The 72,089-nt window shown below is 36.1% G+C and overlaps 2 long non-coding RNA genes and 2 pseudogenes across 2 annotated transcripts in view; 3 read left to right on the top strand and 1 right to left on the bottom strand.

The window, feature by feature from the left end:
• Positions 1-11,380, top strand: part of LOC117803815 — a 21,119-nt gene extending 9,739 nt beyond the window's left edge. The window contains exon 3 of the long non-coding RNA XR_004627916.1: positions 11,127-11,380. This is a non-coding gene — a long non-coding RNA (uncharacterized LOC117803815). The remainder of the gene's footprint in view (positions 1-11,126) is intronic.
• A 3,939-nt stretch (positions 11,381-15,319) lies between these two features.
• On the top strand, positions 15,320-16,090 carry LOC105236794 (annotated as a pseudogene).
• Positions 16,091-31,161: 15,071 nt separating this feature from the next.
• Positions 31,162-31,673, bottom strand: LOC109489333 (annotated as a pseudogene).
• Positions 31,674-41,219: 9,546 nt separating this feature from the next.
• On the top strand, positions 41,220-59,908 carry LOC117803814. Its single transcript, XR_004627911.1, has 3 exons — positions 41,220-41,342; positions 43,737-43,780; positions 59,451-59,908. It is a non-coding gene; the product is annotated as an uncharacterized LOC117803814 (long non-coding RNA).
• The last annotated feature ends 12,181 nt before the right edge of the window (positions 59,909-72,089 follow it).

Here is a 72,089-nt window from a genome sequence, read left to right as displayed (position 1 = left end):
CAGAAAAGGGCCACATGGCCACTCTTAGCCACATGGGATCTGGGAAATGGATTATTTTATCTTTTCCAACCGCTGTGATGGAGGCGAAGGATTATAGTTGAGCATTGGGTAAACCAAGCTATAATGTGTGCCACACTGACAAACACTATGACTGAAAGCGAGAAAGGCATTATTATTCCAGGGTTATGAGCCTGTCTCTGCAGTTAGGGAAGGACACAATCTATTTTAACAGGAGTAAGTTTCAGGGTATGACTAGGTTGACAGAAATGATGGTTATCAATGACACTACGAGTTAAGGCAGAACTCTGGAATTTCTGTCTTGGGATAATAATGCAATTGGGTTGAATTCTCAGGAGCATTCTCTTTTATTTAAATTGGATTAAAAGCAGAATTTAGATGGACACAACCTGTCTACTCCTAAGACCTAGAAAGATTTCTCTAGAGAAGAAACACTGTATATGAAAAAAAAAAATAAGAGTGTGGGTCTGAAGCCAGAGTCCTGCATTCAAATCCTAGCAAATTAGCTAGATTTGTCATAGTCAGTAAATTACTCAATTCTTGGAAGCCTCAGTTTCCACTTCTATAAAATGGAGATAACTATTCTGAATGGCCATAGTATTTGGGGGAAATTAAATGAGATAATTTATATACAACATCTAGTTTCTACTTGGCACTTAAAAATGTCCATTTTCTTCCCTACTGCTTCTTTTCTCTATTTTCCCCTTTTATTTCTTCTGATTAGATTTAAACCATCTCCAAAGCTCCTATTTGTGCTGTTCCCCAAAGGATTCCTTAAATGCCAAGTGAGGTCCAAATTTTTAGAAGTTTGCATAATATTTGTAAAAGAGCCATGGAAACATATATGTCTGGCCAAATGACCCTAACATTCCCAGGTCTAACTAGATGATAGTGTTGGGAAGCCCTTCTCTGCCTGGCTGTGTTCAGGATATGAACTTCCTTCATGATTCTGAGATTGATCTGCAGACAGTGTAGTCATATTTCCATCATATTTCTTTGGGAAACCCTCCCCTGCTTTTCTAGTCAATTCATACATTTTCTGTGCCCCCATGTTAACATGTATCTCTTTGTTCTGGTACTCACAGCAATTCTAATCTTAGATCTGTGAGGCTGTTTTCAAATTTAGATTTGTATTTCTGAAGGAAGGGATAGTATTTTCTTCTGTTCTCTACTGTATCCTAAGTGCCTAGGCTAGAGATAAGAGATGGAGAACATTCCAGAGGGAATCAGTACCTTTCCTGAGTTTTCGCTGAAACACATCTTCACCCCTCCCCTTCCCACAGTTTATCAACTCTTACTTGGATTCTAGGATTTAGGATGTTGCTTTGTGCCTAAGAGAGTATGTTATGTTTCTCTGTCACTAACAACTTAAGTTCTTCTTGCCGATGATTCACTCCCTAATTTATTCATTCACTTGCTGAAATAGTTTTATGGAAGGAAATAGTTCATTCAGCTCTCATTTTTATTTTCATAAATGACAGGATCCATTTGCAGAAAGTGGGGATTGGGATAAAAGGCTCTAAAAATGCATTTCCACTCAAACTGATGGGACTAGTACAATGTGCAGTTGAATGGACATTTCCTGTCCTACAGCCACAGAAGAATGGGAATGAAAGTTCATGATTGCATGTTGGGGCCTCAGATTCAGAGTTTAGCCCTTTTAAGAGTTGTGCTAAGAGGTTTCTTCACTGTCTACCACCTCCTATTTGGAAACCCATTTGACTTTTTCCATTAGTGTTTTTCTTCTTTTTGAAGTGTTGTAATTCAGTCTCAGTGTGTGGTCTGGCTTCATTCTCACAAGAGCAGAGACTAGAAGACCTGAGCCAAACTGTGGTGGGCCAATGATACAAATTGCCTCTATTTTCCATTTTAACAACAATTGTTTTTACTTTAACAACTCTGAGGCTGGAACTTTCCTTGTTGGGGGGGGGTAAAGAGTGGAATTTTGAATATCCATGAATAAAAAAATAAATAAAAATAAAGGGATAAATCTATGAAAAATAACCCACAAGAAGAAAAATGATTATATATCACTAATATTATTTATAAATCTTGAATTTTTTTAAAAAAATGCTTATATGTGATTTGTCAGGAGTCACCAAATTGGTATGTGCTACAACTTTGCCACCACAAACCCACTTTCTCTGTTTCATAGTGTATTATACTTCCTTTAAGACCCTAATTTGGGCTGGAATCCATGTGTTTCCATAAGCCAGCCACTCTTGAACCCGAACCAACTCCTAACCTCACTTTTTTAATAAATTAGTAGGGGATATGTCCACATTTAATATCCAGTGCTGTATTCATTGCCTTTCTGGTTACCCATAATTGGATGATTACAGAAGAGCAATCTATTGTAGAGTACAGAGTGTGATGCTTCTCTCACTATGTTGAAATTTATGTTCATAACATAAATTATGTAATAAATTATACAGTAGATGCAGGAACAAACACGTGGCTATGAACTCAAATCCAACATGACACTCTCAAACAAATGTTGAAACAGTAGACAAACCATTTGTTTTACCACCTCAACTTTTAAAGTCTGCTAAATGGGATAATGATTCCTGTCTCCACCTATATTGAAACATTAAAGAGTTCTTGTCTATAATGTAATTCTAAAGTCATCTGGTTCCCAGATGCACTGGTTTTTATAAGATCAGACATAGATAATCAGCTTTATTCATTATTTACCGTATAGCTCAGTATTCGACTTAGGCTAAACTCAGAAGTTTTAAAACACTATCATTTATCCTATCATTTTGTAAGAACAATTTGTCCACAACTCACATTCACCCTATTTTTATTAATTATACCCACAAATCTGAGGTTGTGTTATCTTCTTATATAGTTGATATATTACTTTGTCCCTTAGGATCTGAATCTATGTTTTCAATTCACTCTGAATGTATACTTTGGATTAGATTTTTTTCAATTATTATTGTTGGTGTTTACTTGTTCATTTTTTTATATATTTATTCAGTTCATATTTATTGAAACATTATATGTGCAAGCCTTGGAGATAAACAAAAAATAAGAAACTCAAAGTCCTTCCTTTTTGAGTAGCTTACATTTGGGGTAGGAGTAGGTAAAGTCACAGAGATAAACAAAAGAAAATATTGCATAGGACATGATAAAATAAATAAGATCTCTCTAAGGAAGTAATATTTGAAGAAAGATCTAAAATAAGTGAAAAGTTAGGCCTGGGGGAAGAATAAGGCTGAAGGCTGAGAATGAGCAGGTGTGGGGAAGAGCACCAGAGAATTAGGTGAGGGTTAGGTCCCACGCACCTCGTGGCCCATGAAGTCCTTAGGATTTTATTCAGAGTGTGATGCCATGAAAGCATTGGAGTAAAGGAATGGTGTTAGTTTTAATACTATAATGGCCTGTTTCTTTGAAAGAGCCAGAAAAAAAATCGTTAATAAGTATATATTGAAAGTTTTCTGTGTGCAAGATTTAACTCCATTTGCGAGGAAATAAACAAGAATGCAATTAGAAGCCTGTCCTTCAGAATCTGCCATTGTATTAGAGCCCACCATCACAAACCAATAAAAAGATGGGGGTGGTGGAATTGGATGAAGGTAATTAAAAGGCACAAACTTCCAGTTATACGATAAATAAGAACTAGGTATATGTGCAACATGATGATTGTAGTTAACACTGCTCTATGGTTTATAGGAAACCTAAGAGTAGATCCTAGAGCCTTTTGTTTTGTTTCTTGGAATTTTTTTGTATCTGTATGAGATGATAGATCTTAACTAAACTTATTGTGGTAATCGTTCACAATATATGTAAGTCAAATCATTATGTTGTACATTCTAAACTTATACAGTGCTATATGTCAATTATATCCTTTTTTTTTAAGATTTTGTGTATTTATTTGAAAAAGAGAGTGATCTTGAGGGAGCAGGAGTGGGGGGAGGGGCAGAGAGAGAGGGAGAACCAGACTTCCCGCTGAGCAGGAAGCCCATGCAGGGCTCTGTTCCAGAGGCCAATCCCAGGAGTCCCCAGATCATGACCTGAGCTGAAGGTAGATGCTTAACCCACAGAGCCACCCAGGCATCACTGATAATATAACTGGAAAAAGTGCTTTACATCAGGAGACTGCACGTGCCAAAGGAGTGGCATGTCATGCAAACCCACACTTCCTCTCCTTAAAGAGCTGATTCGTCATTGGGAAAATAGAAGGGCCACAGGTAAGGCAAACGTAGGATAGCTGAAGATTGCAACATGCTGTGTGCAAAGTATTTGAAAATGGGCACATCAGTGAAGGGAAAAATAGTAGGATGATGTTGGTTGGAGAAAGAAGGCTTGAATGGGGACTTGAACAACTAGCAGACATCAAAGAGAGAGGGAGAAAAAGGAGATATAGCAGAATTTAATATGTAGGACTCATAGGGCATTGAGGATTCTGGACAAATATGATAGGAGAAAGGAATGTTCTTGGGAGCTATAGGACATAAGATTGGACAGGCAGAAATTTTGCCTTCCAAGACAAGCAAAAATTTTAAATTTATTGATGAAGATACTGTCAGAATTTGTTCAGTGGAGTAGTGAAAACTATACGTGAGGAAGACTAGAGCTGCAGGGATATGAAGGAAGGTTCAAAAAAATGAAAGTTTGAAGTAATGTAACCCAATCTTTATATTTTACATATGTAAAAACAGGAGCCCAAGAAGCGAACTTATTTTTTCAGGTTTTTATGGCCTGTGAGGATCAAGAAAGGGGAGAGAGAGAGATGTGAGTAGGTGGCTGAAACCCAAGACAGGATAACCTTATACAGTGATGGCAGTACAAGGACCAAAAGGGAATGGTTTAAATGGATGTATAATAAAATATTGAGAGGTTATTTACATTTTACACAAAGATATTTTCATTTTTTTATTGAAATATAACTTGCATACAAAAAAGTATACATTTTTGAAATGCACAGTTTAATACATTTTTATAAAGGGAACATACTTATGTAACTAACAACCAGATTGAAAAATAGGACATATAGAAGATATAGAACATCCGTCCAAAATTCTCTCTCCTAACAGTCTACAATTAAAATGCCTTCAAATGTTAACCAATAGCCTCACTTCTATCAACTAGATTCATTTTGCTAGTTTTGAACTTTAAATAAATGAAGTTATACAATATAGATATTCTTTTTTTATTATTTATTTTATTTTAAATTCCAGTGTGGTTAATATGCAGTGTTATATAATTTCAGGTGTACAGCAGAGCAATTCAACACTTCCATACAACACCCAGCGTTCCTTACGACTTAATCCCCGTCACCTAATATACGTATTGTCTAAGTCTGGCTTCTTTGAATCATCTGTCAGTGAGGTTCACCTAGTAAGGTGTGATACACAAAGCTTTATAGATATTGTCAGTTTACCAAAATTGTTGTAAAAATATGTATTACCACTAGTGGTGTGTAGGGGTTTAGTGCCCCTCAAGTTCACCAACACTTAATGTTGTCTCATTGTGATTTTAATGTGTATTTCTCTGATCACTAATAAGTTTGAGCACCTTTGGACATGTGGATTGGACATCTGAATAGCCTCCTTTTTGGAATTTCTGTTCAAGCCTTTGATTATTAAAATTAAATGGGCTATCTTTTTCTTATCGTTTTTGGACATTTTTCATATATTATGGATACATGTGTTTTGCCAAATATACATATTGCTAATGTGTTCTCAAACTTTATGGCTTGTCGTTTTACTCTTTTTTTTAAGATTTTATTTATTTTTTTTCAAGTAATCTCCACACCCAACATAGAGCTTGAACTTGCAACCCCATGATCAAGAGTCATATGCTCTACTGACTGAGCCAGCCAGGCACCCCGTCTTTTTACACTTTTGATGGTGTGTTTTTCTCTCAATTGTAATAAAATCAAATCTATTTTACCATTTCTTTCTGGATAGTGTTTTGTGATCTTAAAAAAAAAAAACACTTAAAAAAATATTTTCTACCAAATGGGCATCTTGATATTTTTGATCTTGTACAACCTTTTTTACTTTTTCCATTTATGTCTGAAATCTATTGGGACTGAATTTTGTATATGAGGTCTTAGGTAGAAATAAATTACCACTTTTTCCATAAAAAATTCAGTTGATCGAGTACTATTTACCAAAAGGATCATTCTTTATTTAATGAATTTTAACAATTTTGTTGTAATTGGATGTATATATGTGAATGGATTTGCTTCTGAATTCTATATTCTATTCTATCAAATTGTGTATCTATGTACCAATATCACATATTTTTCCTTATAGCAGATTTATTAAAAACTTGATAACTGATGATATAAATCTTCCAAATCTATTCTTTTTCAAGATTATCATGGTTATTCTTGGCCCTTTGCCTTCTCATATAAATTTAGCTTTAGCCTGTCAATTTTAAAAAAAGTTGGTAATTTAACTGAAATTGTTTTGAAACTGCAGATGAACTCAGAAAGAACTGGCATCTTAAGAATACTGAATCCTTTAGTCTCTGGCCATAATGGGGTTTTTTTTCCACTTATTACAGTTCTCTTTGATTTCTCTGATAATATTTTATGGATTACTGCTAGAGCTATTCCAATTTTCATTAGATTTATTCCTAGGTACTTTGTGATTTTCAAGCTATTATAAATTAATTTCGCTTTCAACTTTTACTTTCTAAATGTTTATAACTAGTAAAGTATAAATGTAATTAATCCATATAGAACATATAATCAGCAATATCGCTAAATTTTAATAGTTTATCTGTATATTTCTTAGATTTGTGTATTTTCCATCCTTTTATTTATGCTTCATTCTGAATATTCTACTAATCTATAATCCAATCATTAATCCTGTCTTCTGCAGTTCTTAAGTTGCTATTAAACCCATCTTTTAATTCTCAATTTCAATTATCTATATAATATTTTATTTCTGTTTTAAATGATGTTGCTATTTGGTGAGCTGTTTCAAATCATCATCTATTTTATTAAATACATTAATCTTGTTTATTTAAGAATCTATGTTTTCTCTTCTAGTTATTTGATTGCTTTTTTTTGACATATTTCATCAGTTTTTATTTAATGATGGAAAATATGTAGAAAAAATTGTAAAGGCTCTAGATATCGTCCTGTGAAGATTTAGTGTTTGTTTTTCCAATCCAATTTAAGTATAGGCAGATTGCTTTCATCCAAACAAAACTGATCTATTTTTGGTTGGTTCTTACTCCTTGTATTCAACGCTTGCAGGAATCTCAATGTGAAATAATCTTATGTGTTTGAATAGGATCATTCTTACTTGGGGGAGCTGAACACTGCTTTTTGTCTCTCTAGCATCATGAGATTTATAAACTCTCTGCTAAACTATTTAGCTTCCGAGTAGAGTTTCAGAGTTTCTCTGTCTCAGAATCAGTGAGTCCTTAGGGCAGAAATTATATGTAGACTGTCAGAGTCACTTTCCTGAAATCCCTTGATTAGGAGTCCCTCAAATTATGCCTTTTCTAATAATGCTGAAGTCCAATTTTTTGTCTTCCAACAGTTTCTAGGCTGCTGCTTTGTGATCAGTTTCTATGTTCAGGGCTAGGAATTGGCAGTCAAGGTGAAAAAGTGGAGACAAATGAAGGGTTCGTTTCAATGCACTTCCTTTCTTTTCAGGAATTTGATTCCTCGATTTCTTGTTGCCTTAGTTATTGGAGAATAATTTTAAACAGTTGTTCCTTTTTATTTTATTTGTTTCATTTTGCTCAGCTCTAATAGTTGATCTCAGAGGGAGGTTTTGTCTAATACAATTACTGCATCGCAGCAAGAATCTCAGAGATTCTGAGTTATAAATACAGTTTCAAATAGAAGGATATTGAAGAAAAAAAATTGAAAAAGAAAAATCCTTCTTGGGGCGCCTGGGTGGCACAGCGCTTGAGCGTCTGCCTTCGGCTCAGGGCGTGATCCCGGCGTTATGGGATCGAGCCCCACATCAGGCTCTTCTGCTATGAGCCTGCTTCTTCCTCTCCCACTCCCCCTGCTTGTGTTCCCTCTCTCGCTGGCTATCTCTATCTCTGTTGAATAAATAAATAAAATCTTTAAAAAAAATCCTTCTTTTCATTATTGCATAATTTTAGGTTTGAGTTTTGTTTGTGTTGCATATTTATTATAATTTTGCAATCCCAATACATGGCATTTAAGAAACTTTATAGACTCTGGAACAACTTCTCTAGTACCATCTCCTACCATACCTCCTAAACCAAGCTGAACTTTTTGCATGCTATTTTATATGCCCAGAACGAAGCTTCTCAATGGGTAAATCTGAAATATTTGTATGCGGCCATGGGATTAAAGTTGTGATAAGATATAGATCCCTTCAACTCACAGTGTAGCTGGTCAGAGTCAGGAATGGTCAGAGCACTCAGGGAAGTTGCCTCCAGCTGAGAATTACTTCCTCATTTCCCACAGTGTGCTATAAAAATAGTATACGCACTATGATATGAACAAATTTGGAAGCAGTGGCCAAGAATATTTCCCTCCACACTCTTCCACATTCCCATGTACAAATAATTTTTGTTCCATGAAAGGTTTTGCTCACTATTTAAGACCCTGCACAAATGTAATCTCCTTTTGACTCACTTTATTCATTTCTATAACAACATAATGTTGTAATTTTGTGGCTTTTGATATTGTACCAAATGTATGGGTTTTGAAGTTAGAAAAACTAAATTTGAATCCTACATGAGGTCTTGTGGTCATTGGTAAGTTTTCTTTGAGTGTCAGTTGTCACATCTGTAAAATGAGGGAAATGCCTACCTACCTCATTATTTTAAAAATACTTACTGAATGCATATTTTATGCTAACCACTGAGTTGGTCATTAGATTAAGAGATAGAATGTCCATAAATGCATATAGCAATAGCACAGGAAACATCTTTTAATTGCTTAATTTTAAATTTTACTTTTCATTATTTTGGGGTGCCTGGGTGGCTCAGTCATTAAGCATCTGCCTTTGGCTCAGGGCGTGATCCCAGCGTTATGGGATCAAGCCCCACATCAGGCTCCTCTGCTATGAGCCTGCTTCTTCCTCTCCCACTCCCCCTGCTTGTGTTCCCTCTCTCGCTGGCTGTCTTTCTGTGTCAAGTAAATAAATAAAATCTTTTTAAAAAATAAATAAATAAATAAATAAATAAATAAATTTATTTTACTTTTCATTATTTTAAGATCAATAAATTAGATTGGGAGAAGTTGGCCAAGGACTAGCACCAATTCATTGAGGTTCCAAATTTTAAAGCCTGAGTAAATATGGAAATTGTACCCTGCAGCAGTCGGTTCTCTAACCTCCTATTGTTCTACGGATAAATTCTAACAGCCTTCTTTGAAAGTCTGTTTGAAAGACTTCTTTAATTACGAGATTCATGAATTTGAGTAGAGAATCATACAAATTATATGAATCTTAGGTTTGCTTCCCAACTCATGGTTATCTTTCTTGCAGTGGCTCATTTATTGAACCCAATAGGTTGTTAAGAATGGAGACCCTTAATCAGGCAAACCTGGCTTTATACGAGGTGTTCATTTCACGTTCATAGTATGTTCATTGATTAGATAGCCAATCTAGGCTCCAGCTTCCTCGTCTATAAAGACCGATGTAATAATTGCATTGACTTGTAGGAATTTTGTGTGGATAGGAGAGGATTCTACATGTAAAGCTATTATGGCATGGCACACAGTAAGTGCTCAATAACTGCTGGCTATTGTTATTTTCCCAACCTTAGGCTCTCTTCCAAGAGTCTCAATGCATTAGCCAAGGAGCAATTTACTCTATTTCCTTCTTCCACCACTGTTTTCCAGAGTCCTCAATCCCAGGTGAGAGTGTTGGAAAAGGTTTTCTTTCTAAAATGTATTTGGGCAGGCTAGTTATTCCACATAAATCAAGTACCCCCTTGAGGTTCCCCAGTTTTTAAAAGCATGAGAATGTGGGTTGTCTTGGCTTCACTGCTTTTGTCCGGTGTGTAGGATGTCCTGGCAGTCCATCCACTTGAGCCTGAAATTTGGCCTTGGGGCTGGGTTCTGTTCACTTCCTCCTAAGTAGGCTTTCAGGCCAGGAAAATGTTGTAATAGAGTTTCTTCTCTCCAAAAAATCCCTGGAGATTCCTCCTCTTGGACTTGAGGGTAGACATTCAAATACTGCCTTCCTTGGATGTTTTTTAGTTTAGCCAAGGATTAATTTTTCAAATCGTCTGCCTTAATAAATATGTCCAACCTTTCCATTCATTCTCTATTTGAACCCCAAGTCAGGGGGCTGTTTATATTTAAACCCCTTCCAGAAACCCATATTCTTTTCCTTTGTGACCTTTTAACTTGCCTGCTCTGTGTGTGTGTGTGTGTGTGTGTGTGTTAGGCTCTTAGTGGGTTGCTGACTTTCCCTTTTACACATTTAATCTGTTATTTTCCATATATATATATATATATGTATTCCCCCCCAACATGAAAAGCAGAGAAAAAATAATTTGTACCAAGAACAAAATATGGAGGAAATGGGTGTGGAGAATACCTATTTTAAGTTTAGTTGGTAAAAGCACAAGCTCATTAGGGATGGAGAAAGTGCTTCCAGAGAACCCTAGTAAAAAGAAGAGACAGCCCCCCCCCCCCCCCCCCNAGTCCCTTCTATTTTCGGCTGTGATCCTGAGTGCCATGTGAAAAGTGGATGAAAAGTGATATTGGGCCAATTATTGAAACCCATACGTCATGGAGTAGAAATCTTTAAATTCACTGAGGGATGCATACAATGGCACAAATGGCTGCATTGCCTTCCAAAAGGTAACCTATACAAAGCACCATTGCTTATAAGCCCTTCACTTATCTGTACCCAGGGTTTGTTATTTTCTCATTGAAAGCCCAGAGAAAGGTGGGGGCTATGCAAAGAAATACCCTGGGCACACAGAGATGACCTTTGAAGTTATATATACTTTATCTAGGAAAGTTCAAAAAAACCTTTAGAGCTAATGACTACAAAGGAGAATGTTTCTGTCTTTAGCTAAGTGAGGCACACATTTCTCATGGGAAAGGAAAAGTTCCATCTATATAATTCAGAGGTATTTTTCCTTCTCCTTTTTATAGGGAATATTCCAATATACTATTTCAATCACCTTTACAGATGCTGGTTCTAAAACGTAATGCAGTGAGAACTGAATTCCCTGGAAAGTGGTCAGCACCTTCTAGAATAAGGGCTTATGAAGAGTCATGAATAGACATCCACATCACCTTGGACTGTGAAGTTGGCAAGTTTCACTCTTCCTTCCTTTGTATGTGTCTCCATCCACCTTTCCAGTTACTACGTCTTACAAGAGGTATAGCATGTATTCCATTCTTACAGAATGTGTGGGAAGGATTCCTTCATTACATGATCCATGTCCAGGGGCAGTGGAAGATCAAAATACATCTGCCAGAACCTTTAGTTCTAGCTTCGCCTACCACCCTTATCTTCACCTTCTACTTTTTCTTCCACCTCTAATGTGTATAAAGAAAGGCCTGGTTTGTCACGTTGGAAGGTTACTGGATCCTTCTAAAATGTTTTTATGTGAGGTTTTATATTCCCTGAAGTTTGACATTTCCTGAATTTTCATTAATTCTGATGACTGGGAAATTATCACCTAGTGAAATCTGTAAAATCAAAGTAGCCATAGGCCTCTCTTAAATACCAGCTTTAAAAAATGCTATGGAGACTGGCAGGCTAATTGGCTTTTCTAGATGTGTCTTCTTACAGAAAAGTTGCAACCTAATTCTGGGAAGACTTCCAGGAGAATTTGATCCAATAATAAGCACATTATTCAGAGATCCATAGTGATATCAGATTCAGGTACAGAGGCACTTTCTTGGAATGATTGCAATGGAAAAGAGATTCAAAACTGACAATAAATATTTTCATAATTTTCAATAACAGTATCATGAATGTTATGTTGGCTAGTGAATGGTGTTTTATTGGTTTCAATATTTTGACTAATAAAATTTATGAATGCCTCATTTAAACATATTACAAATGTAATTACTACTGAAATATTTTTGTTAACCACAACTCTGACAGATAACATTGCTGTGTTTTTTTCTTAAAGCTAAGCCAACTTGGTGCTGAGTGAAATCTATTGTGTATCATGATTTTGTTTATCAATCCAAATCAAAGACTACTCCTAGAAGAATGGCATACAGTGTTTAATCAGTATTTACAGTACCCTGTATTTTTCTCTTGAATAGACTTGGGTTCATCTCTTCTGATGAAAATGGTTTTTAGGTTATGTTGTAATCAAGATATCCCTCAGGAGCTAGAGAGAAAGAGCTTCTCCAGAGAATTCTAAGTAAGTATTACACCATATTGATGAAAGATTCATATTGTCAGTTACCAGAATTATAGAGGAAGCCTAAGCAGAAAAGTCAGCCTTGAGCCCTCTGTGGAAAGAATCTGAAAGCAAGGAAAGTCTAAATAAAAGTCAGGTGTAGAAAGTATAAGGAAAGAAAAGATGCTCCAGTGGTTATATGGAGTTTGTGAAAACTAGGATTAGACAAAGGCTGAAACAGAGGAGACAAAGTTCTGTTACAGGTACGTCTCCTGCTTCAACAAGCCAGGCTTTGTCTTAAAAATGGGCAAATTGACCAGAGCAGGCAAGAGGCTCTTAAAGAGAGGCTTTCCTAGTTTATGCCTTCTCTAAGATATCTCTCTTACCAAGGGGCCTGGAAACTTGAATCATAAAACCAAATTATAACATCAATTTTTTTCAAGTAACAAAAGATTTTAATGCAATTTTTATAGTGCAAAGGCTCTCACATGTTAGCACAGGCTAATGTTTCCTATTATAAGCCATAATTGCTCTCTGAAATTAATAAATATGTAATCTGGAAGTATTTTCTATCTTTTGGAATATACACAATAAATTATCTATTTTACTAGACTTAACATTTGACATTTTCTGGTGATCAAAGAGAAGAGAAAGAAAACATTTTCTTGAAATCAGAATTTTAAGAACCGTGAATGCCTATATATCTTTTCACCTTTTTAAACTGGTGTGGGGTTCTCAGTTTTTCTAATTTCTTTTTGCCAATTCATGCCCCAGTTAAATTCAACAAATAATTATTGAATGCATTGATGCACTCAGTGCTCTGATCACAGGAATATTATCAACAATAACAACAAAAGTCATGGTGTCATTTAGGTATGTAAAATTTTGTCAGAAAATACAAACACAAGTTCAATAGATAACAGTACAAAACTGTACACCAAGCAGGGTCAAAGGAACATATATGGTATACTATTACCAGAGGTATTATTAGGGAAATTTTGCAGAACTGTTGAGGTGCCAGAGGATAGTAGAGAGAAAAAAAGATAGATTTTAAATGGAATAATTTAAAAATTCACTTTAGTAAACTTGGCAACAATCACTGAATCCATTCTTGTACAGATTATTAAATATATTTTTAATTATTACAAAAAATGTTTTAATTGCAAAAGCCTTGTCAAAAGTTTATTTAAAAGTAAGGCAACAACTCTACTCTCTGCTGAGTAGGAAGTAAGTACCTTTGGACCAGAAGCAGACTAATAGTCATATTTGTAACGTGTATTTGTGCTTCATAAGAGTCAGACTCTGTGCTCAGCATACTGCATACGACACTCTTATACTTCACATAACAACTCTATAAAGTAGAAGTTCTGTTATATCCATTTTACATATGAAGAAACTGAGGCCAAAAGTCAGGTGTCAGAGAAGTAGCAAAGTTGGTCTTCAAAGCATGATAATCTGACTCGTATACCTGTAATCTAACTTTTAAAATATAACAATAAAAAAAAGTTTGACAGACATCTGCTTCTAACTATAACAAAGTAGGTTGTATGAGAGTAATGCTGATGCTTAGGCTAACTACAGGAAAAAAATTCATAAAATGTAAAACACAAAAACAAAAACAGCCAATTGGAGGGATTGGAGAATAGCCAAGAAGACCCTGGAAAGAAGAGAAATGCATTAAAACAAGTCATACATTTTCCACTGCTATTTTTTCCTTGGGACATTTGGTAATTCAAAGCACTGAGCATAGAATCTAGCAAAAAAAATGAGGTTAAAAGTTTCAGCAAGCAAACTGTGTTCAAGAGATTAAACAATTGAAATTCAAGACCACCAAGATAGGCAAAATTTGAGATTCCAAGATTCCAGTGAATAAAGGCGAATCACAGAGAAATGAGATCAAAATTCTCTGTACAGTTTTCCCTTAAGGGATTTCCTAACTCCTAAGCTACCCTTGTGTGGGCCAGATTTAATATAAAAAAAAATTAGAAAGGATCTGATAAGGAGTTAAAAAAATGAAACATATTTTATCAGTCTCATAATGTTACAGAAAATAAAAAATATTGGAATTTAGTGTTCACCAAGGAGAAAGGGACTTCATAAGCTGAGGACCTTGTGAAAGAACCTTCCTAGGGTAAAAGCATACCAGAAATAAACCAGCCTCCCAAATCACTGAAATATAAACAAAAATTATTTCAATTTTTAATTGAAACAATTTAACCCACACATATTTTAATTTACTGCCAAATAAAAATTAAATCTCTAGTAAAAAAAAAAGACTCCATAGATTTTTATATAAAAGGTATAGCATATAATAAAAAATTACTAGGCAACCCAAAAGGTAGAACCAAATCATTGAAAAGCAGGTGGAAAATCCAAGATTATAGAAACAGACACATAGATGACCCAGATATAGGACTTCCCAGATGAGAATATTAAAAGAATTATGATCACTGTATTCAAGAAAAATAGGGACAAAACGGAGAATTTCACTATAGAAGGGGAATCTATAAAACAGAATCAAATGGAAATTCTATAACTAAAAAAATGCAGTAATTGAAATTAGTAGTTAAATATTATGAACTCCAACCAAGATAAATGCAATAAAAACCACACCTCATTATGGGATAGAAAAATTATTGAAAACCCAAATCTAAAAGATTATTTTAAAAGCAGCAAGGGAAAATGACCACATTGCTTTTATAGGTGCAACTGTAGACAGAGAATCAACTTTTTAGCAGACCAAGGACAGCGGGATGTTGCCTGTAAAATTCCAAAAGCAATAATAGCCACTTACAACTTTATAATTAACAAAAGTAAGCTCCGTAAATTAAAAAACAATTACAGTTTTCAGAAAAGAAAAATGCATTGACAAGAAATTATTAAAATTAATATTAAAGGGGATTTTTCTGGCAAAAGAGAAATGACTCATGATTAAACATAGTAATGAAAGGAGAAATGAAAAACAATAGAAAGATTTCTTCTTTCTTCTGGTGCCTTGGAAGTGGTAGGCTGCTGTAGGATGAAGCTGAATGTCGCTTTCCCAGCCACTGGCAGCCAGAAACTCATTGAAGTGGATGATGAACAGAAACTTCATACTTTTTATGAGAAGTGTATGGCCACAGAAGTTGCTGCTGATCTGGGTGAAGAATGGGAGGGTTATATAGTCTGAATCAGTGGTGACAATGACAAACAGGGCTTCCCCATGAAACAGGGCATCTTGACCCATGGCTATGTCTCCCTGCTGCTGAGTAAGGGGCATTCCTGCTACAGACCAAGGCAACTGGAGAAAGAAAGCACATACCTGTTTGGGGTTGTGTTGTGGATGCCAATCTCAGAGTTCTCAACTTGGTTGTTGTAAAAAAAAAAGGGAGAGAAGGATATTCCTGAACTTACTGGTACTACTGCATGCCTCATCACGTGGGGCCCAAAAAAGCCAGCAGAACCCACAAACTTTTCAGTCTTTCTTAAAAAGATGATGTCTGCTAATATGTTGTGAAAAAGCCTGTAAACAAAGAAGAACCAAGAGAACCTAGAACCAAAGCACTCAAGATTCAACGTCTTGTTAACTACTCCACATACCCTCCAACACAAACTCTGACATATTGCTCTGAAGAAACAGTGTACTAAGAATAATAAGCCAGAAACTGCAGAAAATGCTAAATTTTTGGCCAAGAGAAGAAAGAGATCAAAGAAAAATGGCAGGAGCAGATTGCCAAAAGACAGGGGCTGTCTTCTGAGAGCTTCTACCGTCAAGTTTGAGTCCAGTCAAAAACGAGATAGAAATTCCTAAGAGTAACAAATAAGATCAGACATCAAACAAACATTAGAAAGATTAAATATAAGAATAAATATAAGTGAATACTAATACCTTAAAAAGCAACAGTAGCAATATTTTATATGTTGTAAAATTTATGCAGATTTAAAATATGTTACCAAGGGGCACTTGGGTATCTCAATTGGTTGAGCTAGACTCTTGATCTCAGCTCAGCTCATGATCTCCGGATCTTTAGAATAAGCCCTGCATGGGGCTCTATGCTGGGTGTGGAGCCTGCTTAAGATTCTCTCTTTCCCTCTCTCTTTGCCCCTCCCCCACCTAGAAACAAAAGTTACCGAAACAAACAAAAATAAGATGCAGATAATTAAATGGACTTAAGTAAGATCTTTGGATTTCTGGAAATTGGTAAATTTACTAATTTGAAATAAAATCTAATAAATCTAAGACAAATCTTGCAATCTGTAGGGTAACAACAAAAAGTAACAAACTAAGAGAGGGAAAATAGTAAAACAGATTATAAAAGAAAAAAGAAAAATTATTAGGAGTATAGAAAATATATAATAAAATGCTAATTCAAATACAAATAGAGCAGTAAAACTTTATTTTTTGGGAGAGAGAGAGTGAGCACAAGCTAGAGAGTGCAAGCAGCGGGAACAGCAGAGGGAAAGGGAAAAACAGACTCCTCACTGAGCAGGGAGCCAGAAGTGGGGCTTGATCTCAGGACCCTGAGCCAAAAGCAGTTGGTTACCTGACTGAGCCACCCAGGTGCCCAGCAGTAAAACTTTAAATGTAAATTAACGAAGTCATCCAGTTAGAATTCGGAATTGTTGGACTGGATAAAAAATAAAACTCATCTATAAGCTATATAAGACATACCCCTTGAATGTTTAAAAGTAAAAAGTTTCATAAAGATGAAGTTAGGGGTGCCTGGGTGGCTCAGTCAGTTAAGCATCTGCCTTCGGCTCAGGCCGTGATCCCAGAGACCTGGGATTGAGTCCTGCATCGGGTTCCTTGCTCAGGGGAAGCCTGCTTCCCCTCTGCCTGCCACTTCCTCTGCTTGTGCTCTCTCTATCTCTCTCTGACAAATAAATAAATAAAATCTTTTTTTAAAAAAGATGAAGTTATCAATCCAATACAAAAATACGACCATTCTGAATTCTTCTGCACTATCATATTGGGGGATTTTTAGCGCTGGCCTCTAGAAACTGATAGGAAAAAACAGGCAAAATATCTTAAAAATAGAGATGATTAAGAACATGATTATTAATTCACATTAGTATAAATTCAGTGTAAATTTTACAGCATACATAACCTCTCATAATACAAGCTTTTCAAGTGTGACCTGAATGAGCCTGTCTCATTCTTTTTCTCCCTTCCTAATCCCCTGTATCCAATCTATCTATTGCTGTTACCTTCAAAATACATGGCAGTACCTATTTCTCCACCATAGTGCCTGCTACCACCCTTCTCTGAGCCACTTCTGACGGAGCACTGAAGAAGTCTTGCTGCTTCTATTCTTTCTCTTTTACAATTTAGTTCTGGTATGGTAGTGATTCCCTATTTCACGGAAATTATAACAGAATCCTTACAGTGGCTTACAGAAGTGGCTCTCTCTATTTGCCCAGAGGAATTATTTCCCTTCTCCTGCTCTGTTTCATCCTCAATGGCCTTGTTGATATTCTTCCAACATCCCAGGCACACCTTAAAGCCATTTTTCTAGCCTTTCTTTCTGCCTAGAATTCCCTACCCCATATACCCACTTGGTTAGAGTTCTCATTTCTTTCAGCTATTTGCTTGAATTTCACCTTCTTTATAAAGACTACTATAACAGATTTTGTCATCAGCATCCTCTTCCTCTCCCTAGTGTAAGGTTAGACCTGGCCATCTGACTTGCATCGGCTAATGACACATAGAGAGAAAGAAGCTTTGGTAGGTTGCACTTTGCACTTTGTTATATTCCCTCTTTCAACCAATATTATGACTAAGAAAATACTATTCTTGCTCAGGAAACAAGGTGACGGTCATAAAGTCTGCTCCCACCCATTGGTTGTTGACATCTATTTTGAGTGAAACAAAAATATCTGTCATTATAAATCACCAAGATTTGGAGTTGTCACCCCAGCATAATCTAGCCTATTTTATCTACATTGACCAACCTCTTCAGCTGTGCAAATGGAGACCCTTCCTCCTGCCTCCTCTGTTTTATGACCTTGATCTACTTGGTTCTCTATTCCATAGCAGTTATCACCGCCCATCTTTATGGAAATCACCTTCAAGGGTCACTTGTGATTCTACCCATCTTGCTGGGTATGCCAAGAATGCAAAATCCTGATAGCTCTTTAACTGGGACATTCCTCAGATTTGGATTGATAGCAAGCAATCTTGAAAGAGAAGTTGACAGTTCTCTCTCCGAACCAAAGACAAGACTTGCTTACGGCTTGCTACAAAATAGTGATTTCTTCATATCCCGTGTTCCTCAGTTGTGATTCAGCTCTACTGCATGTGCAGCATCCATCCGGTCCCAACTGCATAATTCCCACGCAAAATAAGCTAATGTTCCTGCTGCCTGCAATGCTGTGCATGAGAGAACTTTGTCTCTGACCCAGGAGTCTTATGTTTTCTGTCAGCAACCATGAAACATAACAGAGTATCTATCTAATTGACTAGCAAATAGGTAAAATCCCAGATTACACATTCACATTGTATTAACGACTTAATTATCATGTTTATTACTTATTTGTCTCTTCCCATTAAAACGTGATTTCTTTGAAAGTGCAGATGATTGATTTATGCCCAGCCATTAGATTAGTCTTGGGACATAGTAAAACACTCAGTAAGTATTTCCTTTTTTTCTTTTTCTTTTTCTTTTTTTTTCTTTTTCTTTTTTTTTTTTTTTTTTTGAGAAAGAGTGGGCACAAGCAGGGTTGTGGGAGAGGGGCAGAGGGCAAGGGAGAGAGAATCTTAAGCAGGTTCCGCAGGCACTGCCCATTGAGGGCCTCCATCTCAGAACCCTGAGATCATGACCTGAGCCAAATATCAAGAGTTAGGAGCTTGACGGCCTGAGCCACCCAGGCACCCCTCAATAAGTATTTCTTGATTAAATGAATGAATGATGAGCAAACTTTATCACAAAATAGTAATCACCTAAAATTAGATGTATTTCATACTGGAAGTGGGAGCTATTTAGATAATTTATATGTTCCCTTCTATAGTTAAGTGTATATAATTCTATGGCTGTTATAAGCAATCGATACTGTAAGAAATTATAAAAAGGCATGTATGAGGAATACTGAGGAATTCTGCTTCCAAATAATTTAGGGACATGGTAGTATGATTTTTTTCCCCCAGAAGTTAATATATATAAGAGGGCCATTTGGATACAATTTGCCAGGAATATGGTATGTGTTTGCACGTGTCTGTGTGTGCACTGAAGGAACTGTAAGAATGGTTGAGACTAAAATAAAATAAGCTCTTGTGTCCAAATTGATATATTCGGTAGAGTGGTGATAAGTTTGAAAAAGGCATATAATTTTTTCCAGTTGAAAATGGGTTCTTTTGACACTTGAAATGGAGATATGAAAATTCATTTTTACCTTGGTGAATGGTTGGCAGGGAAGTAAGATTGTTGCAGATATTTTATCTCAGGGGAGTAGGTGAGCTTGACATCTGGAAAGAAGAGGTTAGAGCTCATCACTTGGGTAGAGTGGGAGGAAATGAAAACTCAGAGGTGGGTCAGAACATCTTTAAGAAGGAGGAGGAATTTGGCAAGTGACTAGATAAAGTTCCAGATGGATTGGCTAGTGGGTGAAATACTGCAGAATGATGGACTGTGTAGGGGAGGAAGTTCAGTTCAGTAACTCATTGTGTGGAGTCACATTAGGTAAAATGAAAAAAAAAATTCTAAAGGCTTTTCTTTTTCCATGTCAGAGGAAGTGTAGAGGATAGGAAGGAACACATCTTATTTCCTGAAGTTCTTTCTAATTACCTAGAGAACCATGTTTGTGTTTCCTAAAACACTGTAGTAAGGATCAAACTATCTTCAGTACATAAGCCAGGTGAAATCTTTGATGTCAAACCAACCATTTCATATGTTAAAGTTTGACAAGCCACAGCTTTCCAAAAAGACTAAGAAAGTATAAATCCATTTCCTTTATTGCTTCTCATGAATAATGAACTCTGTTAATATTAAGTAGGGCATATGTAGTGATGAGCACTGGGTGTTATACATAACTAATCCTAAATTTTTAGATAAAACTAAAAGGACACAATCATTTGCTTGGAATTAACATATTTCAAATTTCCCCAGAAATTGTGGACTGGCATGATACACAAAGAAAAAAAGAGAGAAGAGGGAAAATGATATTTTCTGATTTCTTGTAATAATAATCGTATAATCATGAAAGAGCATGATTTTTCTATAATACTAACAAAAAAGAAGAAAGAGAAAGAAAGAAAGAAAGAAAGAAAGAAAGAAAGAAAGAAAGAAAGAAAGAAAAGAAAGAAAGAAAGAAAGAAAGAAAGAAAGAAAGAAAGAAAGAAAGAAAGAAAGAAAGAAAAGGGTTTTAGATTATGGCGCACCGATGACAACAACAGGCAATGGGTCGCTGTACTGGAAGATTAGAAATTAGGAGGGTTCCTGTAAGATAGAAAGCAGGTAAAATCAGATTGACAGGGAAGCTGCAGAGTAAAAAGGTACAAAGAACTTACAAACTATCATGAGAGATAGATCAAAGTAATTAAATGTAAGGAGCAGAATGTTACCCAGGGGATCTGTTTGGGTGTCTATGAACTTCACAGGAGCTAGACCTTCTTCTGTCTCCTGGTTTGGCTAATCAAGAGGATTAGCAAAAGTATTTGGACAATATCTCAGGTAGTTAGCAGCTCTGTAAGAAGAGATAGAGCCCTATATCCAGAAGACAAGCTATAATTATACCTCATACAGGTGTATTCTATTCATTTCACAACCAATCATGCAAACAGTTCTAATAAAACTTGAACAGCTGTTAGTAAATGAGACAATGAGCAGGCAATAATGAACCACCAGATATATAAAGAAAATCCAATAATCAGAGTAACATAGAAGAAAATTTCCCCCACAAAAATTAGCATCTTCAAAGTAAATGTACAAGCAACAAAATCCTAACATGAATGAAGAAAGAACTATATAATGAAATGTGTGGTAAAATGTAGAATCCAAGGATAAATAGAAAAGGTAAAAGCTTCTTAAGAGACAAAAACAACTTCCTTATAAAAGAACAAGAATTAGATTAGAATCGGGCTTCTTCTTCAATAGCAGATGTTACAGGACAAGAGGAGCTTCTCAAGTTCAGGGAATATGGTGGTGAATTTAAGTCTTAACTATATTTCTAGCTAAAACATTGACTGATAGAGTAAAATAAATTATGAAACAGCCACACTCATAAATTTCCCTAGTTACAGACCTTCCAAAAGAGCACTGGGTGTTATACGCAACTAATGGATCATTGAACACTACATCAAAAACTAATGATGTACTGTATGCTGGCTAATGCTAATTGAACATAATAATAAAAAAATAATTTAAAGAAAAGATTATTTCCAGCAAAATTAGAAAAAAATCCAGTAGAGGTGCCTGGGTGGCTCAGTCAGTTAAACGTCTGCTTTAGGCTCATGTCATGATCTTGGAGTCTGGATCAGCCCTGCATCAAGCTTCCCTGCTCAGCAGGGAGTCTGCTATTACCTCTGCTCCTTCGCCCCCCACCCCCCTCTTGTGTTCTCTCCCCCCCCTCAAATAAACAAAAATCTTAAAAAACAAAGAAAGAAAGAAATCCAATAAATAGGACTAAATGTGGTAACAGACATATGGTAAGAAAAATGTTAAGTCTATATAATAGTTGGTTTCTAATGTAAAGTATAATAGTAAAACATGGACCTAACATCCAGATGCTCTGAAACTCAGAGTAAAGGGAAATTTAGAAATGGAGGAACAAAAATAGGCAATTTTGAGAAAAAAGAAATTGGTTAGAGGGACAGGATATTACTTAATCCTGAACTTTGATAGCATAAATTGTTAAATTAATGTCACTAACATATCACTAGTCAAAATTAACATAAGCAGAGTCAGATCTAGCATTATGATCAAGATTTACAGATTGCTTAACATTATTCTAATAGTGTGGACTTACACAAGAGTTGTTTTTTCTATCAGAACTATTTTTGAAATGAGAGGTAATTTAACAGCTAAATACAAAAGAAAATAGGCAGAAAAAATAAAAAATAGAGCAATAAAAATAAATGAAATAGAATTTAGTGTGAAAACCAATAAATGGAACAAAGAGAAGTAATTCTTTTTGACAAAAGATGCACTCCATTAAGATGTCCCAGGCATTAACATTTCTATTAGCTTTAAAAACTGCAAGGGTGTGGGGTGTGCCTGGGTGGCTCAGCCCTTAAGCATCTGTGTTTGGCTCAGGTCATGATCCCAGGGTCCTGGCATCAAGCCCCACAGCATCGGGCTCCCTGCTTGGCGGGAAGCCTGCTTCTCCCTCTCACACTCCCCTTGCTTGTGTTCCCTTCTCTCGCTGTCTCTGTCAAATAAATAAATAAAATCTTTTAAAAAATAAAAATTGCAAGGGGAGTTAACAAATAAAAATGTCTAGAGAAATTTTGGGGCCCTTGGTGTCTTAGTCAGTTAAGCACCTGGCTCTTGATTTCTATTCAGGTCATGATCTCGGGGTCCTGGAATAGAGCCCCACATCAGGCTCCACACTCATTAGTCTGCTTGAGGATTCTCCCCCTTCCTCTTCCTCTGCCCTTGCTCTGCTTGCAGTCTCTCTCTTTCAAATAAATAAATCTTAAAAATATTTCTAGAGAAATTTAAAGACAAATGAAAAACATGATTATATCAGTATGTATGTTTATATATATATAACTTTATATGCATATATATACCTATGTTTTATAAACAAAACAATTTTTTTTCAAAGAGTTGGAGAATTCACAAATTAGCTAAGCAGTAAGCCATGGAGGAGAGTAATTCTCTACAGATACCAAAAGCTGAGGCCATACAACCCACATTATTATTTTTTTAAATCTCAGTCAAGATATCTACTTACTAATTTTAAAATAGATTTTTTTATATCTTGGGATAAAAAAAATCGAGGTGAAAATGAGAATTTCTTCAGAAATAAACAAAGATAGAAATACTATTATTTTAAACCTCTTGAAGGTGACCCAAGTCATGCTCAAAAGATGTTTACCCATAAACTGATTTATTAAAATATAAGAAAATGTAAAAATGAATTATTTATGCTTCATATCAAGAAAGTAAATAAAAACATAAAGCAGAAGAAAGGAATAAATAGATAAGATAACAATTTTTAAGAAAACTTAGCCATGATCAAAATGCCAAAAGCTATCATTTAAAGAGAGTGTTAGAGTGTGGAAAACTGATAAATTTTTGAAAAGATCAAAATCACCCCTAAATAATATTAAGCATCAGAAATAAAGTACAATTACAAATACAGACTGTTACTAAGTAGATAAGAGAAAATATAGGGAGAACTATGTTGTGGGTTGAACTGTGTCCCCTCAAAATTCACATGTTAAAGTCCTTAGCCCCCAGTACCTCAGAATGTAACCACATTTGGAGATAAACTCTTAGCTAATCAAGTTAAAATGAGGTCATTAAGGGGGCACCTAGGTGGCTTAGTTGGTTGAGTGTCCAACTCTTGATTTCAGCTTGGGTCATGATCTCAGGATCCTAGAATCGAGCCTCATGCCTGTCTCTGTGCTGGGTATGGAGCAGGCATAAGATTCTCTCCCCCCCCCAAAAAAAAATTAGGTCATTAAATTAGGACCTAATCCGATATGACTGGTGTCCAGGAGAAATCAGAACATGGAGACAGGCACAGAGGAAAGATGATCTAGAAGACACAAGGAAGAGACAGCCATCTGTAAGTCAAAGGGAGAGGCCTGCACCAGATCCTTCCCTCACAGCCTTCATAAAATCCCAACCTGGCCGACATCTTGATTTTGGACTTCCAGACTCCCGAACTGTGACATAGTAAGTGTGTGTGATACTTTTTTACTGTAACCCTACAAGTTAACATAAGCTGTATATAAGTATATTTGAAAATGTGGACAAAATAGATGCTTTTCTATGAATATTTAAATTGTCATCTAAATCATCATCATACTGTCTTAAGAGTTAGAATGAGTAGAAAAATCTCAACATACCAATAATCTTGAAGAAATAAAAAATTGCTGAAGATCAACATCCAAAAAAATATACCCAGATCACACAGCGTTTATCAATGAGTCCTATTCAAGAAACAGGTGATTTCAACCTTTTAGATAATGTTTTAGATAGCAGAAATATAGCTGGAAATAAATAAAAAATGTCCCAATTAACTTTACAAAATTAATGTAATCCTGAAACAAATCAAAAGAACACAAGCAAGATTAAAATAACTAGTGGTTGATTTTATTTATGAACGTGTGTGAAAAATCCTAAATAGAATGTTAATAAATTGAATCAAGCAATATATTTAAAGAACAATGAATCATCAAGAACACTTTCAGGAATATAAGAATGTTTCAGCCTCAAGAAATATTATAATATAAGTCACAGGAGGAAAAGTTTGAAGGAAAAAAAATGTGATTTTTCTCAGTATATAACCCTAAAAATCTAAATTCAGTTTTAATGGAATTCACTAGACTGGCTTCAATAGAAGGAATCTTTCTTAACTTGATAAATATTATCTACTAGAAACCTCAGACAGCAACATACTACTAGTAAGTTAATAAAATGAATCTTACTGAATTCAGAAATAAGATAAATGCCCATTATCACCACTACTCTTTAACATTTCAGGGAGATCCCAAGCAATGCAATCACATAAGAAAAAAGGATTAATGTATAAACATTAAAAAAAGGACAGTACTCTTCTTATTTATGGGTCATATATCTTCATGAAAAGTATATCCATTTCCTAGAGCTGTCATTAAAAAAGTACCGTAAGCCAGACAGTATAACACAAGAATTTACTCTCTCACAGTTCTGTAACCTAGAAGTGAAAAATCAAGGTATTATCAGGGAAGCTATAGGGAAGAAACCTTTCTTTCCTCTTCCTAGCTTCTGGTGACTTTTGATCCTTGATTTCCTTCTCTGCCTCACTCCAGTATTTTCCTTTGTAGTCCCATGGTATTCTCCCTGTGTGTCTCTGTCTTCACATAATGTTTTACTCTTCTTATAAGGACACCAGTCATACTGGTTTAGGGCCCACATGAATGCCTTCACCTCAGTTTGATCACATCTGCACAAGACCCTCTTTCTAAATAAGGGCACATTATAAAGTATGGGGCTTTAGACTTCAAAATATCTTTTGGGGGGTACATAATTCTACCCCTAAAATATGTCTACACAGAATCAACTGGACTAGAACTAATAAGTTGAAAAAGATGACCAGACAGCATATGAACACCAATTATTTATTTCCCCTAACCAAAAACAAAAAAATTAAAAACTGTAATGAATGTGAAAATGAGAGAGGGGAGGGCTCCCATAAGTAAGAAAAATAATAGCACAACAACAATACTAAAATAAGCATAAGAAAATTCACCACCATATAAAGTCACCAATAGGCATAAAAATCTGCATAATAGGGAAGACATTCAATATTCCTGGATGAAGACACAATATAGTAACGCACTCATTCAATATAAGTTTAAAACATTCCTTCAATGCAATTCATTATATATATTTAATAGTAACAAATCAAGACAGAGAATGTTATTTTTCATGTAATGCAACAAGTTTATTTTCAAGATCATATGGAAGACAAAACTGCAAAATAGAATAAAAGATCAAGAGTTTATTGAAGAATAAAAACACTGAAGGGGAGTGTTTGCCCTACCATATGATAGTAACAATCATAGAATTAGTGAACGTGGCAATAGATACGACTTAATGTGTCAAGCATTCTTCCAAAAGCTTTACATATATTATGTTATTTAATATAGTTAGGAACTGTTCTCTTTAATGTGACTGATGAGGCACTAGGTGATAAAGTATATTGTCTAAGGTCACACCATTAGTAACAGTGTGGTTTCATTCTGGAGCCTCCATCCTTGACCAATATCCTATGCAGTATCATAATGAAATATATTATAAAGTCAAAGTGATTTAAATTATTTGGTATTGTCATAAGTATAGATATATAAGTAATGGAATAGTACAGAATCCAGATAGTGACCCACTGATGGGGGAGTTTAAGGGTTTTTAAAGTCATTATGAAAGTCAACCAATGGAAGTTCCTTATCAATGTAGCAAAATTTGTTAGATCTTGCCTCATACTATGCTGCATATAGGAATGCAAAACTATGAATAAATTAGAGGAAATATGAGAACTCATTTTATAATTTCCTTTCTAAAAAATACACTTTTTTAGATCGCTTTCTGGTTCACCGCACCGTTGAGCTACCCCCACACTGGTGCAGCCTCCCCCACCCAGGTGGTGGCACATTTGTTACAATGGATAAACCCACCTGTTGACACATGAGCCAAAGTCCGGACTTTACATTACTGTTTGCTCTTGCTGTTGTACATTTTGTGGGGTTTGACAAATGTATAATGACATGTATCCACCACTATAGTATCACACAGAATAGTTTGCCCTAAAAATGTTCTGTGTTCTGCCTAGTCACTCCTCCTTTCCCCAAGCCTGGCAACCATTGATTTTTCTATTGTCACCACAGTTTTGCCTTTTCTAGTATGTCTATGGTTGGAATCACACAGTATGTCCAGTTTTCAGATTGACTTCTTTCATTTAATAATGTGCATTTAAGTTTCCTCCATGTTTTTTTTATGGCTTGATAGCCCATTTCTGTTTAGCACTGAATAACATCCACTATTTGGATGTGCCAGACTTTATGTATCCATTCACTAGTGAAGAACATCTTGGTTGCTTCCGAGTTTTGGCAGTTATGACTAGAGTTGCTATAAACATTCATGTGCAGGTTTACACCTCATTTCTATGTTAATGAGCATGATTGCTGAATAATATGTTTAGTTTTATATGTTTAGTTTTGTTAAAAAAAAAAAAAGCTGCCAAACTGTCTTCTGAGGTGGCTGTACCATTTTGTATTCCCAGAAGCAATGAAAGAGTTCTTGTTATAATTTTCCTTTATAATCTACTTTCCTCATAGCAATTACCTTATATATTCATTTATTTATTCTTCATCTGTCTTTCCTTACTAGGATGTCTTGTTTATTATTGTTTTCTTTAGACATAAAACAATGATTAACTTAAGTTACAATAAGTTTCCTTAGTAAATATACATTGAATAAATAAATCATTTAGTGTTGCTTTCCCAAGTTGAGACTTTTAAGAGAGCTGTGATAAAACCGAATAGAAAAATAAAAACAACCTAAAGGATACAAGTAGAGCATATAAAAAAGAAGTTAAAATAATATATAAATAGTCAATAGAGGTATGAAAAGAAGTTCAAATTCACTTTTTTTAAAGATTTTATTTATTTATTTATTTGACGGAGAGAGAGACAGCCAGCGAGAGAGAGAACACAGGCAGGGGGAGTGGGAGAGGAAGAAGCAGGCTCCCAGCCAAGGACCCCGATGTGGGGTTGATCCCAGGACTCTGGGATCACGCCCTGAGCCGAAGGCAGATGCTTAACGACTGAGCCACCCAGGTGCCCCTCAAATTTACTTTTAATAAGAGAAAGGCAAATTAAAAATACTATGCATAATTTTTATATCCAAATATGCATACCTTACTAACTGGTTCAGTAACTGCTTTAATTCCAGGGGCTGGCTAAAAAAAAAATTAAGCATAAGACACTATTTTGCCATTGGAGATGTAGTAAACACTATATATATAATATACATAAACATATATATAACACTGCATATAATATATATATATATATTACACATGTATTGTGTGTATGTGTGTGTGATTTGGAAAGTTCTTCATATTGAATTTTCTGATATATTGTATATTAAAATGTCATTTTACATTAAAAAGTTATCCCTGGATGATAAATTATTTTCCTAAAGAAACATGTTCTCTTGTGAAGATCAATTACAGATTCTAAGTGCCTAAATCTTGTTCTTTTCAAGAATTATCTAATGTTATCTGACAAAAGACTTACTTAAGCATTAGAATGCCCCCCCATTCTCTCTCTCTCACTTGTCTGAGGAAATAGGAAATGACAAAGAACACAGAGGATTTCCCTATCATTCTTTCAAACCAAGTTTCCTTAACTTACCATGCCAGTGTATATTTTGGAAGTTCCTAGAAAGCCCTGTTTCACATATTCCTTTCAATCTCCAGAATGTGATATATTTAATTCAAACGGCGTGGGAAGATGTTCCCTAATGATAACAATATAGATTTGTTAGTCTTTTCTATTAACAAAGACAATATTTGGGTTATATTGTTACAAAAGAATACAATGTATTTTTTAATTGACAATTTATGCAATTGAGAGCAAAGTGGAAAAGGTCTTAGTAAAAGTCTACAATTCAATTAGATATTTCTGTTTCTTTTTTTCCAATAGGTCTAATAAAAGAAAATAACCCAGGGGATTAACCAAAATGCATATATTTAAATAATGAAATGGCATTGTTCTGAATGTATGGTAACTTTACTAAGATACAAGACAAGGTTATGTCTTTCCAGCTATCCAAACAATTCACAAGTGCTCAGTTTTGTTATCCTGAGTTAGCTTCATAGCTAAAATAATTTCTGAAATCTGCTTTCTGAGATTAGCAGTGCCCTCTCCCCTAATTTGAACAAAAATAATTGGAAAGGCACATGTACCAACTTCCAGTTTATACAAGTTCATTTATTTGAAATCCCTTGAGCTCCTCCAATTAAAAAACAAGTTTTTGAGTTAATATCCTTCAATTGTTAAAAACTTGCGTCACTGTGAGAGCACAGTGAAACGTAAAGGTCCCAGCACACTGGCAGTTGATTGTGAGGGGATGTGATTGTTCCACATTTAGACTGGAAAGGGTTAGGAACTCTGCTTCCCAATGTGGTTAATGAATGAAAGGAAAATTGGACCCCTGAGCCAGAGTAAATGACCTAAGGGAGTGAAAAATGTTCACAGGTTAACAAGGGCAACTGTTCCTTGCCATAATTCCCAGAGGAGGCAAATGACAAAGGGGCCAATGAACTTCTGTCTTTGTATTATTTATTAATCCATTTTCTTCCTAGGAAAAATAACTTGGCATAACTCTGGAAGACACTAGCACTGAATATCTTAAACTCTGTGCTACTTTCTCCTTGCTCTGATTCACTTATTAATATATTTTGTTTTAATAATTCATTTTGACATATTCAATTGAAATGTACTAAGAGATAAATCCATCATCCTATACAATTTTAAATATTGAGGCTATGATATGCCTTAACATAATAGGCAAAGTTGGAATCAAAGCTATTAACTTTATAGTGACATAATAACAAATTCTAAGTTATCTAATTGGTACAAGTGGCTATGGAGATTTTTTTTCCCTAAAAGTGGGAATTATTTCAAAAATTTTTTTAAAATATTGTTTTCACTGAACTGAAGGGAGTTTTCATAACCATAGCCAAGCCACCTCCCCTGGTCATGTTCACAGATACAAAACCCCTGATTGGCTGTTGATGAGTCATTCCTGGTGAGGAATCTTATCTTAACACCTGCCTTATCTTTAACATCCTTTTCAACTTCTTCTAGAAAAACAATAACCAAAAAGGAAAAAAATATTTGGGATCAGTCCAGTTTTGAAACACCTGCCTTAGAGATAAAGACTGCAATTTTAGGCATTTGTAATGTCTTCACTTTTGGCCTGGAATTTGTTCTGCCTGTGGTGAGCATCCGCTGACTTTCTCAAACATGTGCTTTGCCTGGGAATTACTTCAGTCTAGTAAATTATAAAATGACAAGATCATCTCTGTTACCATGGAAAATCTGTATATCATAGTAAATGCTCTTTATGAGTTGAAGAAACATTACAACACCAGCTCTAATGAATCAGCCAGTAATGTTTTATGACATAATTCCAGTCTGATATTGATAATCTTTAACTTGCAGTTAAAGAGGATATCCCAGGTTTATGTGACCACTGTGAACCAAAATAGAACCATTTAAAAAAAAATTACAGACAGGAACTACACAGCTGGAAACCAGAAGCACCAGTTTCGCTTGGGCTATTAAGAAAATTCACAGTTAACTAAATAAAAAATATTTATTCTACCTCATTTATTTTCCCCTTGGTATTTAGATGTGCCCCATATCAGTGCCTATGAAGAGGTTATTATAAGGGCATAAATTTGTTTTAAAACCATGAGTTAATTTGCTACATAAACAGCATGAATTACTGAGCAATTACATAATTTATGCCGTTATATTAATTATATTGATTTTTAAAGAATGTACTTTTCTCCTCATGCATAAATGTTCTGACATTGGACAGGCCTTGCCTAAGGCTCACTTAGCTAAATTCTCAGCAACCAGAAACTATCTGGAAGGAAACAGTAGGGAGAGTGTCTCAGTAAAATTGACCAGCTTCAGAGAGCTTGCCTTGCAAAACCAAGTTAACCTAGTGATGGCACATGTCATAAAGAAGTTTTTTAATAAATAAAAACCCTAAATAACTTCATAAGGTCCCTTTTATATTTTCCTTTCAGGGAGTCAGCTGGCACTACCTTGATGAGAAGGAATGATAGAGAAAGGCAAACAAGTCAGGAAAGAGCAGAGGAAAGAATGTGAGAGGCTGTGGTTAGACTATGATTGTGACAAGTGTGCTCGAGTTCCTTTACAACGACAAGCCTCAAGCACTAATGAGTATCACTGAAGATGTGAGGAAATTGAATCCCTTATTCATTTCTAATGATCTAATATAGTTCAGCCATTTACATTTTTATTTTATTATTATTTTTTGCTGCAAAAAGATGTATTGTTTCCGTTTGGCTTGGGATAGGGCCCTAGGGTGGTTGAGAAGCTGCCTTGTGGCTGCAGGGAGAGGCTGAAGCAGAAGCCCTAGCACCAGGGGGAGTCCAGGGCGACCTTCAAAGGCTGCTGGACTCCAGAGGCTCCTAGTCACTCTTGAAGGTGAGCCTTTCAAAGAGATACTCACCCAGCCTTGGGGCTGCCAGCCTGCAGAGTTAGTCAGGTGGTTGCCATCTTCTTGATAAGTTCCATCTGCTCATCTAGTTAGTGTTTCTCCAGGAAGTTACAGAGATGGGCATCTGCATGGGCAGAACCCAGGGCAGGCAGATCCCCAAAGGCCCGGGTCGGGTTCTTTTCCAGAACATGGTGATGGCATCCCAGGTTTTACCCCATGCATCTTGGGATGCCTTCTGCATGTCCTGGAAGAAGGCACAGCCATGGCTCTGGTTTTGCATCTTTAAGAGATGCATGGGTCTTTCTTGCTTTTCCTTAACTAACTTGGGAAGAAGTGGCCCACACTCTCCAGGGCCACATCACTGTGGTCTAACTAGGAGCCCAGAGAAAGGTAGGTGTACGAGGCCCACAGATGCATGTTGACCATGTGGTTGACAGTGACCTTCACCTCAGTCGAATAATTCTGATGAATCTGGGAGGTCATGTTAAACCCAAAATATGGTGTTGGCTGGTCCCAGAGACCAAGGATGGCTGAGAAGATGGTTCTGAAAAGACAGTTGGTGGAGGCTGGAAGAAGGGACATCTCTGGGTCTGTTCCATCCCAATACTGTTAAAGCAAGAGACAGATCTCCAGGACCCCCTGGTGAACTGCTTGTTTAGCCATTTTGGACAAGACCCTGGCAGTTCCTCAATGGTTTAAACACAGAATTACCAGAAGACCCAGTAATTTCCCTCCTAGGTATATACCTGTTATGAACTGAACTATAATTAATTTACTGCCACCACAGGCTGAGAAGTGATAGGCCTGAGGAACAAGGCTGTCTCCTCAGTTACAGAAAGCAGTGGCAACCTCCTTGGTTTCAGCAGACCAGGCTGTTTCTGACCAAGGTTTTAAGGGGAGGGTCTCTGCCCATGGCTGAGAGGGCACAGTCACCTCCTAGAGCCAAAGGGATGGCTATGCTTTACTGTGGACCATGACAGTGTGGCCTCACTAGTGGGCCTGGAAGGAGTGCCACCACCCTGGTGGGCCCACAGGACAAAGCACCTAGCCAGAGAGGATTATTCTGGAGTCATAACATCTAATGGAATTTGCCTTGCTAGGTTTTAGACTTGCTTGTGACCTCTCACCTCTTTCTTCTTTATAATTTCTCCCTTTTGGAAAAGGAATGTCTAGCCTCTGGCTGTCCCACCACTGTATTTGGGAAGCATGTAACTCATCTGGTTTTATAGGTTCACAGATGGAGAGGAATTTTGCCTCAGGATTATACCTTGAGCTTCACTTATACTTGAGTTAGATAATATTTAGATGAGACTTTGAACTTGGTGTTGATGCTGGAGTAGGCTAAGACTTTTGGGGCTAGAGAGATAAGGTGAATGTAGTTTGCATGTAAAAAGGATACGAATTTGGTGGGAGGCTGGCAGAAGGTGAAATGTTATGGACTGAACTGTGCCGCTTCCAAATACGTATGTTGAAGCCCTAACCCCCACTGTGACTCTACTTGGAGACAAAGTCTTTAATAAATTAAAGATTATAAGATATTTAATAAAATAAACATTAAATGAGTTCATAAAAATGAACCCAATCTAATTAAACTGGTGTCCTTACAAGAAGAGTAAAAGACCCCGGGGGTATGTGTGCACAGAAGGAAGGCCATGTGAGGATGAGCAAAGAGGCAGCTTCCTCCAAGCCAGGAGAGATTTCACGGGAAACCAACCCTGCCAGGACCTTGAGTTTGTAATTCTTGCCTCTAGAAATGAGAAAATATATTGCTGTTGTTTAAGTGACCCAGTTTGTGGTGTTAGGCATGGCAGCTTGAGCAGACTAATATAGTACTCAGAGAGTGGAAAGGTATGTCCACACAAAAATTTGCACATGAATTCTATAGAAACATCATACATAGTAGTCAAAATGTGAAAACAACCAAAATCTCAATTGACTGATGAATGGATAAACAAAATGTGGTGTATTCCTACAATGGAATATTGCTTGGCAATAAAAAGAAATGCTTCATATTATGGCATGGGTGAACCTTGTAAACTTTGAGCTAAATAAGAGGAACTAGTCACAAAACACCACATATTGTATGGTCCCATTTATATGAAATGTCTGGAAAAAGGAAATAAACTAGTTTAGTTGTAGATGTAATTGCCTACTTCTGGGTGATGAATAAAATGAGTGACTATTTAATGAGTACAGACTTTCTTTTCGGGGATGATGAAATTATGCTAAACTTGGATTGTTGTGATGGTTGCACAAAGTCTGCGAATATACTGAACATTATTGACTTGATTTTAAATTGGTGAATTTTATCTAATACAGGGTTTTCTTTTTTTTTTAATTGATATTCTCCAAGGTCACACTAATTAAGGTTCTGATAGGTCTGGTTCACAGATAGTATATCTAATAACACTGTTTATTCAGGTATGAATCTGTCTGAAATGGAAACAGCACCTCTGATTCTTCCTTCTAGGCCCAAAATGTTATGGCAAATGCTTCATTTTCCTTTATTTTTTTTTAATATCACTTCCACTCTGCCTTCCTTCCTTCCTTCACCTTCTCTTTTCTTTACCTCTCTTACTGAATAATTTAGTCTTAAAAGCATTAGGTGAGGCAGAACAAGGTAACTGTCTATGTCATGGGAGACATGAGTCTCGTAGAGGAGTGTCAGAGCCCAAGTGAGATAAGGAGTGTGCCTACTACATAGCGGGGATGCCTTGGAAAGGTTGTCCAATTTCTCCTTGGTTAAGGATTTTTCCATGGTCAGCCTTGCATGAGGTGTCAGCGTCTAAACAGGGTGAGAGGGCGTCCCTGTAGAAGAGCTACCCCACACTGAATGTCAAGGTCTGAGGAGGTTGAGGAGGAATGCACACAGAGCAAGTTTTGATGTAAGGATTCAGAGAAAGAGCCAAGTGAGGAGTGTGTTCCTGAGGAAGACAGCCTGATGTGAGATATCAGAGGCTGAGAAGGGCAAGAAGGATATCCAGGCAAGCGGGACAGCCTACTGTGGGCAATTAGAATCCAGAAGGTTAAAGAAGGTGTTCATGGAAAAGGACAGCCTCACATGAATTGTTGGAGCACAAGTATTAAACAGGGTTTCTGTGCCAAAAGGTGGGTGGCCCTGAGTGGAGGGTCAGAGCCTAAGCAAGCTAAGGAAGGTGTCTAAGTGGAAGGGCTGTGTAATGGGTTTTGAACCTCAATAAAGTTGAGAAGAACATCTATGTGGAGGATGGTAATAGAGGCATTGGGAGTCAAAAATCAAAGGCGACAAGGTGTCCACAAGGATGATGTGATGGCAAACAGGGATGAAAAATTGTTTATATCCAGGGAAGATTATCAAATAAGTACATATATGAAAGATAATGGGAGCCATGTTCTTTGATGTATGAGAAAGGATTTACAAATACTGAAAGGGAAAAAGCTAGCATAAACTCTCGTTTTGTTACATAGGAATTAGAGGTTTGGGTGTAAGCTTATGTTTTTATCTGTATATGGTATGGGTATGATAAAGGGTATGCAGTGTGTTACAGATTATATCACTTCTTAAATTTTAATGTGCTTAAGAATCACCTGGCATGATTTTTAAAATGTGATTCTCAAGCATCATTCCTGGAAATTCAGAAAATAGATCATAATCAAATAAATTTACCTCAGAAATGCAAGGTTGGTTAAACGTTTGAAAATCAACATATTTTCCACATAGAACTAAAGACAAAAAGACTATGTGATAATCTTGGTAGACACACAACAAATATGGAACTGATAAAATTAATTTATTTCATGGTTTAAAAAAAGCGAACAGAATAAAAAGCAACATCACTAATCTGAGTAATGGCATTTACAATTACCCTACATTTAGCCTGGCCAAAACTTTCTTAGAATTGAACTGCAGCTTGATATTTTTCCTTAGAAATCATCCTTCCTTTCTCTTTTCCTTCAAAGTATCAGATTTGCGTCGTGGTCTGAAAGCTGTTCCGTCTTCTCTGATTCTTCCCTTTCTTCAGTCACTTCCACCAATGAATCTTTTGCACACCTCATCTCATCTTTATGTTTGATTTTCAGAGGACCTGGATTAGGAACATTTAATTCCACAAAACACTGCATACGAATGTTCATGACCGCTGTGTTCTTGATAGCTTCTTAATGAAAGCCCTGATTCCTATTAATAGGAGAACTGATAAATTATGGTATATGTGATGGTAGGCAGGATTATTAATATCCCTTATCCTGAGTTTCCTTATCTATAAAATGGAGGTGTGATAACAATGTTTCCTATGTCATAGGCTTTAAGAAAGATTGCATGTGTTTATGAGTGTGAGGTGTAATTCAAATTTGGTCATTCCAATATGGTCATACGAATTACCAGTTACCATGATGAGTATGATTATACAGTATGTTTTTGGCTATTAAAGTTTTTGAGTTAATTTTCCTTAAAAGACATGTTCATAATTTTTCTTCATGTTTAAAAACTTAGATTGACTTCAGATTTTGATCATGCCAGATTTGAGCTCATCATTCTTCTGTTATTGAGAATTTATTTGGGGTCAAAGAGCATATTTGTATGATTTTGATTCTTTTAAATCTGTTGAAAAATTATAAGGGCCTAACATATTATCTATCCTGGAAGATGTTTCACATGCACCAGAGAGCAATGTGTATTTTGCTGTTGTTGGTCAGTGGTCAACAGGTGTCTTTTAAGGTTAGCTGGTTTATATTGTTGTTCATCTTTTTTTTTAATATTCTCTTTATTTATTCTACCCATATTGAAAGTAGGGTATTGAAGTCTCCAAATATTATTGTTGAATTATTTGTCTTTCCCTTTATTTCTGTTAGTTTTTGTTTCATTTATTTAGGGACTTTGTTCTCAAGTGGATATGTGTTCATAACTGTTTTACCATCTTGATGAATTGACTCTTAAATCAATATAAAATGTTCTTCTTTGTCTTTAGTGACAATTTTTGTCTTAAAGTATGTTTTGTCTAATTTTAGTATAACCATGCAAGCTGTTTATGGTGACTCTTTGAGCAGTATGTATTTTTTCACCATTTTACTTCCAACTACTTCTTTAAATTTAATGTATGTATCTTATAGACAGCATATAGTTGGATTTTTAAAATCCATTCTTCCAGTAACTGTTTTTTGATTGGGGAATTTAGCCTATTTACATATAAGATAGGTACCAATACATGTATTTGCACCTGCCATTTTCCTATTTGTTTTCTACATGTCTCATGTTGTTATCTATTTTTTGTTGCTGTTATTTCTCCTTTCCTCCATATGTGCTTTCTTTTGTGTTACATATTTTCTAATATAGTATATTAAAACTTTTGTTATTATTATTTCACTATTTTTTAATTTATTTTCTGAGCGATCACCCTTGGGATTACAGTTAACAACTAAAACAACCTCTTCAGATAAATATACTTAATTTTAATATTACAGAACCTTTACTCCAATACAACTTCATACTCCCCACACACACACTTTGTGCTACTATGATCCTATAAATTACATCTTTATACATTACAATTCATCAACATAGTTTTATAATTACTGACTTATACACCTGTCATTTATACCAAATAGAAGATTCACAAACAAAATGATGTGTATATTGTGATTCTTATTAATTTGTGTAGTTACTTATACCAGTGCATTTATTTCTTCATGTTGAAGTAAGTTATGACTTAGTGCCTTTTCATTTCAACCTGAAGGACTCCCTTTAATATTTCTTCTAGGGGAGGTTTGATAATGATAAAGTCTTAGTTTCAGTATCTGAGAATGAATTAATTTATCTTTTATTTTGGGGAATGTTTTGTAAGACATAGAATTCTTGGTTAAGTCTTTTTCAGCACTTTGAAAATGTCATCCCATTGCTTTCTAGTCTCCATGATTTCTGCTGAAAAGTCAGCCATTGATACTACTGAGATTTGCCAAGAGTTTTAAAGCTCAGGTTTGTGGCTTTTTTCCTGGCACACAGTTTCAGGCCAGTTTTCTGCACTTGCTCACTAGTCCTCTACCAAAACTCACTCTCGCCACCGTAAGGAGCATGTACAAGGAGGTGGCCACAGGGTGTGTGGGTGAGGTACACAGAACCCTGGAGGTACCCAGGCCGCTTGGGGTGATCTGCAGGTGAGGCATCCCCAGAGTATCATGGGCAGCTTCTTGATGAAGTCCACAATATGGTTATTAGGATCCACATCCCTTTAATACCCTCCAAGAGTCCTATCTACCCCTCTCTCAGACTCTTTGCATCCCCAACAACCAAGATCAAAGTCTATATGTCTGTTACTTGATGACAGGTTGGCAAAACTCTTCTCAGATTCCTTGGAATATGGTGCCAGATCCCATCAATCCCACAAAGGCACTTACGTCTGTGGGTGGATGCCAAGTGGTTGTTATCAAGATGGGGGTACATTGAGTAACATTTTCATCAGACATTTTGCTGATATCAGTCCCACATCATCCATTCTTTTCTTGAATAAATACTCCTACTATTGTTGTAGGCCTTTGGTCAATTTCCAGAGTTCCGAAAAAGTTGATTTAGACTATTTCTATTCTCAATGTTTCTAAGGAAGCAAAGATTTTCAGAAGTCCTTCCCTCACTATTCCAAAAGTGCTTCTCCTGTTTTTGTTTTTAATATAGTTTATGGTTATCCACCATCTAGATTAAATATTAAAAACTTAAAATATTTTTGCAGAATATCTATACCAATAAGATGAATAAAATTTCAGGAATATAAACCTGATAATATAGGCATCCCTTATTATTTAAGGTCTTCAGATTCTCAGGTCAGATCTTTCTGAATAAAAATCAAAGATCTTATGACATCTAACTCTAAATTCACTATTTTCATGTCTTTTCATACCTCCATTGTACTGTGTGTATTCCTTTTAACATAGTATAGGATTATTGTTTGCCATCTTTTCCCCCACCACTTAGATGGCTGGGATTACAGAATTTCAATTTTTTAAACCCTATGCTTAGAAAAAGGCCTGCCACATAGTATGAACTATGGAATACATACTTGCTGAATAATTGGGTGAGAGAGTAAAGAATCATAGACAAAGAAGTTTTGAGAGGGACGATATTAATAGGGAGATCATGGTGCTAGCTGTTTTTAATCAGAGAAAAATACATTTGGATGATTTTCCTGTCTTCCTTCTCCAGCAAATGATAAATGGCTTTTTTCCTTTTTCTTCCCTGGTAAGGAAAATCCTCTTAGCTTAGTAATGCCTCCAAGTGCACTAAGAGTTAATGGTTCAGAGCTCAAAGGAAAAGACTTGGCATGGGCAGGGATGGGAGGAGAATTATGCAGCCAAAATATTTCTCTTCATTTTTTCCTCCAACTCTGGGAAGGAAGAAAACATAAAACAGAATATTATATTAAGCATTAAACAAGCATAACATTCTCACTCTATGATTAAAGGATAGTGGTGGTATTGTGATGATGTAAAGTATGATAAAATAAAATAAATAAATTATAAGGAGTAATCCTGTTTGTAGGAAGTTATACTGGTTGACATGTCATATCTTTTCCATTTGTAGTTTCCCTATGTTTCTGATTTGTTTCCAACAAAAATCGGTGTTGGTAAGATGAATAAAAACCTAAGCATGGGAAGAAGTTGATGGATAGCTTTGTGTGGTGTGCATGGAAAAATCCTCTTCAGGAAAGAATCCAAATTACTAACTGGAAAAGGGTGGGAAGAATAACTCATGTCAGTAAAAAAAAATTTATGAAAAATCAAAAGGTCAGAACTTTGGATATTTGTAAGTTAAGGTGTATTTTGACTTATCCTGGGGAAATTCAAAAACTACAACTGAACTGAATTACTTCCAGTGAAGTTACTTGGCTCGAATAATTTCCTATTTCATTACCTTGCTTGCCATGAGGACAAGTGAAATAGACCAGTGCAACTAGTGAGCCAAATTACACAATATTTTTGGGAGACCTTGAATCATTACAGTGTAAACTATATTGCATCCATATTTCTCTTAATGTAAAATTATTATAATCAGCAATTAGCCATTCAAAGTAACTAAAACTTACCTTAAACTTTTTTATACTCTTTCTTCTATATTTAGAAATGTATAATTTCTTGTACAAGAAGAGATATTTATGTGTGACAGATAGCAATTCTATTGATTAGTTTAAAATCCAGAATTTAAAAAAACTACGGATAATAAAAGCTGGCTTTTCTATCACTTTATTTAAAATACTTTTAATTGATTAAAATAATTAATACTAATATAATACTTTGGGCAAGTTATTATCTATCAGTTATCTTGTATTTAGGAAAACAAATGTTCCAAAAACATTAATCTGAAACATAGTACATCCCTCTTTCCTTGGTATCCCAGCTATTATAAATATATAATTATTATATATGATATGACATTTTTAGTTCTGTTTATTTACTTTGAATATTATATATATACACATATATACATACATACTTTTTCAATTTGAACTATAATATATTTTGTTAAACATAAATGCTCAATGAAAAAGTATAATAAAGCTGCAACATAGAGGTAATTATTTGTAGCTCTTTAACAAAAATATGCTTTTATTCTTTTTCCTTTGTGTAGATTATCATACCAAAATAATTGTATACAAACTCCTTATAACCTTTTATTAACTTAAAGTATTAATAACATTTTTCTAAGTCACTAAATTGTTTATATTATTCTTTTTTATATTATTATAATTATGCTATTTTTATATTATTCTTTTTTGTTCCAGTGCTTAAAATAGTCTACCTTGTCCCTAGAGGCAAAATTCCTAACCCTTCTCCATCTATATGAAGAGTATTATTACTAGCCCCCCTTTATAGTGAGGAAAGTGAGTTACACAGACCTTGATTTACTTTCCACTTTCACACAGCTAGTAAGAAGTTAAGCTGAAGTTAGGACACAAGAACGTTTTACTTCATGTTCAGCCCACCTCTTTTCTTCCCCTTCCTATACATATTTTTGATCAGGGACTTAACAATGAAAAGATCCCCTCCCACAAGAAAAGGAAATGAGTATCTCTGACCCCTTGGAGCTTAATGCCTATTGGTCTTCAAACCAAACAATGTGCCACTGTTGACTGAAAATAGAGTTGTATTTCTCATAGCACTGTAGAGAAGCATAAAGACAAGGACTGTCAGAAAAGGAATTCGCTGTTGTAGGGAGGACTCTTGGCCTGGGGACAGGGCAGGAGATGACAGTTGTCAACCAAGTTATGGAGCAGAAGAACTCCTATAGAGAAAGGCTGTGGATTAAAAATAAACAAATCATAATAGAAGGCAAGTAGTGGTTGAAATAGCAGTCAGCATCAGGACATTCTGGTCAGATGTAAGATGGGGAAAAAACGCAAAAGTAGGTTTCGAAAGACAGTTTTTCTAGAACAGATTAATGTCTGAAATAGGTGGAAGTTTAAATCCTTAGGTTACAAGAATTAGATTAAAAAGGTGGAACTCCAGTTGGTTTTAGTTCAAAGAAAAGACATATTACTGCCCTAGATGATGGCTACAGTAGTGGCTAAGCTTATAAAAACAACATTAAGACTTAGGAGCACGTATCTAGGGTATTGTTAGAATGCAAGCAGAGAGAGAAGCCCCAGGGTACAGCAGGACTGAGTTAATTTCTCTGGTTTATGTCTCCTTATATCATTACTGACCAACCTCAGGATTGGTTCTGTACCCAGGAAATGCCTGAACATACTGATGTCCCCTGAGTCATATTAGCTATATGAGGGGAGGATGATGTATCCAAAAATTAGGCAGATAACTACAATAAACAGGAACAACCGAAAAAAAGAAGAAAATTAAGATTTTGAGAGACACCCATGGGGCTTTTCTTCCTTTCTTAAATTTCTGAATGACTAATTTGTCCCTGGACACCATGTACATCAATTACTCATTCCAAAACTGCTTAGAACATTTTTTTGAGTTTTTTTTAAAAACATTTTTCAATCATTAGTCCCAGTTTATATAAGCAGATTTTAGATATAGCTCCTCTGAGCTTTCTTATTTTATGATATACAGGGTGCTGTGTTTTTGAATTGGGTAAATTTCCATTTGCTTTATGTTCAGGCCTCCAAGGATCTTGTCCTGTAATATTGAAGAAAAGCAACTTGATTCCATAGAGGCTTCATGTAAGTTATGGTAAGTTATGGCATTCTCATAAATGTTGACTTGCGCTACCCTAAACAAGAAGCAAAAAGAGATACTCCACAGAATAGTCAGCAATAGTGGATAAGAAATCTCCAGTTAGATACAAGAGGGAGAGTGTAGCATGTATTAGAGCAAAGTGGTTTCAATATAGCTGTCATAGTTTATAGTATATTGTTGTGGTTAAGGGCATAGACTCTCAAAGGTAGGATAACTGGGTTTCAATCTCTGCTCTGCTATTTACTAGCTGTGTGCAATCTAGTGAAGTTCCTTAACTTCTCTGCATCTCTGCTTATTTATTAGAAAAATGAATATATAACTAAAGGACCTATTTCAAAAGCTATTATGACACAGGAATGAATATATGTAAAGTGCTTTGAACAGAACATTGCAATAATAATAATTATATACTATATAATACATTATAAATATTATGTTATTATTAGTATTGTTATTTGTGGTTGATGACACACTACACAGGTTTTGGCTTTAAGTAATCCTAGCATGGCCAAACCAGAAGTGTGCCCATTTTCTGCTCATGTAACTAGAATTTTACAGAAACTAAATCGAGACTCCTAAAACTCATTGACTAGTCTGTACTAAAAATTACTTAGAGGTAGAAGTCATATAACTGACATTTTGATTAACCCTAATACCAGTTTGATTAATACCAGCCTTGAACAAGAGGGATCCTACTATGCCTCCTACACTGTAAGTGTTCTCCTGACATACCCTGCTTTGCCACATTATACAAAGTGTGGAGTGTAGATCCAAAGCTATCTCATCAAGTTGGATCTAATCAGGGTAGGAATTAGGTTTTGGCTCTTCTTCTCCAGACATCATATTTGACATCAGTTTTTCTCATAGTCATATGATACTTCCACTCATATTGTTTGAATTGAGGGTGAACCAAACCCCTATGCTGCCCCAATATTTTGCAAGTTTTTGAGTTGATAGGCAAGATGAACACTTCTTTGCTTCTCTTACTTAGTAAACTACCTATTTTACTTGTATTTCTTCCAGTTAAAAAGTGACCTCATGCTTGCTGACACATGTTCAGTGATTGTACAAGAAATGTTGATATTTTGTCTTTCGTGCGTCGTCAGTTTCCTTTTCTCGCTCTCTCGCACTTCCACTCTCCAATGTCTTTGAAGCCACTGTCCATTTGACATGAAAAATGTACTTATAGTCTTGTGGCTAATTATTTCAAGGAGAGGGGAAAAATGTTGAATATGGCATGATGAGCTCCATCTGCTTCAGCTAAAGCTTTTGCACACTTCAGAATTTCTTTGCAATGACAACTTTTCAGCAATTTACTTTTGTTAAACATTGTGTTCTGTTCCTCCACTGCTGGACTGATCTTTGTCTATCTCTTGAGAGAATTAACCCTATCCCACAGCATATTTTTAAAAATCATAAACTTTTCCTGTGAAATTTTGTGGAACTGAATTGTCTTTGTTAGTTTTACCAAATTATCACCACCCCTCCTGTCATTACTCAGGTCTTTTGCTTCTGGCTCTCTCACTTCCCACCACAAAAGTGAATAATCCCACAGCCATTGACTGTCTCATTCAAGAGTTGAGGTAAAGTGCTATAGCTGGTGCTTGAGGCCAGACAGAGAACTACTCCTATCATTGGTATATGATTATTATTTCTGCTACTCCATTCCGTATCAGGAATGTTTCTCCTGTTGCCATCAGATAGGATTATTTGCAGTAAAACTCTTAAAGAGTTTTGTGACTAACCCAAAGGCTGAGACTGGATCCTACATGTGCTACCTAGTACTTATATCATCTCAGACAGGTTATTTAGACTCCCTACCCTCAGATTTCTCATATGTTAATGAGGATCATTAATATTGGATTATTCCTGGTAGGGTTGTTAAAAGGATTGATTGAGATGATTTAAAGTGTTCCATGTAATGCCTGACACATAGAAATATCAATAAATAATAACTATTATTTTTTTAAAATAAGCATTCTTCAAAAGTCTTTGTGAAACTAGTGATTTAGATTAAATTATCTTGTATTAGACTATTATTAAACATTAAAGAACTGGAATTAGTGAATATCTAGAAGTAAATAAAACTTTAAGAGTAAATATATGACCTTACAACATTTTTGCTTACACCCTAAAGTTAAGCACCTGAGGAAAAAAAAGATAAAATAGCAATAGTATTATTTAATTTTTACTTGGTCTAAGAATTTAGAAGATGGCAACTGCCCGGGTCAGAATGCCTTCACTTCTTGGTGATTTGTTCTACTACATTCTTGTTGCATTTTCTGAATTTTTATATATATTCTATACCTAATAATTTAGCAGTAAAATATTATACTCGTGAGTTGTTTTTTTATAATTGTTCACATATGTTATTTTTACCTATGTTAGGTAATAGAGCCCCACTGACTTGGTTAAGATCCTTCGGAAAACAGGTGTGTATCTTAAGCTTTAAAACAAGACACTCTCACCTCCTCATCTGGTTTGACTCTAATGGGACCTAAACACTAATGTGGAGATTATATAAACCACTACTGAATGACTCATTCTGGTTATTCTGTAGTTTGAGAATATTGATGACATGGTGGACCTGGATCTCTCTTCAGAGAAGGACTTGTTGCCAGTGTTACTGGGAGTGCTGTTGGTGAACAATGTTTATCTGTCAACCATTGTAGGGATGCCTCAAATACAGATAATTGCCTTACCCAAGGTCATGACCCTTACTAGAATGGCCTACCTTCTGTTTGAGGCATCCCTGACCACCCTAACTAAAATTGCAACTTTTTTTTTCCCCATAGCACTAGTGTTTGTTTCTTTCTATAGCATTGCTAAATGACACACTTTATATTTTCTTTGTGTTATTGTTTCTCTTTTCCCTTTAGAATGTCAGCTCAATGAAGACAATATTTGTAGGCTATTTTGTATCCCAGTTCTCAGAAAACTACTTGAAGCATAATACGTGCTCAATAATTGTTTATTAAATAGTTATGAACTATAGAGTGAATATACCACCCTCCGTTGAGAGAGAAGGGTGAAATAGACAATATCCAATAAAATAAAGTTGTGCTTATATTTTAAATGTTCTCCAAGTTCAGGTTCCGTAATAAAAGATGGTTTTCTATAATAATGAAGCTCTACTTTGTTTTCCCCTTGGTTATGGATCCATGAATATTTATTTAGTCAAAATCTAGGAGAAGAGAAAATATGTGTGGCAGTCATTATAGCTACTTTTTTATACGGAGCTGTCCAAGGCCACTCAGCTATCGCTATCATTTTAAAAAATGTGTTCACTTTCTGCTTCCTAAATTAGGCTTCAAATCTTCTTATGCATATTTGACTCTCTCTCATCTCACAATGTGACTTCACACTCAGAACTGCCTTTTTAAATAAAATCCTTTTTTTTCCCAATAGGTTTTTCATTCAAAGGCTCCCAAAAACACAGCTTTAAAAATTCTACTCTCTATCCCTGTTTTCACTACTGGTCATAGCAAATTATTAGCAAATGAGACTCTGTCTCCTTGTCCAATCAGGCTTCTAGGTCATTGATCCCAGAAAATGCCCAGCAAAGTATTCCCTGACTGCTAGGAGTGGGAGTTAGTTTAAAATATTCTTGTAAAAAATTTTTATTGGTGTATTTTTTAAATATAAAATACATCCATTTCAAGTATACAGTGTAATGATTACTAATGTTATTGAGTGGTGTAACCACCACCATAAATCCATTTTAGACCATTTTTATTCCTCCAATAAGATCGCTTTTGCCCATTTACAGTTAATCCCCATTCTTATTTCCAGCTTCAGGCAATCATTTCTTGGAACATTTCTCTAAAAATTTGCCTTTTTCTAGATATTTCCTAAAAAATAGAATCATACCATATGTGGTGTTTTGTGCCTGGCTTTTTGCACTTAGCATAATGTCTTGAAGTGTATCCATGACATCGCATATGTCAATAGTTTCTACTGCTGAATAGTATTTCATTGCATGTATATGCTGCATTTTGTCTATCCATCTATTTTTTCTATCAAATGGATGGGCAGGTTTTTAGTTTTCAGATATGATGAATAAGATAACTATGAACAGTTTCTTGTGGGGATATATGTTCTCAGTTCTCTTGTGCAGATATTTATGAGTGAAATTGCTCAATCATACGGTAGTTTTATGTTTAACTCCTCGAGAAACTGCCAAGCACTGTCCAAAGTGGCTGTTCTAGTGTCATTCTCACAGCATGCTTCTTCACATTCCCATCTGCATTTGTTATGGTCTGTCTTATTCATTGTAGTCATCCTTGTAGATGTGAAATGGTACCTTATTGTGGGTTTAAATTGCATTGCTGCGGACAGGGAGATGGGAGTAAGTCAAGTTAAATATCAAAGACCCTGCTGTTTTTACTGATGTTCAGTAGTTTTTTTCTGAAATAATCACTCTTTAGGTTATGAGAAGCCTTAGGTTAATTTCCAGAGTTCTGAAAGAATCAATTTTGCCAATCCTATGTTGCTTTTGTGGAGATTTACCAAGGTTCTTACTCTATGATACCACAAGTCCTGTCTGAAATCTAAAATATTATTGTGATGAGTTTTAACCTTATAAAATCTGTCCTTATATAGAGGTTTCTTATTTCTCCCCATGCATTATCTCTCTTTTATATTATTAACTTCTCAAAATATAAATTTTTCTTCATTAGAAATTTATTTTGATAAAAGTGTTTCTTAGCCAATCGTCTAGCCATTGTTAAATAATAGTTCTCTTCTCCACATGCTTGTCATTACTATTTATCAGTATTTTTTATGATATATTTTTCTAGTTTATATTTATGTTAAAAATGACATTTATTTATACATTTTTTTAAACACAGAAAGTTAGAAGAGCAAATAATAGCCCACTGAAATGTTGAAATGCCACTCAAGTACTGTTATCTGTTTACTACATTTCTTACCTATTTCCCTGTTTACTTATGTTTCTAAAGTCTCGTGTGTGTAATTTTTACACGATCACACTAGCCAGTGAATGCAGAGACATTCAATAATCACATGCAAACCATTTCAGCTTTCAGTTATTGGGGAAACGCCATGATGATAATGATAATAGTAACAGAGATAGTAATAAAGACATATTGTTTCATTATGTAGCAGGTTCTGTCTTAAGTACTGTATATATATTAACTTATTCAATCTTTATATCCACTCTCTGAGGTAGGAACTACTGTGATCTACATTTTGTAGGTAAAGAAACTGAGGTACAGAAGGGTTAAGTAACTTGTCTGTGTCACTCAGCTAGAAAATACTGGAGCTGGAGTTTTAGCTCCAGGATCTTTATTGTCAAATTCTATTGATTTTTTGATCGCATGAGTTAACTAGGACACAGAGGGGTTAAAAGAGTTGTTCAACCAATTACTAGTAAAACTGAGACTTTGGTTCACTCAGATTCTAGAGGTGACAGAGGGCAACTATTGGGCAACCCACATACCTGTGGGTTTAAGATGGTTCTTACTGGGAAGAGAGTTTGGGGAAGAGGAGATTCCTATTGTCCAGATTATCTGGACTTCAGCTATGTTCCAGAGATTGTTTTCCCTGCCTACTTGCCTATAGGGGAGGGTCATAGACAGTTCAGACATACCCAGCCAGATGAACATTGCCATTGCAACAGGAGTTTGAATTCCAAGATGAGGTATTAAAACATCTCACCTCAGCAGCAATCTGCCTATGGCAACATCCTAGCTATAGAGGCAGGACCACTCCAAGCCAACAGAGAGAAGCTAGAAAAAGTATCCCTATCAACAACCTGCTTGGGCGTCTGTGCCTTTCTGGGAAAACTGGCAGTCCAGTCTGACTGATACGATACTCTAGAGTCTAGATACATTGATGTCTCTTACACCCTGCCAAGTCTATGCAGGATGGCAGCATACACACTGATTATGTCACTTACACGTATTGGCCAGTTCAGATACATAGACATTTCTAGATTACCCTAAGATGATCACCCCAGGCAGAATACCCCCTCTCCCTCCTCAGAATTCAAGAAGGCTCCTGGCCATCCTACCCAGGTAGCACACAAAGCAGGAAGAGGCCCAGCTGAGATCTCTCCAAGTTTTCTCTTTTATCATCTTTCATCTGCATGAAACTTTTATGTTCATTTCACCAAACTTTGTCTGGGCATAGTTTTTATGTGATCACTCCAGCCAGTGAATGTAGTGACAGTTTATAAGAATCTTCGGTATCTAAGCATTTGTTTGCTTTAACTATTGAATGTAAACTTGGGATTTCCCCAACAGGTAATGTTAAACATATGTCACTGATTTTGAACTCAATACAATGTATAAATGTATTTAGGAAAATCACATGAACCTCAGAGTAGCACAGGGAAATACTTTGGAAGTATCTGCTTATGCCTTCTGTAATATGTATTTAATCAGAGAACATTATATATTACCGTTTCAAGAGTTTTATCATTGAGTTTATTTAGTGGTAACTGCGGAATAAATGTTCTATTATATTTACCATAATATGTATACTAAGCAAATTAGACAAGATTAACATCATGCTAGATAATATCATTATTAGAATGATATGTTTTATATATAAGCTAACTTTGTTAGAGGAGACATAAGTGACATTATTTTTTACCCAGTTATAATATTTCACTGGACTTCAGAATCTGTAGCAAACTTTACTGGAAGACATGGTAACAACAAGAAGTTAAGGAAATTGTTTCCCTTGGCTCATCACCCAAAGTGCTCTGTAAAATATGGTACTACCCTGCACATCCACGTAGATTCAGTGATGTGGCCATTCTTTCCACTATGCTTGTCCCCAGTGACAATTCTTGACAGAGTCTTTATGATGAATTGCATATTGCCTTATTGTTTATATAAGAGAGTCCAATAGAACATAGTTTGAGTATTCAATTGTGATTCCCATCCAGTAACATAATCAAGTCAGTTTTTTAGAAAGGATACAGGCAATATTTTTCTTTCTGTTTTGCAAGAACATTAAATAGATCTTCCCAAATATGCCTTCTCTTTTCTATAGATTACTAGAGTAAATCATTTTCAGATGTTTATTTTCCTAAATCTACAAATCATATTACCTCTCCGTGTTACAGAATTGTTATTACACCTTGTGCTGAGGATTAGTGTGTAGATGGATTTCCTCATCCATGACTGGGAAGAGTCCTATCCCAGAATGAAGATTTACCAACAGATAACTAAGAGAGGAAAAAGGATGAATAAATGGGTGCCTATCTATAGGTGTTTGCTTTCATGGTTGTTTTAAGATGTAAGAGAAGTGGCAAATGGCAAATCAATGCTAAAGAAGATATTATAAAAATGACAGAAACATTTAAAAATCATGTGGTCTAAGTTCATCTAAAGCAATGTTTTTCAAAGTGTGGTCCCAAGGACAGCAGTATCTTTCAGGGAATTGTTTCACTTCATCTCATTTGTAAACTTGGTGAGCATAGAGTTATTTATAATATTCTTTTATTATCCCTTTAACATCCATGGAATTGGTCGTAATGGCCCCTCTTTCATTTCTTATAATAATAATTTGTATCTTTTCTCTTTTTTTCATGGTTTGCCTCGCTAGGTTTATGCATTTTATTGATCTTTTAAAAGAATCAGTTTTTGGTTTCATTGGTTTTATCTAATTTTTTCCTGCTTTTATATTAATTTGTTTCTTTTTTATTTTAATGTTTTTTAATTGTATTATATTAGTTACCATACAGTATATCCCCGGTTTCCGATGTAAAGTTCGATGATTCATTAGTTGCGTATAAGACCCAGTGCAACATGCAATACGTGCCCTCCTAACTACCCATCACCAGTCTATCCCATTCCCCCACCCCCTCCCCTCTAAGGCCCTCAGCTTGTTTCTCATAGTCTATAGTCTCTCATGCTTCATTCCCCCTTCTGATTACCCCCCCTTTCTTTAACCCTTTCTTCCACTACCGATCTTCCTAGTTCTTATGTTCCATAGATGAGAGAAATCATATGATAATTGTCTATCTCTGCTTGACNAGCATCTCGGTTCCTTCCACAAATTAGCCATTGTGGACAATAATGCTATGAACATTGGGGTGCATATGGCCCTTCACTTCACTACGTCTGTATCTTTGGGGTAAACACCCAGTAGCGCAATGGCTGGGTCATAGGGAAGCTCAATTTTTAACTTTTTAAGGGACCTCCACACTGTTTTCCAGAGTGGCTGTACCAACTTGCATTCCCACCAACAATGTAGGAGAGATCCCCTTTCTCCACATCCTCTCCAGCAATTGTCCTTTCTTGCCTTGTCAATTTTTGCCATTCTAACTGGCGTAAGGTGGTATCTCAGTGTGATTTTGATTTGAGTTTCCCTGATGGCTAATGATTTTGAACATTTTTTCATGTGTCTGTTAGCCATTTGTATATCTTCATTGGAAAAGTGTCTGTTCATATCTTCTGCCCATTTTATGATTTGTTTGTTTCTCACGTATTGAGTTTGAGAAGTTCTTTGTAGATCTTGGATACCAGTCTTTTATCTGTAGNGATACCAGTCCTTTATCTGTGGTGTCCTTTGCAAATATATTCTCCCATTCCGTGGGCTGTCTCTTAGTTTTTTTGACTGTTTCCTTGGCTGTGCAGAAGCTCTTTATCCTGATAAAGTCCCATAAGTTCATTTTATCTTTTATTTCTCTTGCCTTTGGCGATGTGTCGTGAAAAAGGTTGCTCTGGCCGATGTCATAGAAGTTGTTGCCTATGTTCTCCTCTAGAATTTTGATGGATTCCTGCCTCACATCGAGGTCTTTCATCTATTTGGAGTTTATCCTTGTGTATAGTGTGAGAGAGTGGTCAAGTTTCATTCTTTTGCATGTAGCTGTCCAATTTTCCCAGCACCATTTATTGAAGAGACTGTCTTTTTTCCACCGGATGTTTTTTCCTGCTTTATCAAAGATTAGTTGCCCAAAGAGCCGAGGGTCCATTTCTGGGTTCTCTATTCTGTTCCATTGGTCGATGTGTCTGTTTTTGTGCCAGTACCATGCTGTCTTTGTGATCACAGCTTTGTAGTACAGCTCGAAATCCGGCATTGTGATGCCCCCAGCTTTGTTTTTCCTTTTCAACAGTTCCTTGGAGATTCAGGGCCATTTCCGGTTCCATACAAATTTAAGGGCTGTTTGTTCCAGTTCTTTGAAAAATGTCCTCGGTAGTTTGATCGGGATAGCATTGAAAGTGTAGATTGCTCTGGGTAGTATGGACATTTTAACTATGTTAATTCTTCCAATCCATGAGCATGGAATATTTTTCCATCTTTTTATGTCTTCCTCAATATCTTTCAAAAGTGATCTATAGTTTCTAGCATATAGGTCCTTTACGTCTCTGGTTAAGTTAATTCCAAGGTAACGCATGGTTTTTGGTGTTATTGTAAATGGGATGGATTCCCTAATTTCTCTTTCTTCAGTCTCGTTATTCNAAGCATGGACATTTTAAATATGTTAATTCTTCTGATCCATGAGCATGGAATATTTTTCCATCTTGTTGTGTCTACCTCAATGTCTTTCAAGAGTGATTTATAGTTTCTAGAATATAGATGCTTACATCTCCGGTTAATTCCAAGGTAACGTATGGTTTTTGGTGCTATTGTAAATGGGATGGATTCCCTAATTTCTCTTTCTTCAGTCTCGTTATTCGTGTATAGAAATGCAACTGATTTCTGGGCATTGATTTTGTATCCTGCCACCTTACTGAATTGTTCTATAACTTCTAATAGTTTGGGAGTGGATTCCTTTGGGTTTTCCATATAGAGTATCATGTCATCTGCAAAGAGAGACAGTTTGACTTCTTCTTTGCCGATTTGGATACCTTTGATCCCTTTTTGTCNAGAGAGACAGTTTGACTTCTTCTTTGCTGATTTGGGTACCTTTTATGCCCTTTTGTAGTCTGATTGCTGTTGCAAGGACTTCTAGTACTATGTTGAATAATAGTGGCGAGAGTGGGCATCCTTGTCGTGTTCCTGATCTTAAGGGAAAGGCTTCCAGCTTTTCCCCATTGAGAATAATGCTTGCAGTAGGCTTTTCATAGATGGCTTTTATGAGATTGAGAAATGTACCCTCTATTCCTACACTCTGAAGGGTTTTAATCAGGAAAGGATGCTGTATTTTGTCAAATGCTTTTTCTGCATCAATTGAGAGGATCATATGGTTCTTGNCAGATCATATGGTTCCTGAGTCTTTTTTGTTGACATGATGTATCACACTGATTGATTTGCAAATGTTGAACCACCCTTTCATTCCAGGTATGAATCCCACTTGGTCATGATGGATAACCCTTTTAATGTACTGTTGGATTCTATTAGCAAGGATCTTGTTGAGGATTTTGGCATCCATATTCATTAGAGAAATCGGTCTGTAATTCTCCTTTTTGAGGGGGTCTTTGCCTGGTTTGGGGATCAAGGTAATATTAGCCTCATAGAATGAGTTTGGTAGCTTTCCTTCTGTTTCTATTTTTTGAAATAGCTTTAGGAGAATAGGTATTATTTCTTCTTTGAATGTTTGGTAGAATTCCCCAAGAAAACCATCCAGGCCTGGAGTTTTTTTATTTGGAAGGTTGTTTATCACTGTTTCAGTCTCTTCATAATTAATTGGCCAGTTTCAAAAATCAATTTCTTCCTGTTTCAGTCTTGGTAATTTATAGGTTTCCAGGAAGGCATCCATCTCTTCCAGATTGCTTAATTTNTCCAGGAAGGCCTCCATCTCTTCCAGATTGTTTAGTTTTTTGGCATATAGCTGTTGATAAAAGTTTCTAATAATCCTTGCAATTTCAATGGTGCTGGTCGTGACCTCTCCCTTTTCAGTCATAATTTTAATAATCTCAGTCCTTTCTCTTTGTTTTTGGACAAGTTTTGCCAGTGGTCTGTCAATTTTATTGATTCTCTCAAAGAACTAGCTTCTAGCTCTGTTGATCTGCTCTACTGTACTCCTGGTTTCTAATTCATTGATTTCTGCTCTAATCTCGGTCAACTGCTTCCTTGTCAGTGGGTTAGGCCTGTCCCTCTGTTGCTGTTCCAGTTTCTTGAGGTGAGAATATAGAAACTGCATTTTAGATTTTTCTATTCTTTTGAGTGAGGCTTGGATGGCTATGTATTTCCCCCTTAGGACTGCCTTTGCAGTATCCCATAGGTTTTGGACCGTTGTGTATTCATTCTCGTTGGTCTCCATAAATTGTTTAATTTGTTTTTTGATTTCCTGGTTTATCGAGTCATTCTTGAGCAGGATGGTTCTTAGCCTCCAAGTGTTTGAGTTTCTTCCAGGTTTTTCCTTGTGGTTGAGTTCCAATTTCAGAGCGTTGTGGTCTGAGAATATGCAGGGGATAATTTCAATCTTTTGGTATTGGCTGAGACCTGTTTTGTGTCCCAGAGCATGATCTATTCTTGAGAATGTTCCATGGGCATTTGAATAGAATGAGTATTCTTTGGTTCTGGGGTGTAGTGTTCTATATATATCTATGAGGTCCAACTCGTCGAGTATGGCATTCAAAGCCTTGTTTCTTTGTCGATTTTTTTGCATGGGTGTTCTGTCTATTTCTGATAGTGGAGTGTTGAAGTCCCCTACTATTAACGTATTTTTATCTATATGTCTCTTTATTTTGGTTAAGAGTTGGCTTGTGTATCTTGCTGCTCCCCTGTTGGGGGCATATATATTAATAATTGTCATATCCACTTGTTGAATACTTCCTTTAAGAATAATATAGTGCCCTTCTGTATCTCTCTCTATGGCCTCTAGTTTAAAATCCAGTCTATCTGATATGAGAATTGCTACTCCAGCTTTCTTTTGAGGTCCATTTGCGTGGAAGATGGTACTCCATCCCCTTACTCTAAGTCTGAATGCATCTTTGGGTTCAAAATGAGTCTCTTGTAGACAGCAAATGGATGGGTCATGTCTTTTTATCCAATCTGCAACCNAATGGGGGCATATATATTTATAATTGTCGTATCCACTTTTTGGATACATCCTTTAAGAATAATATAGTGCCCTTCTGTGTCTCTAACTATAGTCTTTAGTTTAAAATCCAGTCTATCTGANTCCAGTCTATCTGATATGAGAATTGCTACTCCAGCTTTCTTTTGAGGTCCATTTGCGTGGAAGATGGTACTCCATCCCCTTACTCTAAGTCTGAATGCATCTTTGGGTTCAAAATGAGTCTCTTGTAGACAGCAAATAGATGGGTCATGTCTTTTTATCCAATCTGCAACCCTGTGGCGTTTTATGGGAGCATTTAAGCCATTTACATTGAGACTGATTATTGAGAGATATGATTTTAATGATGTCATGTTGCCAGTAAAGTCTTTGTTTCTATAGATTGTGACTTTCTGTTCTGTATCACTCTTGGAGCCTTTTTACTTTTCTAGAACCCCCCTTAATATCTCCTGTAGGGCTGGTTTTGTGGTTCCGAAGTTGGTCAATGACTGGTGATTCTGGAAGGTCTTTATTTCTCCATCAATTCTGAATGACATCCTTGCTGGATAAATGATCCTTGGCTGAATGTTTTTCTCTGAAAGAGCTTTAAAAACGCCCCCCCCCAACCCGTTCTCTCACTCCAGGTCTTTGTAGACAGGTCTGACGTAATTCTGATACCTTTGCCTTGGTACGTGAGAAATTTCTTTGCCCTGGCTGCTTTCAATACTGTATCCTTGGATCTAATATTTGCGAATTGCACTATGACGTGATGTGGCGTAGGTTTGTCATGGTTGAGCTTGGGAGGGGTCCTCTCTGCCTCTTGGACACGAATGCTTGTTTCCCTTGCTAGATTAAGGAAGTTTTCAGCTACAATTTGTTCAAATATCTCTTCTAGACCTCTGTTTTTCTCCACCCCTTCGGGGATGTCGATGATTCTAACATTGGAATGGTTCATTGAGTCAGTAATTTCCCGTAACCTACATTCCTGTCATGGATTTTTTTGAGTCCAGATTCTTTTTTAGCTTTCTCTTCTACTAACCCATCCTCCAGTTCACTGATACGTTCTTCTGCCTCATTCACCCTGGCCATCAGAGCCTCTAGTTTTGACTGCATTTGGCCCATAGAATTTTTAATTTCTGCCAAATTCGCTCTCATTTCCACCCTTAGAGATTCTATATTCTCATTAACATTTTCGTTAATACTTTTTCAAGTCTACACATCATCTTGACCATTGTTACTCTGAATTCCATTTCTGATAATTTGGTTATATCCATATCCATTAGTTCTGTGGCAGAGGCCACAGACTCATTGTCTTTTCTTTGCTGGTGGGGGATTTCTCCTTCTCGTCATTTTGATGAGGAGAGTTTGCGGGGTTGTCCAGAGCCCTAATTATTGACCGGGACCCAGGATGTGCACCCTTGTTTTATAGGGACCTTAGAGATGTGGGCTTCTTGATTTTTCAGCCTGCTTTCTGGGGGAGGGCCCTGCCGCTCCGATACTCAGGCAACCCTGTTTGGGTAGAGTCTCCATGTCCCCTGCGAGGGGGGATGGGGATGGGCACACTGTGAGCCGGCATTTCCAGGCTTTTGTTCTCTGGCGGCTTTCCCTGGCGGTTTGCTGTGCCTCTTCTGAGAGTCAGAGCAGCAGTGGCTGAATCCCAGCCTCTGTCTCAGAACAGAGGGATCGCAGACCGTTCTCCACTGATGTTCTGGCCACTTTAACTCTGTTACTGTTGGTGCTGCTCAACCCTGCAGTCTCCCGGGCTGTGTACCCTACACCCGGCCTCCCAGCCCTCACTTCCAGGGCCAGCCCGTCTCTGTCCTTTGTGTTTCTAATACCGCCAGCTGCCCCCGCACACTCAGGAGCTCCCAGTCTCAGTCTGGTTCCAGTGAATGCACCGGAGTTCCGTGAGATGCCTGGTCGTGTGCATTCCCCAGCTCATGGTCTCAGTCTACTGTCTCACGGGTGCCAGTCCTCGAGTCCACCCGCTCCCCCATGCAGGTGGCTACCGCTTCCTGGCGCCCTAACGTGGCAGCTCCCTCCCCCTTCCGTTTATCTTCCGATATCTGTGCGTGGTTTCACGGCTTCCCGCTTCGTACCTCAATACTCAGTGCTGGAGATGTTCATTTGTAGAGATTCAGATGTATCTTCCTGCGTCTCAGGCTGATTCCTTGGATGTTCAGGCTGGTCTGGTACCTATCCAGCTTGACTCAGGGGACAGGCTGAAAAAGGGGTCCCCTACTCCTCCGCCATCTTAACTCCTCTCCAATTTATTCATTTTCTAATTTAATTTGTTTCTGCTCTTGGTTTTATTATTTCTTATTTTCTGTTTTCTTGGATTTAATTTGCCCTTCTTTTTCTAATTTCCTAAGTGGAAGTTGAGGTTTGAATTTGAGTTTTCTTCTTTTCTGATACATGATTCAATGTCATTAATTTCTTTCTGAGCATTGTTGTCACTGTATCGTACAAATTTTGATGTGTTGTATTTTTATTTTGATTTAGTTCAAAATATATTTTAATTTTTCTTGAGATTTCTTATTTGACTAATGTGTTATTTAGTAGTTTGTCTGATCTCCAAATATTTGGGGAATTTCCAGCTATCATTCTCTTATTTATTTTTAGTTTCATTCCATTGTGAACAAAGAGCATACTTAATACTTCTCTTCTTTTAAATTTGTTAAGGTGTGTTACATGGCTCAGAATATGGTCTATATGGGTGAGTGTTCTTTATGAGATTGAGAAGAATATGCATTCTGATGCTGTTGGATGAAATATTTTAGAAGTGTTAATTAGATCCAATTGATCGGTGGTGCTATTCAGTTCAACTATGTGTTTACTGATTTTCTGCCTGCTGGAGCTGTCAATTTTATCAATAGAGGGATGTTGAAGTTTGTAACAAGTAGTGGATGTGTCTATTTCTCCTTGATGTTCAATCAGATTTTGTCTTATTTTGACATTCTGTTGTTAGGTGTGTAAACATTAAATATTGTTATGCCTTCTTGGAAAATTGATCCCTTTATGTTTATGTAATGTCCTTTTTACCCCTGATGATTTCCCTTGTTCTGAAGTATGCTTTGTCTGGAATGGATATTGTTACTCTAACTTACTTTTGCTTAGTGTTAGCATGGTATATTTTTCAACAGTCCCTTATTTTTTTAACTTATTTAAGATTTAAATTCTATGATATTTCTGTTTCCTTTCATGGTTCTTGTTCTGACTTCGTTTTGTTTTGTCCTTTACTGTGTTTTCCCTTTTTTCTGGTTCAGTTCAGCATTTCATTTACTCCATTTTCCCATTTCTTTTAGCACATTGATTATATTCCTTTAAAAAATTTTTGGAGGATGCCCTAGATTTTCAACACACATTTATAAGTAATTGAAGTCCATTTTTGCACAATGCTATAATGTTTCATGGGTAGTGGGGGATTCCTTGTAACAGCAAACCCAATTCATCCCTCTCATCTCTAGGAACATCACCATCATTCATTTCACTTATCCATAGGCTACAATCCACAAATATATTGTTGCTATTATTATTTTAAATAAAGTGATGTCTGTTAAAGTAATTAAGAATAATAAAAATAAAATGTTTTATTTTGGGGGTGTCTGGGTGGCTCGTTGGTTAATCGTCTGACTCTTGATTTTGGCTCAGGTCATGATCTCAGGGTCATGAGATGGAGCTTTGGATTCTCTCCCTCTTCCTCTACCCACCCCCACTGCTTGTGCTCACTCTCTCTCTCTGTCTCTAAAAATTTATATATATTTTTTTCTTTTTTATTTCATTTATTTTGTTCTCTCTTGCTCTTCTCTTTGTATGGATCTGAGTTTCTGACCTATATTATTTGTAATATTTCAAGAATTTTTAACATTTCTTGCAAATCAGATCTACTGGCAACAAATTTGCTTGATTTTTATTGGTCTGAGAAAGTCTTTATTTCTTCTTCACTTGTGAATGACAGTATTTCTGGTAAAGTAGTTTTCTTTGAGGCCAGACCTTTGTTATAAAGGACAGAATACTATAAACATATTTCCAGTCGGTTATTCCCACCACTCCCCCCCCCAACACGCTGCCAGAAAGATGACAGAATTTTCCTCTGATTTTCACTATGAGAAACTTGTGGACTCCTGGGGATGAAACACAGAATGTATGGTGGCCCCTTTCAGGCTGAGCACAGGAGTTTTTAATCTCTCAAGGTAGTTCAAGATCAGTCTCTAGCAATTAGTCACATACGCATGTGTTTTTTTTTTTTAAACATTTTTTTGTGGAAAGGACATTGAATACGAGATTTACCTTCTTAAAAAAATTTAAGTGCGTATCATTGTTAACTCTAGATAAAATGTTGTACACTTAAATATCCCAATCCTGTTGTTGCCTATGGCTGCTTCTGTTCTTAGTAAACTGTGAACTGTGTATTCCCTTGTCTCCAGTTTTCAGGGCACTGGTTTGCCCTGTGACTTCAATTCTCTGATGATTCTAAGTAGAGTTGTGGTTTTTGTTTTTATTGTTTTATTGAGGAAATCTCCACCACTGCTTTATTTTCTAGAATCTTCCAAACTTCTGTGTCCCAGGAAACGGCTTATAGCAGAGAACCACTGTTCCCCACAGGACTTACATAAAACTCACAATTTACTCATTTTAATGACTCCCCTAAGACTCACAGATAACCCCTTCCTTAATTATTACAGGGTCAGATGCAGACCTCAAAATTCCTATTCTTTATCTCACAAATGATTAACAGAAATGTTTGTTTCCTAATACCAGCTAGACACAAAAATAAATATATCTTATTCAACTGACTGAGACTCTCTCTGATTAAAAAAAATCTTTATTATATAATTGTCCTACTTATAAATTGTTTATTCCTGCTTTTATATGTCCAAAGCAAAACCACCCTGCTAAGAAATTCTGGTATTGAGATCTTGGGCACTCTCCTTATTGGAATAGCCTGAATAAAATCATTATCCTTACTTGTCTGGATTTTGGTCTTTGACAACACCTCCTAGCATGTTTATACATATTTCCCCCTATTCTATGAGATAGTTTTAAAGACTTCATCATTTTCATTAGCTATGAACTTTTCAACCTCAAACTCTGGCTGATAACTTCAAGACATAATAAAACTATTTGGTACTTGCTCATATTATCCCATGCCCAAAATAATGAATCATGCATTATTAGTTTCAAGAAGTAAGTCATGATTTTAATGTCAATTTAGATAAATCTGTGATATTATAAAGAACAACTATTTTTCAAAATATAATTTTTATTTTGATACCTTCCATGGAAAATTATATTAAGATTGTTTTTCAACATTTTGACAATTTCAGAGTTCTACATGATCTTGTTTTGTTATCCAATGCAAATCTTAATACCATATTGACACAGAGTCTGAATTAAATGCAAATAAACAAAAAAATATATCCTAACTCTAATCACACCTACTTTTAGGATGCTCATAAATGATGCCTTTTGGAATCTTATGTTCTGAGAACCACAGATTTTGATAGTCAGATTCAATTACACCCTATCCTTGGCAGCATACATTCTTTTAACAGGATGTTAAAATGAAAACCTTTCTGTTTTAGTTCTGGCTGAGACTTCAAATTCCATGAAGAAAACAATAGGGAGCAAGTGCTTCCACATTCCACACAGAGGTGATATTCTGCCTATGTTGGGCTAGCAAAGAAAACAGCAAGGAAACAAAAATGAGAGCTGTTCTTTNGGTTTTTTTTTTTTTTTTTTTTTTTGAGCTCTAGTTAAATATTCATCAGAGTATAAAAGTTTTGAGGTTGAAAAAGCTAAAAGAAATATTTTTTTTTTTTGTCTTTGGATAGAGTTGAACTGCTATGGCATTTTTTCCCCTTCCCTCTGCTCAGAGTCAGAAAAGCAAGGATGGTATTTTAATCTTTTGTTTTTCATTTTTAACATTTAAATTCAATAAATTAACATATAATGTATTATTGGTTTCAGAAGTACAAGTCTGTGATATGTGAGTCTTATATAATACCCAGTGCTCGTTATATCACATGCCCTCCTTAATGCCCATCACCCAGTTACCCCCTCCCCTCTAGCAACCCTCAGTTTGTTTCCTATGATTAAGAGTCTCTTATGGTTTGTCTCCCTCTCTGTTTTTGTCTTGTTTTATTTTTTCTTCTCTTCCTCCATGATCCTCTTAACTGAAGTCACTCAGAAGAATTTTAATCTAACCATTTGGAGTCCTTGATATATATGCTCTGGACTGAGAGAAGAGCATGCAAGTGCCTGAAGAATCTCAGAGAGAGAGAGAGAGAGAGAGAGATGACACAGCCGTCACATATGTCCTATAATAATAAGTGAATATATTCTGTAATCTACACTGTGCCAAATGAGGAAGAACTGACCAGGAATAGATTTAAAAAGGACCATTTGCATTTGATATTACCCCAACCAAATGGGTACACCTTCAGAAATCCAAGGGTGAAGGAGGCAGCTTGAGCTGGGGGCGCAAAGGACAAACAAAAAGATGCTATCACCTGAGTAACTGGAAGTACAATAGAACATGCCACGAGAGAAGAGTCAAATTTAAACATTTGCTACAGCAAAATCATAACAGTACTAAGTAAGTAAAACCATTCGTTCCCCTACCTCCCTTTTCTTCCAAATTTTCTCACCCTGAAGAGGATAGAAATGTGAGTTAGCAAGCTGAGGGTGGGGAATAGAGAAGAAAAGAAGCAATGGTTGACAAAATAGAGAAAATGAAGGCACATTCCCTTTATCACTGCAAGCTCCATACCTGAGCAGTTACAAAAAGGGAGAGGTAGAGAGATCACTGATTCTAAGTGAAATTGGTATTGACAATTATATGGGTCTGGACATTTTAACTACTGAAATAAGGCCAGATAAAGACATGAGAGCTCCCTTAGATGTCACCAGAGGACAGGACATAACTATCTCCTTGGAAAAGTTTTAAACAGGCAAAGGTGACATAGAAGACAATTGTTTTCTGCTTGTACCACATGGAGATGTTCTTTTAGTGTAAAGTTATAGGAAATTGCTGGTGTTTAGCACCAACCAAAACCAGGGTCCATTTAATCATAAACTCCTTTCATGAAAATATTCATTAACTTCAAGACACAGTTTAAGTCTCATATCTCCTATAACTGCCCCAGTACTCAATGATATCAAATTCTTGGAGCTCTTACAACACAGATTTCCTCCATTTTCTACTTTGGATTTAGTATAAAATATCTTATGTTGATTTTTTTTTATTGTTAATGAGATATAGTTAACCTACAATATAAATGGAAAACAGAGAGAGACAGAGAAAGAAAAAGAGAGATTGAGACCTGGAGACCTAATGGTATCAATTCCAGTCCAGGTCTGAAGATCTGAGTGTCAGGAGCACTTAGGGCAGGAGAGCCATGTCCTAGTTCAAATAGGCCTTTTTCGTCCTATTCAAAGCCTTCAATGGACTGGATGATATCTACATGTGCAGGGACATCTGCTTTACTCAGTCTACCAAATTAAATACTAATTTCTTCTAGAAACACCCTCACAAACACACCCAGAAATAATGTTTAATCAGCTACCTGAGCATCCCATGGTCTAGTCAAGTTGATACATAAAATTAACCATCACAGGAATCATTCACTATGAGCCCCTTTTTATCTGGCATCTTATACTCAACATAATTATTTTGATATTCATCCATATTGCAGTCTAGACTTCCATTACATAGAGATTCTACAGTTTATTCATTCACCTTTTGATGGACATTTGAGTTGTTTTCAAGTTACTACTATGAATAAAGGTGTTATGAATATTTATGTACAATTTTTATGTGGACATCTGCTTTTTTTCTCTTGGATAAATGCCTAGCTGTTAAATGGCTGGATCATAACATAAGTGTGTGTTTAACATTCTAAGAAACTTCCACACAATTTTTTCAAGTGGTTGTACAACTATTATATTCCCACCTGCCATGCATGAGAGTTCTATTTACTTCACTTCCTTACCAATACTTGTTGTTATCTGACTTTTTAATTTTACCCATTCTGTGAGTATATAGTGGTATGTCAGTGTAGTGTTCATTTCCTTAATGACTCATGATGTTGGGCATTTTTCATGTGCTTACTTGCCATCAATTAGAATTATAGCTAATAACCCAAAAAGGATATAAAAATGGAATCATAAAAATACTCAACCTGAGGGGCACCTGGGTGGCTCAGCATTTAAGCATCTGACTTAGGTTTAGGTCATGATCTCAGGGTCTTGGGATCAAACCCTGCCTCAGACTCCATAGTTATCAAGGAGTCTGCTTGTCCTCTGCCCCTATCTCCAATTGTTCTCTCTTTCAGTTTCTCTCTCAAATAAATAAATCTTAAAATACTCAACCTGAAAGAAACAAAAAAAGGGACAGTTAAAAAACAAATAACAAGGAAGTCATTTAATTAATGATATCAATAATCACATTCAATATAAATGGTCTGAACACTCCAATTAAAAGACAGAGACTGTTAGATTGGATAAAATAATAAGATCCAACTATCATGACCTAAAAGAAACTCACTTTAAATATAAAGACATTAATGGGTAAAAATGGGATGGGAGAAGATACCATATTAACATTAGTGAAAACAATACTGAAATGGCTATAATAATTTCAGACATAATGGATTTCAAAACTAATAAAAGGGATAAAGACGGTCATTTCATAATGATAAAGGGGATCACTTCATCCAGCCCTAGGATACTAAATGTGTATGCACCAAATAACAGAGCTTCAAAAAACATGGAAAATGAACCAATGGTACTATAAGAAAAAAATATATAGAAATCTACACACGTAGTGCCAGATTGCATCCTTCTCTCTATTGATAAAACAAATATGTTTCTTTAAGGATACTAAAAACACGAACAAAGCTACTAGTCAACATAAACTAATTGATAATTATGGAACACTCCATTTAGCATACAGAATACACATTCATTTCAAGTACACACATTTCAAGTACACATTTTTTTCTTTTTAGTGATTATTTGAGAGAGAGAGAAGGAGACAGAAGTGAGCGTGTGTGTGCAGGAGTTGGGGGAGGGGCAGAGAGAGAGAATCTTCAAGCAGATTCCCTGCTGAGTTTCAAGCCTGACGCAGGAACTCAGTCCCACAACCCATGAGATCATGAGCTGAACTGAAACCAAGAGTTGGTCACTCAACCGAGCCACCGAAGCACCCCTCAAGTACACATTTCAAGTACACAAGAACATTACCAAGAAAAGCTATATTCTGAGCCAGAAAAGAAGTCTTTTTTGTTAAAGATTTTTTATTTATTTATTTGACAGAGAGAGACAGCCAGCAAGAGAGGGAACACAAGCAGGGGGAGTGGGAGGAAGAAGCAGGCTCCCAGCGGAGGAGCCTGATGTGGGGCTCGATCCCAGAATGCCGGGATCACGCCCTGAGCCCAAGGCAGACGCTTAATGACTGCGCCACCCAGGCGCCCCCAGAAAAGAAGTCTTATGTTAAAACATCTCAAATTAAACAAAGAATGTTCTCTGACCAAAATGGAATTAAATTAGTTAACCAATAACAATGAGATAATGGGAAAATCCCCAAATATTTGGAAACTACAAGATAAATTTTTAAATAATCCATGGGTCAAAGAACACAGGAAAAATAAATTAGAAAGTATTCTGAACTGAATAAAAATGAAACACAACATATCAAAAATTTTTTTAGGATGCAGTTAAAACTGTACTTAGAAATGAAATTGTAGCACTAAAAACCTATAAAAATGAAGAAAATTATCAAATTAGTACTTTAATCTTCCATGTTAAGAAACACAAAATCCTAGAAAATTAATCTCAATGGAGACAGAAGAACTGACATAATAAATGTGAGAAGTAGAAATAAATGGAAACAGAAAATCAGTATGAAAAAAACAAAAGTGAAAGCTGATTCTTTGAGGGTACCAATAAAATTGATAAACCTCTAACCAGATTGATAAACAAAATAGGAGACAAAGTTAGAAATGATATCACCCCAAACTTTATTCATATTCAAAGGATAATAAAGAAGGGGCAACTTGGTGGCTCGGTCAGTCAAGTTTTTGACTCAGGTCATGATCTGAGGGTCATGAGATTGAGCCCCACATCGGGCTCTGTGCTGGGCATGGACTCTGGTTAAGATTCTCTCTCTCCCTCTACCCCTCTACCCCTCCACCCCCAACTTGCACTCACTCTCAAAAATTTTTTTAAAAATTAAAAAAAAACACACAAAAAGATTATAAGGGAATATGAATTTTATGCCAATAAATTTGGCAAATCAGGTGAAATCGAAAACTTCCTTAAAAGACACAAACCAACAAAGTTCACTCAAAAAGTAGCTCATTTGAATAGCCCTACATCTAAAGAAGTTGGATTATTAGTTAAAGCCTTCCCATAAAGAAAAATCTAAGATGAGAAAGCTTCACTAGAAAATTCTACAAAATATTTAAGAAGAGAGTGATACCAATTCTACTAAATGTCTTCAAGAAAGTTGAGAAAGGAATAACTCCCAGCTCTATGAACTCATTATCATCCTGATGCCAAAACCAAATAAAAACATTACAAGAAAACTAAAGATGAATAGTCCTTATGAACATAAATGTAAAAATTGCTAACAAAATTTTAGCAAATCTAATCTGAAAATAAACCAAATAGGTTTTATCCCAGGGGTGCCTGCTTAGTTTAAGATTTGAGAGTTAACCAATCTAATTCTCCTTGTTCACAGCTCAAAAAAGCAAAACCATGTGATCATCTGAATTGGTGCAAAAAAAAAAGTTTAGCAAAATACATCATCCATTTCTGATAAACTTCCAGCAATCTAAGAATGGAAGTGAACCGATGGTTTGGTTTACTACTAGACTAGAAAAAACTCTTTATCTCTAGGGCCCCCTGAATGTCTGGTTTGTGACTTTTAGACCATTAAAGGCATTGCTGTTTATTGCATGTTGTTTTAATGTCTGAAACTCTCCTGATGACACCAATGGTCAGTTGCTTTTGTGATGCTTGCAACTGGCATAACCACTTTGACACGATCGCTTGACCAATTAAATGGCCAATGAAAGGTTCTCAGGGAACTGTCCCGAAGTCAAAATTCCTTGCTCAGATCAGCTTGTTCAAGATGGAGACATAGAATGAATGGTACATGTGTGGTATATGCATATGAATAGTGGCCCTGGGGAACTCCCTTGTGGAATATCTTTCAGACACCTGCTGCTTGCCTGCAGTCTCTTTTTGCTTTTGTACCTTATCCTTTGCCTCTAAATAATAGTTTCACATTTGTGTTCATTGTGAAGTCTGGTTGAATGCTTTCAAATATCCACAGTGGGAAAAATCTTTGAAACCTGACAAAGGGCATTTATGAAAAACTAATAGCTTATACTTAATAGTAAAAGACTGAATGCTTTACCTGTAAGATTAGAAACAAAGCAAGGTGGCTCATTACCATTATTTCTATTGAACATTATACTGAAGATTCTAGCCTGTGTGCTCAAGTAGAAAAAGAAATAAAAGGCAATCATCTTTGTAGAAAACCCTACAAAATTTACAAAGAAAGCTACCAGAACTAGTAAATGAATTTAACAAAAATACAAGGATACAAGATCAATTTACAAAATTAATTATATTTTTATTAAATTAGTGAACAATTGGATATTGAAATTATGAAAATAATGCCACTTATAATAATATCAAATATATGGAGTATTTAAGTAAAAATTTGACAAAAGAGGTGTGAGTTCTGTACACTGAAAATTACAAAACCTACCTAGGATAAAATAAAGATCTGAAAAATGCAGAAATATCTTACATTCATAATTTGGATAACTCAGTATTGTTAAGACAGCAATTCTATGCAAATTCTTTTTTAGATTTAATGTAATTCCAATCAAAATCTCAGTAGACTTTATTTTAGAAATTAACAATTTGTTTCTTAAATTTATATGAAATTATAAAACATTTGATTTTCAAAAGACACTGTTATAAAAACAAAAAGGCAAGAAAAGTCCTGGGGAAAATATTTGCAAGACGTGTATCTAAGAAAGAACTTTTGTCTCAAATATATAAAGAATTAATCTAATTCAATAATTAGAAGATAATGCAGTTTAAAATGGGTGAAAGATTTTAACAGACTTTCTTGTTTTTTTTTATCTTTTTATGTGGTTGAGTGCTGCATAGGCTACATTTCTTTGAGCTACCAGTCCCAGTCATAGTTGTTAGCAAAGATGTTTTACATATGTCTAAACCTATTGAGAAGAATTTAAATGAAATCTGCTGCCATAAGATTTGAACTTTTTTCTATAGTCTTCATGAAAGTTATCAATGGAATAAACTCCTCTGAATATTCAGACTACTGAATACAGCAGTTAAGAAATGCTGTAACACTCTTCCTGTTCAATTTTGGTGCCTTTTTTGTTTGATAGTCTAGACATAGCCTGTGTTTCTTAGACATGTTTATAAATGGATTGGAAAGGTGGTCTAAATAAAGGCATTACTGAAATACAAAGCATCTTTTTGTTATACATTGTTGTTATTAAGAAAAGATTCCAAAAGAGGGCTTCTGGCAATGAGTCATATATTCTGACAGATGTTTTCTACAGATGAGAGTTCAGCTCCACCTTTCCCAAAAATGTAAGTTTTAGGAGAGGTCTTTCTTACGGAGCCCTTGGGAAATAAGTTGTAGTGTGGACTGTGTTTCTTAATACAACTCCTATCGTGTTTGAAATCTAATGGCAAAGGTTTTTTCTGGTAAATAAATGATTTTGAAACTTTGAAACTTTCAACATCTTTTGCTCCTTGATTCCAAACTACAGCCTTGCAAGAGAACTTAAAAATAAAGGAATGAGGGAACACTAAGAAAGCTAATATTACCTTATGAATGTGAAACTGAGTGTGAAGACAAAGATTCTTTATGCCTTAAAATAAGGAAGAGGCTTAATAAATTTCCTGATTAAATCTCCTTTTTTCATAGATAGGGAAACTGAAGCCTGGAGTGTGTAGGTATATGGAGCTTCCAGTGGAAACCAAGCCACAATGCTACTTCTAGTTCAGTGTTCTTCCTATTATACTTTCTGGAATGACAGAAGGAAATAATCTCTGACAACATAATTAAGAGGTCAAATAAATTGCCCAAGGTTATATAGCTAGTGAGTGGCAATGCTGGGATAAGAATCTAGCTATCTGAGAACCCAAAGCCCATTATTTATACTATACAATTATATTCTTTATATATTATTATAAAACCAATTAAAACGTGTTTTTGTTACAATATATTTGAGTTTGATAAAAGAAACTTTCTGGTTTGGCTCATCATTGTATTTCACATATTATAAGTATTCAGTAAATATTGGCTGTTCATTCATCAATTCACATATATTGATTCTAATGTACATAATGTTTAACCTGATTGCATAGCAACTATTCACTTAGAAGACAATGGACATTTGTGTTGGCTATAGTTCTCGGATACCAAGAATTATCTCCTCTGAAACTCTCTTAGAGATACCTTTTTTATGACCCAAGATACTTTGGACTGGTGAGAGAAGTATCTAGCTGATCTAATTCACTCATAGAAAAAAATAATAAAAGAATGGCATAGATTTCTATTAATATATGCAGATAGACCTATTCAACTCTATTTACTGATTTCATTTTCCTAGAGGAATTAAGAGAGGTTGGGCTGAAAAAAAGATGAGAAAATGAGTGAAGGAAATTTTCGCTGTATAAATACATTTATCTTGGTTCACTTAGTAATTTGGGATTTGCTCTGTGAGCATCTGTCTCCAACTATAATTTTTCATTTCCTATTCATTTTTCTAACTCCTTAGTTCTCATTTTTAAAAAACATGTTCACTGCAGTCTGATTATTGTCTTTAAATCTAGTCCTAAGCTCCCATTATAATAACTATTATGTTTATAATCAATATAAAGTTTTGAAACAATATTTTGTAGGGAGAGAACATAGTGGGTATACTTGTTCTCCTATAAATATGCTAAAAATCAGCTGTGCCTTAAAAATAAAGCATATGAAGAACTGTATAAAACAGTACTTCTGGCAAGCATAATCTTAATTTTTAAATTCTTTGTAAGTACTTCAATTATGTCTGCTAAGTACTTTTAAAATTTCCTTTAACATACTGCAGTGATTAAGAGCAAACAGTACAAGGCTGACATATTTTACATGTTTTTAAAGTCTAGCATGTGTGTGTGAGTTTGTTGTATGTGCATTGGGATAAATGAAATCTAATTCTCTATGTAGTCTTTGCTTAATTACAATCCAAAAAAGAAAATCAACTGTGACTGCTTTAATATATTTTTAATCATTCCAAAACAATTACTTAAGACATAATGCTTAAAATATATTCAAACAGAAGAATAAATTTAATCTTAATAAATTATACTGAAGTAAAGATGTCACCAACATATTAATAAAGAATAGCTCTTACATATGATATTTAATAAAATCTGTGACATAAAACTTAGTGAATAATTTCCAAAATAATTTAGTAAAATTAAGTAAATAAAATGACAAAGGAAATGAAGTTGCAAATTAATGTAATAAGACATGTAAATAGCCATCAAAATAAAAAGACCCTCATCTTCATTAATTTAACATACTTAAACTTTTTAAAAATTGCTACTTAATTACATTAAAAAATTGATAAAATTCAGTGCTGGCCAGGGTGTGTTAAAGAGGGCACTGATAAATATTTGGTGTGAGTAGATGTGGGTTTTGAAGGGTAATCTAGGAATATGTATATAATTTTAAAATTAGCCTATTCTTTGCCCCACTAATTCAACCTGTTAAGAATCTATTCTTCAATTATACTAATGATAGCACACATACAAACACACACTCCCTCACATCCTCATGCAGAGCAGTATTTGTTGCAAACGTTACTTGCAGTTTCAGTGTCAGTAAACAATAAAATGAGAAAAAATCATAGTACCTCCATTCAAAGTTTAATAAAACTACAAAATAGAATGAGGTATTGACCTTTAAATCTACACATTATAATTTTTTAAGTGGTTAAAAAAGCCCCAAACCAATGTGTGCAGTGTGATTCTAATTTGTAAACTAAGAAACTAATCAATGAATATAATAAATGTACCAAAGTGAATATGTGCATATGTATAAATATATCGAAGCCAGAAACATATTTAGAAAATTCAGTAGTGGTTACTTATGAGGGATGGATTTGACCAAGTCAAACATAAGAATGACTTTCCTGTGTAAATTAGAAAGAAAAATTGTAAGATTATTGGGGATTTCCCTTTTTTCTGACTCCCAGTTTAAAAAGTAAGAGAAAGGAAAGATGATGGTTTACTGGCTATTAATGTATAGATTTATAGCAATAAATTTCATATGCTCTATTAAATAAACTCAAGGAATTCTGGATATGTGGGGGAACCAAGGAAAATAAGTATTTGGACAACAGCCCAAGTAGAATTAGCCCTACTGGAAACTGCTAGTCTCTGGAAACTAGTTAAGATATCTATGATGATATTTCTTTGGAATCTAGCTTACAAGGCAAAGTTTTCAAGGTGGTATACTAGGTGATAGGCAAAATATGGCACCCCGAGAGTTACGCATATCAGTCAGTAAGCAAAGATAAAAGTATTTACAAAGTTAGCACCAAAGAGCTACTGCTAGTTAGAAACTCTAACCACTGGGTTAAGTTACAGGTCTCCATGACCTTGGATACATGTGGGAAACAAGATAGGATATCAGGGCATAATATAGTGTACTATCCAGCTATTGAAAGAAGGATAAGGGATGAGAAGACACAGTCCCAAAGAATAAGACAAAGACCACAGTAAGACCAGGTAAAGTATTAATTTGATGTTTGAGACTCTGAGCTAGTTACTCAGAAGGTCTGCCTAGAACAGAACAGGTAGATAAGGCACTTGAATAAGATCTATCTTACATCTTTCCTCACAATTCGATTTTACCACCAATAAAATATGAATTATTTTTCTTCCTGTCATCAAAAAATAGATACTTCCATTTTCCTATTATTCCCAATGGCACCATAATTTTTTAGTCCACTAGTCTCAAAATTTAGGGTTCTCTGTAACTTTTTCTCTTCTACCAACTTCTACAAATCTTGAAACCATAACCAAAGTCTACATTGTCCTTACTTCATTCTAATTACTAAAAGTCTTCTCATTTATCATTTTTTCTGATCAACCCTCCACAGAATTGTCGAGAAAAAAATTTTTTCATGTTAAATCTTTATTACAAAGTCTCTATTAGGGTTCCCAAGAATACCAGCTATGATGAAATGTTTCTCAGAAAGCCACACTCCCTGACTCTCCCTTCTCAGATGGTTTGCATTGCCACTAGTTTGGATAATTTTCCACTTCTTTAACTCCAGAAATTGAGAAAAGTTTTCCTCTAAGTATAACAAAACAGAGTGGTTACGATCATAGACTCTAAAACAGGACCCAATTGGTTTTGCGATTTGCATCTACCACATTTCAGCTATATGACTTTAGACACGTGATTTAATCAATTAAGCCTAGGTTTACTTATCCATATGACAAGCATGATAATATTTTATGAAATTTTTACAATTCAATGTTATCTTCCATATAACTGTTGTTGTTACTGCTTTGGCCTATAAATATTAACAATCATCATTACCATAATTCCTCAAAATGATGGCATTTTTTCTTTATTTTTTTTTTACCAGTGTATGCATGAAGCCTTTTAAAAGTACACAGAGTATTTTTGGTCATGGGAAGAATATTCTGATCTATACTATATAAAAAGAAATAACTGATATGAAGTATCAGTAACTTTTAAAATGCTTCCCTCGTCTTTAACTTCTTGCTTTTCCTGCGTCACATAAACCTGTGGTTCTTTCCACAGTCTGGTATTTTTGGTGAAAAGCCTTCCTTGGAAACTTGTCCATCCAAGAGTACACCCCTTTTGTACCAAAGGAAAATCAAAGTACATAGATCTCTATCTATATTCTGGAACTCTTTATTCTTCCTAGTGAATGACAGTGTTATTTTAGTGAACCAAAACTAGCTAAGTTAAAATGAATGTTTCAGATAAATACAGGGGAATCTCCCGCACTAATTTGAATGGAGTTTAGCAAGGACTCCCAGGAACCAGAAAGTCACCAGGATCCTGTCCATGGATGGTTCCTTCAACTCCACGCTGTTGAGGCTGTGCTCATCAAACGAACTTCTTTAAGTGCCAAGGGTCCAGGCGGGGGCTGCAGTGGGCAGTATTGCAGATGCCTCTGCTTGGTGAGGTTCCTAGAACTAAAAGTTACCAACAGCCTGGGCCTGAGGGTTGTCCGGTCTCTTCCAGGGGGGTAAGCCGGCCCTCGCTTGTGGATTGAGCTGCTGGCGCAGGAAAAGCGGTCTGCAGTACATAGTGTGTCCGCTGGCTCGCTTCCCATGTTCGGCGGCCTGCGAGAAACACTAACACTTGTGGGCCATGAAAGTGGGCAGACAGCAGTACTTGTGGTCCCATTATTGGGGGTCTGGACGCCTTTGTCAGAACGGAAAGGGGGCGTCGTCAGCAAGCACGGCAGCGTGTCTGGGCGCTGCTGAAATGCTGTGGGCTGAGGTGGGGGCGGCTGACTGGGGTAGACAGGACCCGGGCGGCCATCTGCCAAGCCCAGGGGCCACTCTTTCAGCGCTTGGTTTTTGAGGCTGCCCCAGGGGGCGCCAAGTCCTGCGCTTGGGGGTGGGTCGCATAGGCCGGCTTCCGGTGGAGGGATTCCCGCCCAGCAGACAGCGGGCCAGGCGGAAGGGACCCCTGAGGTCTCCGGGGACCTTGCCAATCCGGGACTGTGGGAGCAGTCAGCAGCAGCCAAGGTATGGGCGAAGGCGCGCAGACGCTGCGGCAGGGCAGAGCAGGAGAACTTCTTGCGCGCCAGGTAGGCCTCTGGGCTGTCAAGTTGGTGCAGTCGTGGTAGCCGGCCAGGGCAAGCAGCCGTCGCGCGGTCACGGAGGCGAGGCGGGCGGTCAGCGGTTACCTGTTCCCGTGGATTAGGTCTGCTTCCGCCTCCAGACTGCGGCGACCAGAATCACCCCGGTCGTTCTCTCTTCTCTCTTGGTCGCTCATTCTAGCGTATGCTCGTTAAGTCACACTCAGTACATTTAATTTGCAGCCAGATTCTCTGTTTAATTATCAGTTTACACGTTGTTGAAATTGGCCACCGCCCTTCAGAATATATAGCCTTAAGGTTTCAGTGTCCAACAGTCTCTGAATATTACTGGCACATTAACAGCAATCTCTTTTCCCTTAACCCCCGCTAATACCAAAATTAATGTCTCAAAAGAAGCGTCACTAATTAGGCAGTCATAGGCAGGAAAGTGCTGTTAGCTCCGTTATTAGTGAAGTGCCATTATCTCTTCTGTTGTTATGTGAAGTGTAGCTCCTTGTTCTCTTTTGTTAATACTAGCAGTATCTTTTTAACATTTAAGATGGATATAGGACCTATATCAGATCACAGAATCCATGCAAGGGCGAGTTGAGTTTAGAGCAATGGGAATTTAGTAAGAAAATAGCAGGAATTAAAGATAAATTCGGGGAATTGGTTACCTGTTCTGCACTCATTTTTTTTTTAAGATTTTATTTATTTATTCGTCAGGGATAGAAACAGCCAGCGAGAGAGGGAACACAAGCAGGGGGAGTGGAAGAGGAAGAAGCAGGCTCATAGCAGAGGAGCCTGATGTGGGGCTCGATTCCACAACGCCGGGATCACGCCCTGAGCCGAAGGCAGACGCTCAACCGCTGTGCCACCCAGGCGCCCCTGCACTCATTTTTTTTGACCACATGTCTC

Source organism: Ailuropoda melanoleuca, chromosome 1 (genome assembly GCF_002007445.2).
Source record: "Ailuropoda melanoleuca isolate Jingjing chromosome 1, ASM200744v2, whole genome shotgun sequence".
NCBI classification, from domain to species: Eukaryota; Metazoa; Chordata; class Mammalia; order Carnivora; family Ursidae; genus Ailuropoda; species Ailuropoda melanoleuca.
Note: the sequence above shows the minus strand (reverse complement) of the source record. Positions and strands in the feature narration are given on the sequence as shown.